Below are 60,948 nucleotides of genomic sequence, written 5' to 3' on the forward strand. Positions count from 1 at the left end.
ATTTCCTGCCAATGCTCCCGTGGGTCGTATTAGAGCATATCTTCGTATAGTTTAATGGACTTGAACAGATTTTTCTGGGGAGTTTCTGAAAACACTGCAGCTACTACAAATGCTTATTTTTACAGCTGTAACACCCAGTTTAAAGTATCATCCAAAGAATACCTATGATATGCCGACTTATTCTCAATGAGTGTTTTCACACTAAAAACTCTGATTTTGTGGGTGTTTTTTGTAGCAGGAACATGAAAGTTGTTCTAAATGTTTCCTTTAAGTTCACTGTCTGAAGGCAGCGCAGATCTTCCTTAAACATTAAACATATTAAACACACGGAGGAGGAAAAGGAGGAGGAGGACGGACTGTAGCATCTTATATAAACAGGTCGGGGCGTGGGACACGCTGATGAAGACCCCACTTAGATCGGTACGACTGACGTTAGGAGCCCAGACACATCTGCACCAGTCCGAATGAAACGAAGTCCGGAAGTGCTACGAGCGTGTGCGTGTGTGTTGTGCGTGCATATGTGTGTGTGTCTGTGTGTGCATATGTGTGTGTGTCTGTGTGTGTGTGTTTTAGCTTAACTTGTGACCCATTAAGCAAACAGAGGGATCAGTGTATGTGTCGCTGTGGAGGCCATATTGCAATGCCCTCATAGAGTGCTAAGTAAACCACTAAAATAAACTGGTGGGTCTTTGTTCCAACGCTGCAGAGGTAGTTTATACGAGAGGAGTATTTCAAGGAATATAAAATATAGTTGGGATTAAAGGCAATGTTTGAAGGCTGGTTTTAGTGAATTATTTTTAGCAACAACAAAAAAAACAGACACAATACGCTCCTTATTTAGTCAGGAGCTACATTCAGCATTAGGATGTGAAGCAATACATGAAATGTTGATGAGAGAGATGCAACAGAAACAAAGGCATAAATTACTGCTTGTCATCACTAAATGTGGGAAAAATAAAAATGAGCTGCAGATTATTTACAGGTCATCTAGATGTTTAGGTTAAAACTGGGCTAAACTTGGCTTAAAATTGGGCTACATTTGGTTCAGAACTGGGCTAACATTGGTTTAAAACTGGGCTACATTTGGTTTAAAACTGGGCTATAGGGTTATTTAATTCCTAATCCAAGACTTTTGTCTTCCAGAGACAATATAAGCAACTTTAAACCTTGAACAACAGCTACACGTAACTTGAGTTTTGAAAGCCAGAAAGCTCAGCAGCCAGTCAGGTAATCCTTAATTTATCGGTCCTGATCAACAACCTAAATAATCCAGATATTTAATGGTTGTTTTGTGGTATTAGAAGCAGAAATGCTAGAGGATTCCTGTAGTTTCAGCTCTGGTCTGTGATCTGTGATGCTCTGAAAGAGACAGCCGCCCAGGCAACAGCGAGGTCGCTCTATTCATGTGCTACTGATCTGATCTGTGCATCCAGCCGGCCACCACACAAAACACAGCAAAAGCTTTAAATCAAGGAGCTTTAAATCACTCTGCTCCAAGAGTGGGTTTGTGTGAGAGCTGTGAGCCCCCTAAAACACTTCAGAGCTGTGATTTTCTGCAAAAATGTTCATCTTGACTAATTTTCAGTTCATAATTTGAGGAGACTCACACTCCCAAAGCCTCTGAAACAGCAATGAGACAAACAAGGAACCGTTCAATTCAATTCTTTTGAGGTTTCAGCAGCTCGTTACGGTCCTAACCAGTACAACCGCAGTCCGGACGGCCACCCTCATTGTTATAAGACAAGGAGAAATACCAGCAAAGTAACTGTAAGACAGTAAAGTACAGATGTTTCGCCCTTCCTTCTCTCTCTGCCAGCTGATGGAAATCCCCCGACGTCTGGCCCTCCAACACAAATACCAAACCACAGAAAGTAAACCTCCACATTTCCTCACATCAGCTCGTGTCACGTTAAGTCTCACTGCTCTGCGCCACACTCTTCCATGGAAAACATTAACGCCTTAAATCTTACAGTACGTCGAGAGAAGAGGCGAGAGAATCAGCTGAGGTTAACAACATTTAAAGAAGCATAATAATAATATTGAGAATAATCATTAAAAAACTAATATTAAAGGGTAGCTGGTCAGTGTAGTTCTTCACAAATGAACAGGAGGAAACTTTAAGCAGAAGATGAATCCACATTTGGTGCTCTAGTGAGTATTTGGGGCAGCAGGACGGTGTGTTTGGGATTGAATCAAAATAAATGAAGTCTAGATACTGAGTCATACAAAGAGACATGTCCTGAAACAAGTTCATTCAGTCAGAAGAAAGTCAGGATGTTCTCTCAGAAAACGAGTAGAAGTAGAAAGTAGCATGGCAACAAAACACTAGTAACACAAGTAAAGGCTCAGACACAGCAACCCAACAGCCGACCGTCAGCAGAAAAGGCAGTCGGACTGACTGCCTCCCAGAGTTAGTAAAAGTGCCTCGTGTGCGAGACGTAATACGTCTCCATAACAGCAGGCGGCGCTAATCTGTATTGTCTCCCAAAAAAATTAAAACCTGCAGCTGATTGGACAAATGCGTCACGTGGGTCTGGCTGCTCCTGGATTTTACAACCGGGCATAATGGCAGCTTCGTTCAGAATACGATCTCATGTTGTCCTAAAATAGTTCACCGAAACGTGTTTCTGAAAACATTTGAAGAGAGAAACAGGCCGTGCAGCTGCTGAATCTTCATTTCAGATCAACAAAGGTCAGTTTAGAAGATGTTCCTCAGATTTTGAGAGACTCTAGTCACGCTCATCCCGCTCCCCGTTTCCGTTAGCTCTCCACCAATCAGATTGGTCATTGAGTCCGACTGCCCGCCTTCCGATTCAACACGTCAAATCAGCCCAAATGAAGGCCGACGGCCCCTCGGACGGACAACGGCACGGGACACACCGACCAGACTCGAGTCACCGACCTCGCCAGACTGTCCGACGGCCGATTATCGGGTTGGTGCGTCAACGCCTTAAATCAAAATTGTACTTTAAGTCATTTAAATGTTATTCCTGACAGTTCGGGGAGAGATTGAAGCTGAAATTCTCCATATAAGGAAATGAAATACTCCAATAATCCAAATATTTAGACTTTCTTTTTCCTTTTGAGGCCATGTTCAGGAATATGGACTCATGACCTCAGTGTCTTTAAAAATCCCCGTGTTGCTACCAACTAAAACTTAAATGATTTAATGTTATTGCACGCTCAGACTCAACATGTTTTCGTGAAGTTGACACAGTGTGAGGTAGTGACAGGCCTGAAGCCGTCTGAACCAGCTGCTCTTTACAAAGTTACAGTGAAACGAGAAGAGACACACTAATTGCCTTGTAAGTATTGCAGAAAGCAGCTGGAGATTAGCAATAACAGCTAATTAGCCCGGCTACAGTGGAAATCAAAGCTCGCACATGAGGATAAACACACAGTCTGGTGTTTGTCTGGCGATTATAAATCTTTATGAAGCACTGGCTTGTCACGTTCGTGGATTTTAAAAGCTCCGGTCTGACAGAGAGCGAGAAGTGTTGTGTTTCAAAAAGCTACAAACTTTCCCCCTAAACGCCGAACCCACGTCTGCATCACTAGCGGCCCTTAGCAACTGTTAAAACACCGTAAATATCACTTCGCTCTCTGCTTAATGCAACATTGAGGAATATTTTCCCTCATAAACACTCTGAAGTAAGTGGTTCCCCATTAGCCGGCCTCGTGCTCGACACTCAAGAGAGCCAATGAAACCGATTAGAGACGCAATAAAAAGAGCTTTTGTTGGAGCTGGAAATCAGTTGGAACAACTCTTTAATGCATGATGTTCAAAGGGATTCGGGCAGAAAGGACGCTCCTAATGAAGATGTACTAATTAAGAAACATTTGGCACAAATGTAGGGATGTGAAGAGGTGTTATACAGTTTGATTCTTAACTATTTTGAGCTCATCTTTGACTGTTTGTGGACAAAATAAATTCATAAATGAGTTAAAATGAAGTAACATAAATAGATGTAATATATTCCTACTTTAAAACAGCATGTTGCATGAGAGATGAAACATTATTGAGCTGTTGATACAATAGAGTTGATAAAGAGATATATCTTGGAGTTTGTTTTGTTGCCAGTCAAACATTTCATCGGGACTTGAGGTTGCTCTGAAAGTTTAAGTCATATAAAAAACATTTTACGAAGCAGAGTTGCTGAAGCTCAAACTAATCAGGTAAGCTCGCTCCCTTGCTGTCTGTATCTAAAGATGGACGACATGTCTCCACTTCCTCCCGCTGTGTGAAGCGAAGCCAATATGTCCCATATGTGGGCGCTACCATCTTGTAATTCTGGAGTCAGAGTCTGCGCAGTAGTGATCGGACAGTGGAGCCGCAGTATCTAAGTCCCGCCCATACACCCGCCCAACCAATCACGAGTCAATCTCGGCTGTCAATCATGACATTTTAGCCCGTTTTTATAGCATCAAATATTTAATAAAGACCAAACTGATCCTAAAAATGAACCCTTAAACAAACATCAGTGTGATCAGAACTACCTAAAATGACAGAAACCACCTTTGGGAAAAATTGGGGAACATAACAAAGTCCTTTTATTTGCCTAACTTTAACCATAATATCAGTGTCACCTGCAGGTTTGTTTGATTAGAAAAGTAATGTTCAAAAAAGGATGGATGCAGAAACATCCAAAAATGCAAAAACTGCACCTCAGCAGTGAATTCATTAAACCTTGGCTCCACTGACTGCAGTTCTCCAGATCTGCCTCTCAGAAATAATCTGAACCCTTCAGTCTCCTGGTTTATTTTTCTGGCTGCCCTTTGTTGGTGTGGCGACTCCCCCAGTCAGCCTTCAGTGGGTCTGACAACACTGAACCCACACAGGGTCACAACCATGCATCCACTCCTCCCTCTCTGCCTGACTGACAAACCCACGCTTTGTACTTTTATAAAGACGAAGGGGGGGTGGGGTGTCTCGCTCCACCTTCCTCACAATATTTCCATCGTCTCACTTACCCCAAAACCAGCTCTTTATTGCACAGAGAGGCTTCTGGGAAAATGGCATCATTTGATCATCATTATGTCCCAAAAATCTAACCTGCAGCTTTAATCGAAGGCCACAAGGTATTGTTCTGAATCTTCTATATGGGAGCTTAAGATCAAATGTAATTAATGATGCCTTCACCATGAGTTTTAAACGACCACATACAGCTGAGTTTGGGAACAAAGGTTGTTCTTCAGTTTGTGATAATAGACTTTTTAAAAAAACTTTTCCTTCTTCAAGATAAGTTCACTATCTATCAACACGTGTCAACATCATGAAATCACTCAGGAGAAACCTCTTTTGTTTGTTTTTCTATGAAAAGAAGGAGCATATTGTGCAATATGACAATATAACATTTAGAAACCTTTTGAATCTTTGTTACTAAGTTATTCTTGTATCTATATTTTACAAAGCAGGAACTTTAGATTTTCGTTCATGTTTACGTGGACATCCGATACAAGTTTATACACCGACAGAGGATCCTGGATTCTACTGGGTCCCAAAACGTCACCCAACACGTCAAACAACTTGATAGTTTTTGGGTTTAATCCACCACTGCAGTGAAAATAAGGGCTACAAGTGAAGCAACAAGCACCTCCACTAACGAACACGGCCGTTTGAGGGCGTGTACTGAGAGAACAGAGAGCAAACAGACAGTGATTGATCTAATCGGCCGTTCAGATGACACCATCAACGACCGGGAAACAGTTGACAGAACAGGAGAGTCCTGTCCTCCATTGCTGGTGCTTCGGAAGAACGATGCAGAATATTTAATAAGAAAGTCGCCTATTTTTGCCACTGAGGGCGTCTGGAGTTATGTTAAATCCAGTCACAACTGCAGTAACACTTGGAGTCTCTCATTCAGAAAGCAATCTGTTTCCACCTCCAGCTCCTGGAGCATGAGGAAGCAGCAGGAAGGAGTGGCAGGCTGCACGATAATGCATGTAAACCGTCACGGACGTGGGTGTAATGACACATTTCTTACTGACGGGGAAACTCGATCACAGCTGACAGCCTCGTCTACTGGGCCTCATACAGAAACCACATCAAGCGCCGATGGAAACACGAGCCCGAGTGACGACAAGGGCCGACATGAAGCCTCAGCAGGCGGCCTCCTGCCCCCGCTCACAGGAGACCTACTCTCTCTCAACAATCCCCATAGCCCAGCTCTCGTTTCCTAATTAAGGGCTCCCCCTCCCTCTCTCAGAGTCCCTGAGCTTTCTACTGTCAGTGAGTGATGACAGATTAGCACGATCCAGAGACCTAACATTGTTTGTCTTTCACAAATTCAGCAGTTGTTTTTTTATGTTCTTGGCATTTATGATTAGATTATCCTGTTTCCAACTGAAGTACATCTACTCTGTAAACACTTTATTGCATTTTAGAGGGAAATATTAAACTTTACTCCTTTACCGATTCAAATTTTACATTCATAGTGCATTCACGAAAGAAGAATTCACGTTTTTCACGTCAGCATCTCAGTATTTGTGATGTAGCATCTTAGCACGTTTTTATAATTACAAAATCTCATACTAAGGAGAAATCTCTTTATCGTCTCTGTTACTGTTCCTTTGATGGATGCAAAACCAGGAAAATAAACTCTGCTTTCAGTCTTGATTTAAATAATACACAATCATTAGAACATCTTAATCTGAAAGGTGACTGCTTGTTACCTGTGCGGTATCTGTGTGTTTTCTGCAGGAAGCTTATAGCTCTTTCAGACTAATTGTTGTCCTGATGTGCTTTGTCTTGCAGCCATTGGTGGTGTTTGCACAAGCTAATTAAACCACCAAACCAGGCCAGAAATAGGGTCAGGAAATATATGCATATCAGTGTTGCTCTCATTTATACCATCTCTTTCTTAATAAGTCTATACACGAGTCACAGGGAACTCATTAGACAGGATGAATCACTGTAATGATGCTTCATGGACATAGATTCTTTTTTTTGGTCAGCGTTATTCAGCAAAGTTGAAAGGCGCTTCATATTTAATGTTTTGTTCTATTTTGAGGGGAACTTTTGTTATGTTCTGATTCGCTGAGACGAGGCGAGATGAGGTGCGAGTCAGCGTTTAATTGTTCGCCTGCTCTCATTGTGTGAGGCGGCCTCCTCTCCCCCAGCTAACTTAGCACTTTATCATTACACACTGCGCTGTTTGCTGGGCTTTGTGGCCCTCACCGTCCCCTATTCAGCGGCTGAATCGTGCAGGTCAGAGGTGGCCCACTTGGGATAAGATGCAGGAGGAGGAAGGAGGAGGAGGGAGAGCCACTCCTCCAGGCCAAAACACATTTCCTTGTTTCCTCTCTCCTCGCCTGATTTCCTTGAATCTCTCCCATGCTTCCTTGGCGGGACGGACTAAGATGCGGGGAAGGGAAGCAAGTGAAGTAAACGTGGATGAAATTTAACGACCTGAGACACAGCCATAGAGATCCTGGTGACTTTGCAGGAAATGTATAGATGGTGCGGAGAAGAGGCAGCATAAAGCAGTGTGGAGCTTTCACAGCTGGAGAATCCAGCTTGACTTTCTGCTCAGGCATCCTAACATTTGTCCCAAACAAATGTCTTTCTTAAACTGCTTTCATTCCTCATAAAAAGATCTCCTGTGCTCCGGTTCTTCCAAGTTGAAGCAGCTGTCTTAACTCGCACACAAAAAGCTTCACGACAGCCAGATTTACACGGTGTGTAACAACCAAAAAGCTGCTTCTGAACAACATGTTCACCGGTTGATTAGGTCAGTGCAGCCCACAAAACCACACATGTTTCATATCAACCAGTAATAAACAGACTGTCTCCTGTTTGATTCCCACGACTCACCCAGTAAAGTTCCTGCTCATCATCAAAACATTTGGTTTCAAATTAAAAGTCTGGATTGAAAATGAGCCATCAGAGCCTGTAATCTTGTTTACTATTTTCTTTTCATTCCCTTCTAAAACGTCTCTGGCTTGGTTGAATTGTGACCAGCTGTCCACGAGGAAGATACTGAACCTTTATCTGCTTCATCATTTATCATTTTAGTGTTATGATTGATGGCACTTCATCAAATACGAGCCCGTGAGGATCAGAAAACTAGATTCCCAGGACAAACATTCCCATATTCAGCTTTTTCCAAACCAGGCTCTGTGCTTAGTCACGTTTCTGTAAGGTCTACTTGCACAAACATCAAAAACAGGATTGTTTACAGGCACTTGTGCGAAAGTTGTTGAGCTATTTGAGACATTTTGGTTATCTTCAGAGAACATTTTGGAAACAAATGTCAGAACATGTTTCTCTGGGGTCATTTGGCAACATCTGCATGGCTGTTCGTCTGTTGTGGACGTGGTCTGAGGTCACTGGAGACGCTTCTCCAGAGCTGCTAGTGTCCCATAGTGTGTAATCACACCTACAGTCTTCTTTTAGAACCAAAGGTTTGTGTTTATGAAACGCATTGGTTCACTCTGCTCGATTACAAGCCGACCAGGCCTCGTAAACTAAACTCAAATGAATTCCTGAGTAGCTTGTTTATGGGAGAGTTTTTGTAACGTGTCATCGCACCGGGGGTAGAGATTCTGGTGGTGAGGGACGTCAAAACAAATCCAGATCTTGTAATTTTCAGCTCAAAGTGATGGGAGCACCGTGGTGTAATTCCCCCTCTCTGGTGTTCAAGAACACAAAGATAGAATCTGAAAAGGATCCTTACATTTTTGTCATCCTCTCCTTCACAGAATTCCCCGGAAGAGCTGTATGTGAGAATGCAAATCAGTGTGAACCGGTCGGATTGAACATTAAGCGGTCTTTACCCTGCCAGCTCCCGATTACAAAGTCTGTGTAATACAGCAGGTCATTGTCCGGACATTTCACAGTGAGCGTGTGGGCGTGTTGATGGCGTTTCTATCATACAGCTGACGCCAAACCGGAAGAAAACAAACATCCGAGGGACGCCAGGGAAAATGAAGAAAACTGAGTCGACGCCGAAATCCTCGGACAGATTCAAGGAACGGCAAGAGACTCTTGTTATTCATGACCAAATTACAAACCGGCTCTGAACCGCAGTGTAATGTTAGTCATGTCCTGCCTCCTGCACGCTCTACAACATGCTACATTTGAGAAGCGAGAAGAGTTCATACGTTCATACTTCAAACGTCTATAAACTCTTTTTGTTTCAGGAGGTTTAATATCTGACTCCTAATAAAGAAGAGAGCCCTAAAAATATTACACATATTAATATTTCTAGACAATCAGTATTCAAAAAGTGTCTTTGAGCATTAGTGCTGTGTATTGGCAAGAATCTGGTGATACGATATGTATCACGATTCAATATATTGCAATATATTTCGATACTATGCGTAAGGCGATATATTGGGATTTTTTTAAAGTATAATTTTAGAAAAACTAATATTTAAAAAAAGACATGATGTTCATAAAAGTCTAAGAAGTTTACTTTAGGTGAACAATTCAGTACACAGAAAATCAAACTGCCAGTTTGGGATTGTGGTTCCCAGGTTCTTAGTGAGCTAATGTTTATATGCTGAAGTAGGCCAAAGTTCAGCCATAGCTACGTTGTTAGCTTCTAGCAAAATGTCAGGCACTGCTAGGCCCTGCTAGGCACTGCTAGGCACTGTTAGGCACTGTTAGACACTGCTAGGCCCTGCTAGGCCCTGCTAGACACTGCTAGACACGGTTAGGCACGGTTAGGCAGTGCTAGGCCCTGCTAGGCCCTGCTAGGCACTGCTAGGCCCTGTTAGGCCCTGCTAGGCACTGCTAGGCACTGTTAGGCACTGCTAGACACTGCTAGACACGGTTAGGCACGGTTAGGCACTGCTAGGCAGTGTTAGGCAGTGTTAGGCACTGTTAGGCACTGCTGGGCACTGCTGGGCACTGCTGGGCACTGCTAGGCACTGTTAGGCACTGCTAGGCACTGTTAGGCACTGCTGGGCACTGTTAGGCACTGCTAGGCACTGTTAGGCACTGCTAGGCACTGTTAGGCACTGTTAGGCACTGCTAGGCACTGTTAGGCACTGCTGGGCACTGTTAGGCACTGTTGGGCACTGCTGGGCACTGCTGGGCACTGCTAGGCACTGTTAGGCACTGCTAGGCACTGTTAGGCACTGCTGGGCACTGTTAGGCGAGGACACTAGTGGTGTCTCAGCATAGCCATCTAGCGGTAGGGGGTTTAAACACAACATGAACGTGAACCACTGTCTTACATGAATATTTTATTACATAAAAAAATAAAAATAAATAATCGATATTGCCTTTTTGAAAATAGATACAGTATTGCAAAATAAAATATCGCAATACTCAAGTGTAGCGATTTTTCCTTACACCCCTATTAAGCATGCTAACCTGCACCCCATCACTAAGGGAACAAAGAAAGGCCCTGAGCAGTGGGAAAGAGCTCATCAGGATTAGAAAGTCAATGGTCTTTGGGTTTTGTCTTCTTTTCTCTATTGTTTTCTGCCAAACCGTCTCCAAGATGCTTCTCTTTAACAGAGAAGTATTGTGGAGGACACTTTGAAGTGTGTGTGAAGAGGTTTTTGTGTAGAGGCAGGAGCCAGGACAAAGGTCACGACAGTGTTAAGAGGAACAGAGGTTCATCTTTTCTACCAGCCATCTTGTGATTTCATTTTCTGCTGAGCACACATTGCACTAATGCAAAACCAGACCGACACCTTCTTTGGTATTGTTTCTGGGAACTTCTTTGGAGTCATTATTCTTAGATTTAACTACATATCCAAAGCAACTTAGAATTAAAAAAAGACTTATTTTACTGACAAGTTAAAAGTGCCTCCGTATTTTCTAAAACTCGCCCCTGACTGCTGCTGTATGAATGTGTAAAACTGAGATACTGGGAGGAAAACAAACAAATATCTTGACAAAGAAAAGGCTTTTTAGAATCAGTTTAACCACACTGCCCGGTTACAGCTGGTAAAAGACGTTTCAGTCTGCACAACCAGCAGTAAAATAGAAAGAGTTTGGAGATATTTTACTTTTATGCAAGTTGTGCTCTCCTCCAACACATCTGGCACATATTCAGGTGTGCAGAAGTTTTCTTTATACAGCCCAGAAGCACAAACTGGTCTTAAAGAATTTAACATTCGGCACCTTCTATCCACTGATCGATTCCTCTTTGACAAAGGAGGTTTTTAGTCAGCTTAAAATGGAGATGGCACTTTTAATTTAAAGGATTCAGACCAACAGTACATGTAGTCTTATTTAAAGGTCCCAACATGTTTAGTTGTTCATTATCAAAATCTGTGTTGCCCGTTCACAAACTTGTCCTTTTTCATGAATATTTACCTCCACCATCAATTCCAAGTATTCCATATTCATGCTCCATCTTGAAATACGTTAGCCGGTAAGGGACATACAGGACATACTGCTCCGCCTTTGTGTGTGTGTGTGTGTGTGTGTGTGTGTGTGTGTGTAATGGACATACAGGACATACTGCTCCACCTTTCATGTTTTCTCTGTCACATGATAAGCTCACAGCTGCTGCTAATGCTGCTAACGGGTATCGTAGCTTCCTGAAGAAGGAAACATGGAGGACCACACGTATTCAAAATCCTAATTTCAGGAACAGGAGTCTACACTTCTTCACCCAGAAAAAGAAAAAGGAGATTGAAAAGAGCAAGAGAGCGTCTTCTTGAAGCGTGAAGGCTACCGTAGCTGTAATACGTACGTTGAACTGCGTGGTGCGAGAGAGCTGATTGATATATGATCTCAACGCTAGACGGGAGACATTCCCACACATTGGACCTTTAAAAGCAGCCTCATCCAAATCATGATTCTGATTTAGATTTGTGTTTAAAAAGTATGTCATCACGTCTCCACAGTTGTTTTTGGAGGGAATACATTCCTCTCTCTCTGGTTTTCCACCTGGGTCAGAGATTTGAAACAAGGCTTCTTCAGATTTTCTGCCGCACCCTCTCCTCTGTTTGAAAACATTTATTCAAGCTCACGAGGTGCGAGCCATCTTTAGAGGACTGAGGCCATCAGCTGGAGGCCTGCTCTCCATCATAAACCGCAGCAAAATGTCAAACAAACAAACAAACAAACAAACAAATGGTACAGCAGTAAAATAAAGCTGGTTAGGACAGCAGAGCCAGGGGAGCAGCTGGGTGAAAAAATAGAGACAGTCCTGCTTCAGCAGATTGTGTGCGGCGTGCAGCGGAGCGTTTAGCGACACTGGAGGGAGGCTGCCAAGTGCTGACGCGACAGCAACGACCTCCATCTATTTTGGGAGATCGAACTGGAGGTCCGGGCCTCCTCGGTGACGATCAGGGGATCGGGGAGGTGAGAGGCGTGAAGCAGGGAAAGACGGCTTCCACCTGCGACGCATTCATCACCGCAAAAAAGAAAAAAATAGGTGCATCACTCAGAAGAATCCCCTGTGTTCCTTCTCTCTCTCCTCCAACAAACATCTCTATCCGCAGAGGCCTCCACCTCATTAAGACATCACAACAAGAGCCGTGCAGAGCTAATGTGTAAAACTGTGCTCGGGTGTGATTCTTCAGGTTCCCCTCTCCTCACCCTCCTTGCTCATTTTGGAGAAGAACTAGGTCTTTGTGTAATTTACATACGGAGTAATTTCCCGCTCAGCTGCTCCACGAGTCCGGGTCGAAGCATAATCCCCGACGCCCCCCTAGCAAGGGTGCCAGTGGGGTAATATGGATGTTAGCTGGGGAGCACGGTGACAGCCCCAGAAGCGACGATTTAATTCATTGTATTTTAATTATCGCTCTCCTTCACCAGCTACAAACCCTCTCTGTGGCTCGTCTCGACAGCGAGCCTTTATCACAGCCCGACGAGGAAGATAATAAACTTTTGCTTTAAGGTAATTACTTAATCTGGACAAACCTGTGTGTTAAGCAGTGCTATTAAGCAAGGGGGTGATAAATCAGGCGAGCATTGGAGGTGGGTGATTACTCGACGGTGCAATCAGTCTTTGGACCCTCGCAGTCTTATTAAGCGCCTAAATTGCACAAACAGCATGCTAACAACACGCAGCTCGTGGCACGGGAAGCGGAGGAGGCCCATCAGCGGCGCTACCTCACTCGCCTGCTTGTTTTGTTAATGCGAGACACCGCCGCGCTCACCTTCAGCCCGGTGATGCATGGAGGTTATTAGCATGTGGCCTGAGCCCGGCTGTCGAAGCTGATAAGTGACTCTCCATCGTGGTGGTTTGGCACCGGGGCCACACAGCGGTTTGGCCTGAGAGAATGGAAGTAGAGCTGCAAAGAGGCATTGATTAATCGGTTCGAGTCATTTTTTATTTAAAAAAGTAAAAATTCTCTGATTCCAGCTTGTTAAATGTGAATATTTTCTAGTTTCTTCTCTCCTCAAGAAGTGAGAGTTGTGGACAAAACAAGACATTTAAAGACGTCATCTTGGGCTTTGGGAAACACTGATTGGCAGTTTTCACCATTTTCTGACATTTTAGAGACCAAACAACTAACACATTAATCCAGAAAATATTCAACAGATAAATCAACAATAAAAATAATCGTTAGTTGCAGCTGTAGATGGATGGATGGTTCGGGCTGACGGGTTAAAGTCCAAAACACATCTCTTTATTCACTTTATCACTGAGGCCAAAAATACGTGGACAAATGCACACACTAAAGCTGTTTAAAGTTTAGACTGAGTCAGATATTGTTATTAGGAATTTTGGATGCAGCCAGTTAAAAAATATTCAGTTTGACATTTGTGTTGGTCGTATTTTGGGGCGTTACCGTGTTGATCTGATTGTTTTCTACTACTACTATTAAAAAACACCAGCTTATAAACCCGTCTCCTGGGAAAAGTCATCATGAAGTGATGACTGTATTTGTTTCTTGCTTTCATTGAGTGGAACAGACCAAGAAGACCTGTTACCATGTGAAGACATCGTGATCAGACAGCTTAGTTTGTGTATTCTGGACTTGAGCAAACTTATTTGTGCTGTAATTTCCTGCCAGGATCTTTCCTCATAGATTGAGTAAGACAAAAGATGCACTGCCATCTTTTATCGTGTCATCTCAGTCATTTTAGTGGCTTTAGTCTGGCCTTTACAGTGTAATAAGAATAATGCTCTGTTGGAGTATCTCCAAGAAAGGCAGGCTGAGAACTACGGACCAGATGTGGAATTTAGCCCTGAGAGTGTCAATACCTGACTTAGTACTCCAAAAAGATTGTGCAGAATCTGCAGATTTTTTTAGTTCAGTTTTTAGCGCTGATCCATAATGAAAATCTGCAAAATTTAAAAGGAGATGTGTTAACATTATGAGATATATTTGGAAATTTGCGGAAAATCTGCCGAAACTTCTTTGGAATTCTTCAACCGTGTGGCCCTGCTAATTATGAGCCTCCCCCAATGCAACGCATTCACATGAACAGGGTTGTATGATATCATACAAAATGACATAGTGCTTTACTTTTCGTAGCTATATGTACGAATGGTTCATGAGAACAGCCTGCCCAACGAGGCTAAAGAAATAGCTACCAAAGAGATTATTTTGTCCACTAAACTGAACTCTCATGCAGAAGCTTTAGAAGAAGCACAAGGTCATGCACACACATCTGGGTACCGTGCACCTTTTTCAGATCACACTAAACTTTTAGACAACAAGAAAACAGTGTTTCTGCTGCGTGCCTACAGAAGAGGGGGGGGGGGGGGGGCTGACTATGAAAAAGTGCAGCCGGCCCGCTGCAGACGCTAAAACAAATGTTATCAAGAAAAGACTAATAGATGGCTGGAGCCTAAGCGAGGGCCCGGCGGTGCTGCCTGGCGCTGCGTACGCCCAGGGGGGATTGGGGCCCAGTGAATCAGGTAAATGTGCCTCTTGAACTCTCATGAGCGCTCGCCTTTTGTTCTTCCTGTAGCGGTAGAACAATGGAGCTGTCTGGGTGATGGAATAAGCCTGCCTGGTCAATCCCCTGGCCAGGACGCCAGGGCCGCAGAGGAACACTGGCTGGATACCTGACAGGCCTCCTCCAGGTCCAACGTGTCCGAACTGGAAGAGCAATCTGAGCCCTGAAACCTCAGAACTCGTAATGCCATACCATACGTTAATCCTTGTTGTTGTAGGGATTTAAAAAATCCACACCTCTGCTGTGAGTCAGCGTTTGAAACTTCTGTATCACGTTTACCGGATCTTAGCCAAACTTTTCCTGACACACACTGAACAAAAGATTCTACTAGAACGTACTTAAAGAACTATGAAAACATCACTGGGGAGTTTAGTTTGCTGTGTTAGGTTACACACTTCAAACTCTTCAACACATTTTAGTTTGTCTCTTCTTTTCAGGTATCAAAATATCCTCCATTTTGTTCTCCTTCTTTCCTTTGTTAATTTCAGTCTTTGTTTCTTTCCTTTCCCGTGTCATTCCTTTATTTATTACATTGCAGCGTACAATGAGTAATTGTTGCTTGTATCCTATTTTAATCTCTTTCATTTTTAATTGTATGCAATATTTCAGAATGACAGTAACATCTGTCCGGAGACTAGAGTAGTAGTAGTAGTACAACAATACTTTGACTTCTACTTGTGCTGCAGTAAATTTTACGGATTTAAAGACTTCTTCCATATGTCACGTTCTGGAGGCTCAGATTTAGCAGCTCACCGATGACCCCCTCTTATAATCAGCCCAACTGTTATGAAAGGGGAATTAACTGGAGCTGCTCTTTGGCTCTCTATACGTTGAACAAAGATGCTGCTCTGGCTGTATTTTCTTGTTGTTCTCCTCACAGCTGCTCAGCATTACAGCTGCTGCCGTCTGACTTTTGGATGTCAGGTATGGCATCTTTATGACAGTGTATCAATTAAATACACGAGCCCGAGGCTTTTTCCATGACAAACACAGAGAGAGAGATGACTTTAACACGAGTCAGTCACAACTTCAACACGCAGGAACTTTGAGTACTTCATTTACATCTTAGATGTAAAGTACGGACCTGCTAAAGGTAACCATTTACACAAAGTGCAACAAAGAGTGCTAAAAACTTTAATATCTTACGTCCTGTTTGAAGTACAAATCTCAGTCAAATGGTTCAGTGTGAAACACCCAATAATAATAATAAATAATGTCCGTGCATCGTTTCTTACTGATTTAAGGACTGAATTTACTACAAAGTGACAATATTGAATCTTGTGAACTGAAATACTACATCAAAACGTTTTTACAATAAAAAAACTGCAGAGGGATCAGTGGAAAAGGGTCACTGTTGGTATTTGGTGAGAGGAGACCGACCACTACTTCAGTTTTCTTCCAAATTAAACACAGCGCAGACAAATCAGGCGGCAGCGAGACACAGCTAAAGGAATCCAACAGCCTCGTCCCATCAGGCCTCGGTGGCATTGTGCAGACCGAAAGTGAAGTAAAGAGGGCTATTTCTGCAGAGTTTGGGGACCAGAGCTGTCTGTCAGACTGTCAGGGTGCAGAGTGAGAGGAATGGACCTGGAATGCTGACTCACTCAGGTCCCGGGCCCCTGGGAGCCACGGGAGGCCCCGTTATCCCCTCCCAGCGCTCAGCCGAGAGCAGATAATGATCCATGGCCCTGACCCCCCTGCTCCGAAATCCCAGGTCACCCTGCGACATTCCCGATAGACAGTGTGTGTGTGTGTGTGTGTGACACAGGAAGAATTTTAATGCAATCCAGAGATCAGCTGGCTCACCTTTCCCTCCTCTCTGCGTCTTTTTGTTCTTCTTGTCTTCTGCGATCCGGCAGCTCGCAGACGAGACACACCAGGTTGCAATTAACAAGATGGGAAAACTGCACAGAGGGCGAGCAAGGGAGGAGATGATGAAGGAAACGTAGAGAGAGAGAGAGAGAGAGAGGGAGAGAGAGAGAGAGAGAGAGAGAGGGAGAGAGAGAGAGAGAGAGAGAGAGAGAGAGAGAACGAGAGTTAGGCAATGCCCTCATGGAGCTTTTACAAAATAAAAACCTGAGAAAAATGTTAATAAGAAACATAACTCCATAAAGTGGGTTAAAGAGCCCAAAAGGCTTCATTTATGTGGCGGTAAAATAAAGGCACGACATGTTATCACAACAGCTAATTAGTTCTAATGTTTTGGGTAAACTTCCCAGATCTGAGAAGAAACCACAAAAGGAAAACAGGCTTTTAATGAAAAATCCAAAGGGCCATTAAAAGGATGCAGGGCGACTATTAAACGTAGATGGCTTAAATTGGAAACAGAAATGCACTTTTAATGCAGAACCTGCAGGCTTGTCTAGCGTATTTGGGACAAAATAATTTCATGTTGCAGCCAAATAAAACATGCAAACATGTCTTGGATTATGTCCATATTTTAGATGTTATAGAGTCAGCCTGATCTCACAGAAAAGTCAAACTTATTTGTGAGGAGAAAAAGAGCTATTAATGTCATATGTAAGAGGTACTTTTTGTCTTTGAAACTTGCTGATGATGCTGTACCATCATGTAGGGGAGAGCCAAACTAAGAGATGGAGCAGCGGTAGAGCAGCAACTCCTGTGTGTGAGGTAAAATGACTGTTGTTGTCAAAGGAGTCTGGTGGCTTTGAAGAGAGCAGAGAGAACGGCTTCAGTTCCCCATCGCAATGGGCTGTTTGACAGCAAGGTAAAGCGCTGAAAATACTCTAAATATTCTAAATATAGCGTCCACTTAAACTGATATAGATGTTTTTAGATGTCTAATGACTATTAGACACCTATGACTATGACTGACTATGGAGAAGTACCTCATACAACCACACTTCAAAGACATCAGACTATTCCTTTAAGTCATTTCTGTCATCATATGTTCTTTTATTCCAGCTTCTCCAATGTGTGGAGTTGCTGCTTTCCTTTGTTTTATATCACAGTTAACTGGATATCTTTGACAAAACAAGACATTTGAAGTTGTGACGTCATTCACTTGGACATTTCATAAACTAAAGTACCAATAAAATAATCGTGTGACAAAATAACCCTGATGACATTAAACCGGAGGTGTGGAGTTTGAAAGATGTGGCCGTTGACAAGGCAGGAAGCATCTAATAAAGAGATCTAATCAAGTTGTATTATGGGGAATGTAGGATCCAGTGTTTTTGGAGCTTGAGCAAAACTAAGCACTAAAACTCAGCCGCTGCTTCTTTTTTGAACATTTATTAATCTACCTTTCTGCCTCTCCTTAAATACTTTAACTTTTCCTGCTCTTGTGAGGAGCCATGATTTCCTCACCTGGAAGCGCAGAAGGTCCAGAATGATGCAGCTATTCTCTCCAACCCTGGAAACACAAAGAAAAACCAAGACGGTCAATTTATAATTAATAATTAAATCCAGGAAACAACTAAAAGAATTAAAAAAACAGACACGAAAATAGTTTACAGTGGCCGTCATGTTGACAGTTGACCCAGGAGTGTGTGTGTGTGTGTATCCAGTGTTGGTCTGTTTGCAGCCCCGGAGAAGACTCACACAGTTTGTAAAGGCAGAGTACAAGCAGTAGAAAGCTTTTCCCAAAGCTGTCAGTCCCTGTTTGAGTCGGGGCTGCAGCTTCCCTCCACACAGTCCATCATCCCGTCTAGTTCAAAGACCCTCTAGCTGCAGGTCTTTGTCAAAGCCCAGTTGGATATCTTTTATGTTCAAGATGTAGGATTTCTTAGGACGACTTTGATTATTTATTTATTCCACTTCTCTTGTATGATGGTGCCAATATTTTACACGAAAGTGCTCAGCCTGCTCTGAAATTCATGTTGCTTTATTGTAGCCCTTTTGCCTTTGAATTTTTTTTGAAGTCTCCTCTCTCTCTCTCTTCCTCATCTCTCTCTCTCTCTCTCTCTTCCTCATCGCTCTCTCTCTCCCTCTCTCTCTCTCTCTCTTCCTCATCTCTCTCTCCCTCATCTCTCTCTCTATCTCTCTCTCTCTCCCTCTCTCTCTCTCTCTCTTCCTCCTCTCTCTCTCCCTCATCTCTCTCTCTATCTCTCTCTCTCATCTCTCTCTCTCTCTCTCTCTTCCTCATCTCGCTCTCTCTCTCCCTCTCCCTCATCGCTCTCTCTCTCTCCTCTCTCTCTCTCTCTTCCTCATCTCTCTCTCCCTCATCTCTCTCTCTATCTCTCATCCCTCATCTCTCTCTCTATCTCTCTCTTCCTCATCTCTCTCTCTCTCTCTCTCTTCCTCATCTCTCTCTCGCTCTCTCTCTCCCTCTCCCTCTCTCTCCCTCATCTCTCTCTCTCATAGCTAACTCTCTTCTTTGCGTTTCTGTTTTTCCAGCCCCCCACCACATCTTCCCCACCTTCCACACACCGATCCCGATTGACATGCGCCATCACGAGGGACGATACCACTACGAGCCTCATGCGCTGCATGCCATGCACGGGTAAGTGGCCTTTTTGCTTCTTCTGGGTATATATTTTCTAAAGGGACTTCAACACGTCACAAGTCAGATTCTGAAGACACAAGTTCAAGTTAAATCCGTCAGATCTTTTTGATGCAAATCTGTATTTCCTTTTCAGTTACTACTGAACAGCACAGAGCTTGTTTTGCTTTTTTTTTTTAACTCAGGAGGATTCAAGTGTATGTTTGCAGGCGCTGATGAGAGCTGAGCGTTCGCCAACTTCAATATCAAAAGCAGATGACAACATGTTGACTTCCAAAGTGAATGATCAATGCTGGTTCTGAATTTCCCCTCTGCAGCCTCTTGTTTCCGTACAGTTTGATTATGTGGGCAAGCTTTACTGTTTGGGCTCCAAACGTCTGGGGATGAAAACAGTCTGATGCTTTAAGAAGTCTTAAGTTTGCTTACTAAGATCCAGACTCAGTTAGAAAAGTAAAAAGATCTTCTCTCTCTGAATAGCTGAGGTGCCACTGAGCCACTAAGCAAGGCAGTTAACCAGCTGGAAACTAAGAATGTGAAGTAAAAGTTGACGTATTGCAACAGTATTCAGAGAACATTTCAGCAGTTCCTTGAAACCTTTGCTTCTACCTATTTAGATATTTTTAAAAGGTGCATTGGATGGATTTGGTATCTCTGGAATGAAAGTGGTTTGTTGAAGGTAAAGGTGCATCTAGTGTTTACCTCCCTGGTGCATATATTTTAGGACTGTCCGAGATTATAACATTTTTGGAGCTTTATTTTCAAATTCTGGATTTTTTTTTTTTTTAAGATTTTTTTTTGGGCTTTTCCGCCTTTAATGGCTAGGACAGCTAGGGGAGAAAGGGGGAAGACCTGCAGGAAATCATCACAGGTCAGATTCAAACCCTGGACCTCTGCGTCGAGGCATAAACCTCTCAGTACATGTGCGCCTGCTCTACCAACTGAGCCACCTGGCCACAAATTCTGGATTTTTGGACACATTTTTGGTTGAAAATTGTGAGGTGAACCACACTGCATTTTTTGTTGAAGACGCCCCCATCAGACAGAGCAATGCAAGTAGCGTTTTTTTTTTAAATTCTTGCCAGGCTACCAAAGGATCACCCGTCCTCAGTGTCTATTAATCACATTATCAAAAAACAACTGAACTTATGGCTCATCTGCTGCCATGGGGGAGTTTCATTTAGAAATCCAGCTTGGTGTGGAACGAGGAGTTGTAAGAAGACAATACTTTATATTAAGGGGTCTCAAGCCAAAAAGGTTGGAAGCCACTGGTTTAATCTATAACAATGCATCATATTTCATAAATGGATCATATGTTTTGTTTGTAAAATCGTATTGTACAAAGTTGTAATTCCAGCTGTCAAATAACCAGAGAGGAGTAAACTTGTTACATTTCCTCCTAAAAGGAAAGAGAATATAAAGCAAACACTAAAGTACAGTATAGTTAGTTAGTTAGTTAGTTATGTTCCACTTCTGTTGCTGGATAATAAAAAAGTAAAAGAGACATAAATCTCTGCCAGTTGGCTCGTATCAATCTGCTCGCTCCATTAGCGGCGATCGGCAGGGCCGGATCCATCACTGATGATATAATACAGCCAACCTGAGTCCAGCACCTCTTTATATTCATTAATGGCTTGTTGTGGGGCTAATCTGTGTGGTGCAGGCCGCGTTGCCCCCGAGCTAGCGCCATAATTAAACTCCCAGAGTATAGAGGTCACAGCAGCAGCGCTGGTGGTGAGTCTGGCTTCAATAAGAGATCCCATTTATTTTCCTGAGGGATATTCAGCTTGTTATACACAGCACTGAACACAATTCAACTTCACACATCTGTTATTTGTATCAGGAAACATTAGATCACATTTGTTGTTGCTTTTAATGAAAAGAATGAACTGTTGAAGAGACTGTGAAAACATGTTGGAAACGGTCAAAAGGTTTAATTCTGTATCTGTGCTCAGACAATATCTGTCGTATTTTGGTTATAGTTGCCTTTTTGTTGCAGGATAATGCAGCTCGAAGTAAAGACTCATTTGAAAAGTGCATTAGGGTGCATTCAGCTTCAAAATCAGAGATATGAAACGGTGTCAGGTTGATTTAAATGGTTCAGAATAGAGCTGCAAGTTATTTAAATTGCAACGTTATTTGAATTGTTGTTAGACATGCTTGTTTTAATTGAACAGGGATGTTAAGAGCGTAAACGAATGCAAAGATTTTTTATTAACAAACTTAAACTGAGCAGCTTGTTAAAGAACACGTGAGTGGATCTGAGTCTGTGGCACACTTTGACACATCGAGGCTCATGCACGAGTTCAAAGTTACTTTATCACAAAAGAAAAACTGGCGGCGGGACAAAAAAAGTCAATAGAATTCTCCAAATAGTGCTCTTACATTTAGATTCCCAGATTTGATGGTGATGCATACTTCGCGCCTTGCGGAAGCAGGGCTATTCATCACGCCTGGCTGGGAGAGGGGAGGACGGGGGAGAGGAGGGGAGGCTGTCCGCGGACTCGGCCACCTTGATTAATGTGATTTGATCTTGACAGTGGACCCCTAATTCATCAAGACCTTGATCTAGCTGTCGCTCCCCCCTGCCTGTGCCAAATTCACCTAATTACAGGAACATTGCGCAGCAAATTAAGTGCGGTGTCATTTGTCGCCTGGTGCGGCACTTTATTATCCACTCGTGGCAGCGTGTCAGAGGTCCCCTCCTTGATTGTCTAACATGACATCTCTGTGCCGGCCCCTTTATCATTGTTTGCATATACCGTAATGAGAGGGCTGGTTATTTTGTCAAGCCTGTCATAAAAAGCTGCCATAGGGAAGCCTCTTTTTTTTCTTCTTTCACCGGATACTGAGGAGGGGGTTCTTCCCTCGCCTCACTGTCATTCGCTGGCGACAGAAGAGCACAGGGGGAACACTTCCTCCTCTGTGACGGCGTCTCTGTGGACGGAGCAAGGCTGGAAACTCCCAAGATGTAAGAAGCTGAGATCTTAAGGGCCTGAAACTTTACAAACACAGCTAAGAGTGGACCAAACCTGCAGCTCCCCACAGTTACACACAGACAGTTTACATGCTGGTTATATCCTAATTATATTTGGGTTAAAGCAATACACCGGTTTCTCAAACGCCAAGTAAACCACGGATACAATCAAGAGTTCTCATACTGGGTCAACAGACCTAGATAACTCCTTTAGTTCCTGCATGAACCATGGGTGTATTATATTGACTGGTTACAAGATCAAAAAATGGCGCCCATTCAGTTCATGTCCTCGCCTGGAGCATACGCCAAAAAGTTTCTAAGCTTTCGGGTTTACTTCCGTGATCTGCGGCTCGCTGAATCTATGCTTTTGTGCTGCGTATCCCCAAATACATGTTCAATTAAACTACCACAGTTGATGCACTTTAAACCTGGAGCTATGCAGCTCATGGAGTGCTCTTGATTTCAGACACTAGAAGTAGGGGTGGAACGGTACACTGAAGTCACGGTTCGGTTCATACCTCGGTTCAGACATCACGGTTCGGTACAATGGAGGGAAAAGCATAACAAAAATGCAGAAGGCAAATTTTTTTATTGTGCATGTCTCAGGCTGTACCACTTAGTGTCATCCAGTCTCTCCCCTGAGCTAGCTGCAGCAGCCTGAAGCGTATAAAGTAAGCTGTAAACAGTAAACAGTAAGTAGGCTACCCCACTGGGACAAAACTTCAGCCCTGGCACTGTAGTCACACCAGCCCACATTACCATGCAGCCTCACCCACGGACACGTGCATTCACTAATTACATTTGTGTACAGATGGTGAAATAATATAAGCAGTACCTTATGTAATAGATTTTTAAACATTTAATGTAAGTAACTGGCAAACAATGCTTACTACTTTTTAAAGAGCACACGTTTATAACAAATGTACACATACTGTCTGTCTGTTTATGCCGTTTGTAGGCTATGTTGTTCTTTGTTGTCACTGTCTGTGTTCGATTGTCCGTGTTTCTCTCTGTTCATACTGTACATATTGTCCGTCTGGTTCTCCATCTTTTCATCTGTTTTAACTCTCTAACTCTGCAATTTAAATATGTTGTTATGGCTGTCTGTGATTATACTTCAGGGTTTTTCCTTGCTCAGATTTGGCCTTTGGGGGAACACATAAAGCAGGCGGGTCTGGTCTCTCCCCCAGGAAATTTTGAGGGTAAATGACTTCAATTCCTGCATTCTGATACATTTTTGGGCACCAATTTATGGTCTTTACGTCTGTATTTATGGCAAGGAAATCACAAAATTCTTGTGGCAGGTAACAATTTAAAATACTAAATATAATGGAATATTATTATATACAGTAGTCCAGTAAGGGGGCTTTCACATCTGGGACATGGGCCAGATACAACAACACTTGACCCCAAAGCATGAACAGGGCTTTATGGTCACTTTTTTTTAAACGTTATGAAGTGTAATGTTTTCTATATTCTATTGATCAAAAATGATCAGGGATGTTGAGACTACAGTGTAACGGACCACCAGAATTCATGCATACATGTGAACCGCGGATTAATTGCAGAGTTTAACCTACATATTGTAAAACTACTACGTGAATGGGGGCACAGCAGAAAGACGGAGCAGAATGACGCTGCTTGCTCAGGGTTGTCATGTGTACTCCTATAGGCCTACACTACGCATCAGGAGTTAAAACCAACTGTACCAAAACACTGAACTGGACTGCTATTTAACGCGACAACGAGACATTTTTAACTGGTAATGAAATTGTCTCAATTGAATACTGATGCCGTCAGACAACCTCGCGGATGGAGATGGAATGGAGATCCCGTTTGAAGGTGACGTGCTTGATTTTGACTGAATGTCCCAATTTGAGTAACTTCTGATTGGGTCGGTCGGCCCATCTCTGGACAGGGCCGGCCGTTGCAGACTGGCCATATCCTTAATATTTATTATTATTAATATTATTATTATTATTATTATTATTATTATGATAACCATAGTGAAATCGTGCAAGTAATAAAAACCCGTCCTCTGCGCTGTCGGCCTGTAAAGACAATTTATTTGTATATTAAAAAAATATATAATAATCTGGCAGAGATGACCACATCATCTCTAGACTCCATCTGGAACTTGTAAACAAAATAAGACAATCAGCTAGTAGTGTGATATGGGAGACAAGCGCTGCTCTCATATGTGAATGCACAGAGCAGGGGTGTTAAAAGACCACTTTCAGTTACACAGAGCAGTTGGCAAATTGTGGCGTTAGCTTCACACGCTAGCAGCGGAGCTAGCAGCAACCAGCGAAGCTAGCGGCGGAGCTAACAGCTAACGCCGGAGCTAAAAGTGGAGCTAACAGCGGAGCAAACAGCGAAGCAAATGGGCCTGAAAGCCATTTGTGGTCGAGGCGAGAAGGGATACAGCTACAGTACGTCAGTGTTTGGTCGTATACGGAAGGGACTAGTTTGCTTCGTGTGGACTCACTGGACCGACTCGACATGTAGGCGGAGCTTGGGAGCTTCAGAGCTAAGGCGGGGCTACAGATTAGGTGTCCCTAAGAAACGCATATGTAACAGTAGTTCCACATTACATTAATTCATTTAAACGCTACTTTTATTTATTTTTATACCGCGTATTCTCCGTGTAAATTCATGTACCGAACCGAGACGCCCGTACCATTACGGTTCAATATGAATACATGTACCGTTCCACCCCTAACTAGAAGTCATCCTGAAGTTGCAGTATCAACTCTCTCAGCTCTTCATACTTTATTTTCAACACAATCATCCTTGCGTCTGGACTTCATGCTACCATATTTTGGCAAAGAATCAAAGAAACAAGTTTGCAAAGTTGCCATTAAGTTTTTCAGATGAAACGTTTTGCACAAATGCATATAAAGAAATGGAAGAAAATGAAATCTCTCCATCCAGCTTTGAGGACAGAACAAAGTGCAGGATGAGATGATGAAATGAGTTTTTAAGGAGGCCATGATTTGCAGCACCCTAATCTGTTTGTTTGTATGTAGGTCATTTCTCCCTCTGCATGAGAAGGGAGGCGTTCGGTGGATCCAGGTTGAGTGTGATGGGGGGGGGGGTTGTTGCCTGTTAAGTTTGAGGCGTCCGCTTCACGTCGCAGCAGCAGCAGACTCATAAACCTACAGTGGATTCAGCCGCATGCTGGACGGCGTGATTTATCTAAATCAGAGCGCTCCCTGAGCCCGACACCGGAGACGAGACTCAGTGTCACTGTAATTTATCTCTGGTGTCGCAGAGAAACACACACACACACACACACACACACACACACACACACACACACACACACACGCGCGCGCTACAGTGGAGGGGAGACAGGGAGAGAGGTTTGAGTTGAGTGGTGGTGTCATGTCACGATGCTGAATTGTGTTTCTGGACCTGAGCGATATTTCAGAGGGGGAAAGGGGGTCATCTGGTCAGCCTCCCCCTTTGACCCCCTCCCTCCATGGCGACGTCTCAACTTTCCCCCAAAAATCAGCATGGACCCGAGTATGTCAGGGGCTCTAGTAATAACATATATAGATGGGGCCACAAAACACCATTTATGAGAGGAGGAAGAGAGATGTGCTGCAGCAGGACAAAGCTGACCTGCCACACAGACAAGACTAAAAACTTCTGACCATATCATTGTGGATGTGTACATTCCTGAAGGAAAACTAATTAGTGTATGTCATATAAGCAATACTAATTTCTGTCTAGATGGATCCCTAAAAACCTTATTGTCTTCATGCCAACAGAATATTTCAACCTGCTTCCAATTTAAATCATATTTTTAAAGATTTTCCAGACTACAGTAATGCTAGCATCTCTGTTACTTACACAGTGGTGCATGGTAACCTGCTCACAATGACAATGCTACAGCATAATGTTTACCATGTTTACCAAGTTAGCATATTTGCTCAGTGTCACTGTAATTTATCTCTGGTGTCACTGTGACACACACAGACACACACATACACACACACACACACACACACACACACATATATACACACACACTCACACACACACACACACAATAAAAAAAATGCTCGTACAGCAGCTTAAACCAGACAGAAACACACTTTAGATGCATGTAGAGGAATGCTATGCGGACCTAGTAACACACTTCCATGTTCCTCACAGCTAACTTTAACTGAACGTTTAATAATTTAAAGTCATTTATCACTTAAAATGCAAAATGTTAAAGCTGCTCCACTGTGAGGATTTGCAGCTTTTCTTTGTTTTAAATCATTAGAAAACTGTTTCACTTTGTTCAGATAAAATAAGCAGAAGCAGAAGATGCCATCTCGGCCTACGAAAGTCGCAAAATCAATTAATAGTTGCAGACCTAAATATAGCAGAGCAATATCACACAAATGCCAAACCTTTTTTCATCTGCTGAAAGCAAAGACTTGGTGTTTGCCAAGCTTTTCACTTCATAAACAGTGCTTAATATTTACAGCATCACAATAAAGTTACTTAAAATCTAACACTGAACTCTCGACAACCAACAGTAGAGATCTACAATTTCTATATTCTTGTGACTGAGCGTTTTAACAAGTCCCACACCTCATTAATGTTATTATATAATATCAAGTCTGTGCCATTAAAAACAAACGTCAACAGCAGAGAATAAGGTAATGTCTGCTGTCGACTTCCTTTAAAGCTTTAAACCAGTGAATACGTGTTTGAGATGTTTCACATGAGGCAGTTAACCAAAACTAGGAGCTAAAAGAGGCTGAAAGAGGCTGAAAGCTCCACTCAGCTGCAGAATCACGGGTCTGATCTGATACTTATATCTGCATTGCAGCAAAAGATATGCAACATTAATTACATTTGCATCTGGCACATCTTATCTTTCACAAGCTACTTGATCCAAATACAGAATGTTCTTGTTCAAAACCCTCGGTCAGCTCAAGAGAGAGAAGTTTAAACTAGACCTGCCAACTGTTTTGATAATCGATAAATCAGTTTGAGAAATTTATTCATGAAAAAACAGAAAGACATTTTCTGATTCCAGCTTGTTAGATGTGTTTATGTTCTAGTTCATTCTCTCCTCTGTGACAGGAAACTGAATATCTTTGAGTTGTGGACAAAACAAGACATTTGAGGATGTCATCTTGGGCTTTTTGGGAAACACTGATCCACATTTGTCACCATTTTCTGACATTTTAGAGACCAAACAACTCCAAAGATTAATCAACTATGAAAATAATAGTTTGTTGCAGCCCTAAATGCAGCATTAAGCTCACAATGGACATTTAACAAGTAATATTCTAATATGGGAAAAAGTTACTTAACTATAACAACATGCCAATTCTCCTCCACAGTAAAACTGTTAACACAATGCTAACTAGCGTCCAGGACAGACAGAAATCAACCCCCACCCTCTCTCTCGCCACAGCCTGCTGCCCGGCGCCGGACCAGGATACGCTCCACAGGCCAAGCATTGTGTTCGCACAGAAAACTCGCCCGCAGCCAGACACTTTCTGAATATCTGATCAGAGCAGCACGTGAAGACGGAAATATTTATACGCTTCAGAATGTGATTGTTGGAGGAGCTCGTTATCCCAGTAAACAAAGATTCAAAGGCAGACAGAGCTCACCTGCAGGCAGATACATGAGGAGAGCATTAATATTTCACACACACTGTGGGGATGATTATGTTTTTGGGTGCAAAATCAGAACTTTATCATCTTCTTCTGAGAAAGAAAAACATTACCTCACTCGTGATGCAATCCAACAATCTGCCTGCGAGGTGATGAAGCCTTTGTTGGATGATGGAGAATATATATTTTTCATGAAGTAGCCAGGTAGTAGACACAGATCTGGAGATGTAAGAGCTGAAACTTCACTTTAACTCGCTGTGGTTCAGACTCTACATGCAGATGTATGAATACTGTCAATAAACCAAACCTAAATATCTTAAACCCATCTGCAAACTGGGCCATTTTTTAAAAACTAAATAAACCTGATTAAATATCCCTCTTTTAAAGACAGACGGAAAGAAAGTGACGCGTCTTTTTAAAAGGTGTCAGCTTTACGTTCTTTCATCAGGCTCGTCTTACAGATATCACGCTGGAGGATTGTTTTCTCCCAACGAGCTAACACGATAAACGACACCGACACGCCCCGTGGGTACAAGCATCACCTCGACACCTTTGCTTCCTCCTCGTCTCCGTGACCCCGATCTCACCCCTTCCTCTGATTCTCTCAGATCAAAAGCTCGACAGAGGAAGCGCGTTAGACGTGATCTCACTCTCAGCGCCGTCTGTGTACACACTGAGCTGGTGGCTCAGCTGTGCAGGATTACTGGAGAGTGCGGGGAGCACTTCAGGTAGTTGTGTTAAAGCGTGCTTCATGCTGAAGACACAGCAGTTAAAGCGGAGATCTTGGAGCAGTTTAAAAAAAAAAAAGTTTTTTTAAAGATTATTTTTGGGGCCTTTCTGCCTTTATTTTTGATAGGACAGCTAGGTGAGAAGGGGGAGAGAGAGGGGTAAGACATGCAGGAAACCTCTCAGTATGTGTGTGCCTGCTCTACCCACTGAGCCAACCCGGCCACGAGATCTTCAGTTTTAAAGTCTGTTATCACAGCCTGATATATGTTTTTCCTCTGTGCCATTAAAACTCATCAATGAGCAACACTGTTGCACTGGGTGACACGTACACCGTGCCACTGCCACAAATACTCAGTAGAGCACCAGATGTGGATTAATCTGCTGCTGAAAATAGTCCCCAACAAATGCACTATTGAAACTATATTTATGTGTTTTTAAAGATTATGTTTTGTGTCCCGGCTGCTAAACATGATCAAACTCAAACTCAGTCACGTTTCTTTTCTCTCCTCTCGTACAGCTCTGCAGGTTTTGCGGGCAGCCCCGTCCTCTCCGATATCTCACTGATCCGCCTTTCACCCGCCGCCGTGGCTACTGGCGACTCCCCCTTCAGCCCACCTCATCCGTACGTCAACCCCCACATGGAGCACTACTTGCGCTCTGTGCACGGCAGCCCCACCCTCTCCATGATCTCGGCAGCCAGAGGACTCAGCCCTGCCGACTGTAAGTTCACACTTTTATTGTATTTTTAATTCACAGACCAAAATATAGATCAGTCACTGGAGTTGATTTTGAAATCACCATTCAGCTGGAAAACCATCTGATCTTCACATCTGATCATTTCTAAGTTAATGTTTTCAGTTTAATCAAAGCAGGACCTCATACTTTTCACTGTATCTATCTATAATGGGATAATCATTTTAGAATAAACCTAAAGCAGTGTGAATGCATTATTGGAAAAGGTATATTTTTAGCAGGAAACCTGGTACTGAGCAGTGGGGGAAACCTTGACCTGCGCTCCCAGGTGCTTTAATACCATGAGGGGACCCTTTGAAAAAGAAAGTCAGTGCTGGCGAATACTTAGCCACCGCCCCCCCCCCTGCACAAACTCACCAAGCTGCGATGACAACTCTGTCCTCAGCGCTGAATTACAATAACAGATTGGAGTGCGGTGGCGGGACGGGATATAAATCTTCTTTTACAGTCTGTCAGTGATAATGTGGCAATGCTTTTAAACTTAAATAAGCGGCCATGCCTGAGATCTGGCCGCGATATAGCCGTGCGAGAGAGAAAAAAGGGGAGCATGTGTAGAGCGGGAGCCTATTTGCGGTGGAGGGAATGCAAATAGCTTGTTGAAAGACGAGGCCTTGGGTTTGGAGATAGAGTCTTTTATGTGTTCCAGCCAGGTGACCTTTCTCTTTTTCCCCACAAACCATCCACAACATCTGACATGGAAGTTAGTTTAACATCCTGTCATCACCTGGACCTTTTTTTTTCATCTGAGCTTGGTGCTTTTTCTGCTCTCCGTCACATTCGTCCCCACAGAGTTGAATTTGATTATGAAAAACGCTCTGGCCTTTTTCTACCTCTGTCCTCATCATCCATAAGTTTCTAAAAGGTGGAAATGTGATCCTGCAAGGGCAGCTACTTCAGCTATGAAGTCAGCACGAGCCCAGCGTCTGCTCTCTGTTAGGTCCAGAAACTTAATGTCGTCTGAAAGAACACTTAGGGGACGAGGGCAGGAGGTAACGTTTGGTTTGCAGACCGGCGTCTTCAGGAAGAGAAGGGGAAGTGATTCTGGAGGCGTAAAACTAATTCACATCTAACTCTTATTGGCTCTGACACTTTTAAAAGCGCTTTACTGGGTGCAGATGTGAACAGCCAGGTGAACACGTGAAAGGAATTTACTTTAAATTGAACCCATTTTATGGAAACACAGAGCTCACATTGGTCCTGCAGCGTCTTTAGTAAAGAGATATTTTGCTCATGAGTCTGAGGAGACACTGAGGCCTGGAGGTGGGGGTGGGGTGGGAGCACCTACACGGGCCGTTGCACATCAGTGACCACGCCCCGCCGGCCCCTCGGCCCATTCATGGATCTCCTCAGAATGAGGCGCGACAGACCAGGAATTCACCCCTCTTACTCCCCCCCCTTTAGTTATTAACTCTTTCCCTGCATCCTTCTTAAAACATCCTTCGTCGAAGAACATTTCCTGATATTATTTCAGCTTAAAACCTCCTTTGAACTGTCTTTTATTTCTTTTTAAAAAGTGCTTTTTCTGTTCTTACTTACGTCAGAGAGGTTTTTATACACCAAATCATTTTTATTTGTTTTTTCTTTTAAAAAAACTAATATTTTTATGGCTGGTCTGTTTTATTTCGCTGTTTTGTGATGCACTTTGTAACATGGATTTTGAAAAGAAAAGATCCTTCTTCACTCACAAACCGTCTCCCCCTCTCCCCCCATCCACAGTGGCCCATGAGCATTTAAAAGAACGTGGGCTGTTCGGGCTCCCTCCTCCTCCCGGGGCGAGCCCAGCAGAGTATTACCACCTCATGGCCAGCCACCGGAGCCCCTACGGAGAGCTGCTCATGCAGGGGCCTGGGGCTGCCGCCGGGGCCCATCTGTCCGACTACATCACCCCCCTCGACGGTGAGTAACTCTGAGAACAAACTCAGAAAGTTGCAAGTTGGAAATTCACAGCTGTTAGAGCTTTTCAGCCTCTTTTAGCTCCTAGTTTAGTACATTTACTGATTGCATTTTCTTTACTTTATCTCTGGCTTCCAAAACAACTCTAGACTGCAACTAACAAGCATTTTCATTATTGTTTAATTAACTGATTATTTCCTTGATTGATCAGTAAATCGTCTTAAGTCTATAAAATATCAGAACATTTAATACAAATGTCCATTATGTTTTCTCAAATGACAATTTGATATCTTCTTATTGCTTATTTTGTCCGATAAATCTGAAGATTTGAGAAGCAAGAAATAGAAGAAAAAGAAATTGTTGCAGATACATTTTCTGCCAGTTGACTAATCAATCACTCAACTAATGGTTACAACTTTACATTCAGAGAAAAGAGAAAAGTTAAAGTGACTGAAAGCGAGCATCAGCTTTGGGTTTTTTTAAACATTATTTGCTTTGCTCTCTTTCAGTGACATTTTGCAGGTGTCCCAGTCCAGAAAAACTTCAAAAACTGCTTTTTAAGTGCTGTAATTTATCAAAAGAGAAGTTCCAAATTCTGTCAAAATTTTCCTGCCACAAACACGGACACTTTTCTCAACTCTTTCTGCACGAGAGCCGAGATACTGAAGACAACATCACTGCATAAATAGACAAAACAAAACGCAGAAATAAGTAGTAAGTTTGTCCTGCATATGCATCAGTACAGGACGCTAACATACAGCAGCTGCGTGTGCCACGGTCAATGGGCTGCTAGCACATTGATTACGGAGAATGAAATTCCTCCATCAGGTGTCGAGTCCAGGTGGATGATGAAACAAAGATCACAGGAGAGGTGTATGAATAAAAAAGGCTTGTATATATTTTTCATGTCAGACAACTTCAAACGGCCTTCAGGTATCAGCAGCACAATATTTCTCCCTGCCGACCCTGAGCCAGCACTTTTCCATAAACACCCAGGACTCATTGTGCCGCTGTGATATTTCCAGTGTACGCCATCGCTGGGCACATTCGGTCGCAGCAGCTATACTTAAATAATAACGTAATAAATGCCTACTTTGATCCGGCGCTTCGCTACTGCACCTTAAAAGGGTAGCCATGTCTGAGAGGGAGACTGATGGTGGAGGGGAACTCCTGATGATGAACACCAGAGAGTCTGAGTGATGCTACGTGCCAGCTGCACTAATGTCTGCTCTCTGTGCTCTGCCAGTGACACTTCCTGTTCAGGGTTATTTAACATCTATAGGTGCCCTTTGCTTTAAGTGCACACAAAGTACATAAAATGATTGCAATGATCCAATATCTCCACAAACTGCACTCTTCTTAACTGAAACTTAGTCATTAGATGAGGCCGGTTGTTTGGTCTCTAAATAGTCAGAAAAGGGTGAAAATGTGAATCAGTGTTTCCCAAAAAGCCCAATATGACGTCCTCAATTGTCTTGTTTTGTCCAAAACTCAAAGATATTCAGTTTTCTGTCACAAAGGAGAGAAGAAACTAGAACATATTCACATTTAACAAGCTGGAATCAGAGAAGTTTAACTTTTTTTTCCTAGAAAATGACTCAAACCGATTAATTGATAATCAAAATAGTTGCTGATTAATTGAATAGTTTACATACAACTAATTGATTAAACTGGACAGCTCTATCCTCAGACTAACTAAAGTCCTTAGTAACTTTTTTTAAAGTCAGAAGCAAAAAAGTCAGAATCTTTCAGCTCTCTTAGAAAGGTAAAAAACTACTTTATGTTCCAAAAATCAAACTGAATTGAGAAAACGCACCAATCATTAAGAGTCAGAGAAAACGTTGACTGCAGAGCTCAGCGGTTGAACAAGCGGTCGGCCTGGGTTAAAGCTATCCCTGCAGTTGAGCAGACAGAGCGCGGGGTTGTGAATGAGCCCGCTGTGTTGTGGTGTCTGGGGCCAAACTTTTTCTGCAGGCTGCCAGCAGCATGAGGCCGTCCAGCCCGGGCTCACTGAAGCTGTCATAACTGAGTTTCCAGCCGTCCCAAACACTGTGCAGGCGCTGAGGCCAAGACAAATGCAAAGCACGCTTGGCTCTGTCTCGCCAAAATGTCATTGCTAAGTTATTCACTGAAGCTGCTGGATGTGGCTGTGAGAACAAACTTTACTTTACCTGCCAAGTGCACAAGCTGAGAACATTTAACTCCTCTACACATCCAGAGAAGAGGAAGGAAGTAAAGCTTTACATTACTGCTACGGACCAGTTACTAAGTGTGATGCAGAACGTTAAAACTAAGGCTCTGGTTTCGTTCCCTTTCACTTTTTTGTCAGTTTATCATTGTGTATCAAGTACAGTCCAAAGGCTAGAACAGTAACGTACACAGGAAGGGTTACCTCTAACCTGAGCATGTTTTAACTCTGGGAAAGTTGGATGTATGCAACAGCTGTATTTTGTCCACAGCAGTCCTACCCATTGGTCCCAAAAGGTTCCAGTTAGAGACTAAAAGCCGTAAACATATTCTTTGTTTACGGCAATTCACAATCATTCACCAAAAGAATCAAGCAGGGCTGCCTTTTTGCATGATCCAAATGTTCTCAAAACTTGCTAGCTTGAAGTTTGTTGTTGTTTGCTGAAGCGAAGTGATTTTGAGAACGGCAACACACAGAGTGAGAGCGGTGCCGGGTGTCAGGTTTTGTCCTGAAAATGTTGAGCCCGACTAGTTTTACTGTAATTGTCCTTAAAGTTCTTTTTTATTTACACACCGAAACACAGCTACAAGTAACTATTTGAATTTATCATTCTTTTAGTCGCAGGAAAAGTTTTCCTTAGAAATAAATGTAAAACAATGTTTTCATGCCATTTCTAAAGCGCTCCTGCTTTCTTTGGAACTTCTTATTCTTGTGTGTTGCTTGGGGAAAAGGTTGTCAGTCATGCAAAGTAATTATGACTGCATGCACAACCCCAAAAAACTCTGGTGTGGCCCTTTAAACGTGCCTTGCTCAAGAGCTCCTCGTTGAACGAGGACAGAGCATTTCCCCAAATGTTTCCCAGCAGCTGTGGCATCGTTTGAACCGGCAACCTTCTGGTTTCAAACAGTTCAGTTACATATGGACCACAGTGGCACCGAGAGCCTCGGGGGCTGCTGCTGCTGCGCACACGCACGCATACGCACACGCACACACACACACACACACACACACACACACACACGCACACACACTCTCCCAGTGGCGGCTGCTGATATAAATCACAATGGAGGAGGCGGCTGGGGGGGAGGAGAGGTGGTGAGCGAGTCGAGCCGGGCTTTTCCATTGGTCCATTTATCAGGGGAAGTGGCACATTAATAAACACATCTCCCCAGAGGTGAGAGGAAGTAACAGAGATGAATACGGCTGCTTCATCTGAGCAGCCGCTAACACCGCTAACCAAAAAACACACCTGATCCTCTACACATGCCCCCCTCTTCCACCCTCTAACACCACCATCACCGTCAACCTGAGCTACATCTCAACTTTAGCTGCTTAAATGTCCAAATTAGCGTCCCATGACACCAGCCCCCCAAACAGTAATGTCTTTGGTAATAAACCTTCCTAGCTGAGACATCCCCGGAGAAACGAACACTGATGTTTTTCTCTTCTGTGGATTTGTTAGATCATCATTCAGATTCCATATGTCCCAGGATAAAAGTTGTCTGCCCTCCTCCAGAAGTCTCAGCGCGCCAATTTCTAAACAGATAACATATGTTGGAGATTTGTACCCGAGGATATAGTTAGAAACAGCCTTTTAGCCCCCGTCATTAAGGACGGCAGTGAAAGCAAACAAAGCAGAATTAATCGGTCGGGAAGATGAGACGTGGAAGCTATACGACGTACAGTCTGTGACAGGAAGTTTGATGCACGCCAGATGTGGTTTGGCTCCCAAAACTGTTTGTATTAAAAGTGACCGGTAGGTTGTCATAATGTCGAGGGTGGCAGAGTTTACAGAGACTGACTGGGTGCTTAAAGCATTTTATGTCTTAGTACTTCTCTTAAAGGTTCTCTGACAAATTTTCTTATAAACAAAAATGCTGAATGTCCACATTTCCTCATAAAACCCTTAAAAAGAATATTTTGAAACCTGCACCCCGTCTTTTGTTTTCTAGCTAGCAGTCTTTTTCCTCTGTCCTACATTTCTTGGCACATTTACAGTTTGAAAATAGGGCTAACCCCCCAGTTTTTATTTGATCTACATGTTCAATATTTGAGGTAAACTAGCCAGCAACTCACAAAATGTTTCTAACAGAGATAACATGTCCTGGCTTTGATGCAACAACCACAGGTGCTTAAGTTGATGCATCAATGTATATATAAATAGCCTATAAACTACAAGAAGACTATGACATTAATATATTAAGTAAATCCATTCAATCAGTGCTTCGGTCCAAACAACCAGCATATCATCAGATATGTACAGATTTGAGACAAAGTAGTGCAATTGACGGTAAAGCACATTGACAGACATTCCTATTAGGGCTGTAGCTGAATCAAGAATTACCAATTGACTCGAAGTATTTTTTCCCCTCCTTCGTTCTCAAAAATAAAAATACTGTCCACACATACACTAGTTAAAAAATCTCAGTTTAAACGAAAATGCAAAAACACAAGTCAAGAGTCAAGGTGGCTCGCCTGGCTTTGCTGCATGTCATCCACCTCTCTCTCCCACTTTCCTGTCTTCAGCTCTCTAATAGAGGCCAAAAAAGCCCCAAAAATAAATAAAAGAGTCAAGAACGAGCCAAACCAACAGGCGGAAATATAACCCTAACATCCAGACGCCTCATCGGTAAGCAACCACCTAACATCTCTGATATGCTCAATTGGAAAACTGCTTCTCCTTAAGGTTCCTCGAGCACGCTCAAACCTAGGAACGACTTTTCTTTTAGTGCTACAAAGTCATGCCCTGCAAAACTATTTAAAAATGACTGCTCTTCCTACTCTTGGTATGTTTAAAACTATGATTTCTGAATTTTACACATCTCATTATATATATATATATATATATATATATATATATATATATATATAACTGATTTAGCTGAATGTCTTGCTTTTTTAGTATTTTACTTCATTTTATGTGTTTATTTTGTTTCTCTTGCTCGTCGTCACTGTAAACGAGGACAACCTCAGTGTCTCATGAGTTGAAATAAAGGTCACTGAATTGAAATTTCTAAAAGATCCATTTTCAGTGACCTAAAAGATAGTTTGACCTAAAATGAGCCTCATTAGCATAACTGATCAAGTCACTCAGAGTGGCTCTGTAGGTCAGAAGCTGTCCCTGAATGCTTTGTGGAGCTAATTCATTGATTTGTTAATTGGGAAAACACGTTTTGATGTAGAAACTTGTAATTCCACAACGCAGAAATACCAAATTCAGATTCTCAGATTTGCTGATTGTGTCTGTTTGATTGTGTCTTTGAGTTTTGATCAACAATCATCACAGTTTTTGGACATTTTTTAGATTAATTTATTAGAAATAAGTCCAGTGCAACAACACTAACAGAAAGTTCAGATCCGTAAAGCTGTGCAGTCTTCTCTGTTTAGATTTCAAGTCCTTGTCTGAATTTACATTTCAGAGCGGAGATCGATCGGATCGCTCTGCATACATTTCCTCACAGTTGAAATCAATTCTCTGTAAATTGCCCTCATTTAACATCGTGAAGTGCAAACCCAGACTGTGTGATGTTTATCTGAAGTAATTACGGGGAATTATTGTGGGGAAGATTGATTAGTTATGTCTGAATCTTAATGGGGTCGCCATATGTGGGCAGATGTCAGAGATGCTGCACTGGCTTTAATGCAGACGAGTTTTTGGAACAAAGACTGAAGTGTGTTGCTCAAAAGTACATCAGCAGCAAAGTTGCTGATGTACTTTTGAGTTTTAGTTAAAGGACAGTTTTTGATGTGGAAGTCTTAGTTTTCCTCAGAATTAATCTGGAGTATTTTCTGTCTCTCTGTCCTTAAACGTTTTATTGTCTTAAAACAAGTGGAAGTCTGTGCTAAAGTAAAACAAACTGCAGTGCACAATGTTTTTGGGATATTAATGAATCACTTACTTTATATTCTGCATTAATTATGGTGCAGATATCTGCACAAAGTGTCTTTTTCTTCTTTCACTTGTTCATTTATTTAAAGAAAGTGAAGTTTTAGGACTCAAATGGAGACAGAAATGTTTTGATTCTTCTCTGTAAATGGACCAAAAACTAAAGCTCTCTTGACTCTTCTGTTTAAATTTCTGTCAGTTCTTTTCTTTTCTTTTCCTGGGTTTCCTGCTGCTGTCTGTTCCCCATCGTGCCTCCATGAGACTCGATAATATCCTCTGCCAGGCTCAGTTTCCATCACCGTGAACGGATTGTTTACTGTATTAGCTGTGAATCAATCTCCGGCACTTATTGATAGGGTTGTTCTGTGTCCATTGGGTGCGAGTGTCGCGGAGAGGCTGTGGCGGCATCCATCACATCGCCTCGATCCTGAAATAACGCGAGTAAAGTGACACGATGAGGCGATGAGTGACTCTTTGGATTTCAGGAATGATTCCTTCAGACTGAGAGTATTTAGAGTCTCACCGGGGAGGAGGGGGACCGTATGGAGGATGTGCAGCATTTATCACCTCTGTCATATTAAGACCTTTGTGCAGTAGGTTTTCAAAATAACTAACATTTCAGTGGTGTTTTGTTTTTATGAGCTTGGTTTAAAAAAAAAAAACGCTCACAAATATGTAGTTTAATTTCATACAAAGGTTCGAGGATTTCCTGTAATCCAAGGAAGGTTAAAAACATCAAGGGCAACTGGACTTCTGACTTCTTCAGTTCTGACTAATGTTAGGGAAACCCGGCTATGTAACCTCTGTGGGGACGTTGTTATCGATACTGCTTCGTTGGTTAGTGCTTCTAGCTGTTGTAATGTCAGTTGTCGTTATGGTCGTTATGGTCATCATGGACGTTGGAGACAACCGAGGCCAAGTCTAAACAACCATCGTTGGCATTCTTACATTATGCCAAATGTGGGTTTTTGTTGAGTTTTCTGGGGAGAGATGAAACGACAACGATGGTCGTTCACACTAACGAACGGAGCCGTTTCGATGATTTTGACAACGACCACACAATTTTTAGGTTAAATATTTGGGTTTCCCTTGTTCAACCAGACATGAAGAAGTCTTTCGGATGAGAGACGAAACGTCTTTGAGCAGCTTTAACCGAGTTCAGCTGCATTTGATTTTTTAACCTTTTAACCTGAGAACCTTCACAGACAGTCATTTCCTGTTTTTATCAAAGTTTTTGGAGACTATTTTCAGCAGTGGATGAATCCACATTTGGTGCTGTAGCAGCAGAGGAAAAGCCAAATAAATTGTTTCTCCTACATTAAAGCGGACTCACCCGTGTGTCCACAGTGTCGCGGTTCTCCAGCCCCAGACTGACGCCCAGGCTGAGCAGGAAGAGGGCTCTGTCCATCTCGCCACTGTCGGACGCCAGCATCGACCTCCAGACCATGATCCGCACCTCGCCCAACTCGCTGGTCGCCTATATCAACAACTCGCGCTCCAGCTCTGCCGCCAGCAGCTCCTACGGACACCTGTCAGTCGGAGGACTCAGGTAACTCACCTGAAGAGACAACGTGACCCAAACACAGGAGTCATTTTGTCTCATATTCATCTTTAAAAGACTGATTTGAGATTAAAAGGATCAAACTTTATTCTTAGTCGTCACATACACACAGTACAATGTAGTGAAATTATATATATATATATATATATATATGCTATACATACAGCATCCGAGGGAGCAACTTGGGGTTCAGTGTCTTGCTCAGGGACACTTTGACATGTGGCCCGGAGGAGCCTGGGATTGATCCTCCAACCCTCCATCCTTGTGGTTGAGGAGCAACCACTCTACCTCTGAGCCACAGCCACCCCCAATATTTACATCCCCATTTGCTTCCTGCCGCTTCTGTTTCTACTTTTCTTTTACCTTCCATTCCTCCCTCTTTCCTTTTTTACCTCCTTGTGTTGCTTCCTACCCTAACCCCAGTGGAATATGCAGGATCAGTGTCAATCTGATGGTCATGCTTTTGCACCTTGCAGCCCATCCTTCCCGTTCCCTCATCCCATCAACCCCATGGCCTACCAGCAGCTCCTCTCGCAGCAGCGGGGGCTCAGCGCCTTCGGACACACTCCACCTCTCATCCAGCCTCCGCCCTCCTACTCCAGCCGCCAGCCGGGCCTCGGCCTCTCCTCCCTGCCCGCCTCCGCCCACAACAGCGACCTGCCGTCCAAGGTACAAAGACACTTTGTTTTTTAAGATTATCTTGGACTTAAATCCTGTCTTGTCTCGTGTCAAGATACAGATATATATTGTGGATTTATATTAGAAACGGGTTAAAATATCCTGAACTTTCTCAAGACGTTTCAACCTAAATAAAGACAGAAATGGAAGATATCTTTGTGTTTCTGAAGCATTTACAGGTTCATGTTCACGTGATTCATTTAAAATAAGTGAGGTTTGTGTGGATGCATCAGCGCTCTCATTTTATTTCTCTGCGGAGGAAATTCCTCCCTTTTGGTCTGCAGGTATTTCTCATTGAAACAACTATTTAGCCAAAGCTGGAATTTATCTGCAGCTGTTTGTTCTTACAGTGGATTTTTGTTTCTCCATCACATTTTTTGACCTCAGCCGAATCGTCACAGTAAACTGCTATTTTGATGTGCGGTGTCATCACGTGTAATCAGTGTGTGCAGCGCCCCCTCAGAGGTAAACGTTTAAGAGGGGGACCCATCATTTCCCTCCACCCACACAGTCCCATCTTGGTTTTTACCTCTCACTCTGTCAGCTAGTGGAGTCATCTGTGCCTGAACTCAGAAATGTTTGTGAAAGGTCAACGAGTGCATGGGAAGGGGAGATCATCGGATCTGTTTCTGCTTGTTGATTTTCATGGAATAGTTAAATCAATTAACAACAAAAGAAGGACAAACAATGGCTTATTGGTTATTTGGAAGACTAAGATTATCACTGGACCTTTTCTGTTTGATTTTGAGCAATTTTATTGACGATACTGATTATTTTATACTCATGCATCTTTACTTTCTTAAGGATTTGGATACTGAATCTTGTTTCCTCTCCTCAGAACCACGGCGGTGACTCGGCTGTCAGCAGCACAGTCGACCCCATGATCACCAAAAGGTCAAAGGTCAAGACTGAAGCAGAGGGATTAAGGCCGATGTCTCCTTGCTCACCGGTATGAAAATAAATAACCCAACCTACATTAGCGTCATTAGTGCAGCAGGACAGTTTGGACCTTTAACTACGGTACACCTTCACCTTAACTGTAACATATTTATTATATCATTTTATCCTTTAAAAAAAACCTGAACGATGTTGTAAGACATCTACCAAATATCTGTCACTTTTTAAAGGAAGTCTAGTACGTAATTTCAGACGTTAAACGATTATTTTTCTTTACAGAATGAAATGATTGTCATGTTTGAAATAAGAGTAGTAGCAATTGGCTGATAAACACTGAAACATTCAGAGTGAGGACATTTTGCAAAGTGGGGACTTTGGTGGAAATTGAGGACTTTATTTGGAAAGAGGATGTTTTAAAACGTGAAAGTTCAGTGAGAACTTTCTGGACATGTTTCTCAAGTCAGGGGCGTTTTAAGAGAGTCAACACAGTGAGGACAGTCTACACTATTGGCGGGTTTAACACATTGACGATAAAGAAGCGACCAAGCAGCTTCTTGTTTACATTCAACATAGCGGCCACTGAAGCGCTGTCGCTGCTATGTCACCGTTGGATCGTTGCTCTGATTGGTTGAAGGACTATCCAATTGCACCCAGAGTCATTTCAACTATGCCCGTTGATCACGCCTCTTGTGCAGTAGGAAATACAGAGCAGACTCCCCAGACTAATGTTCAATCTGAAAAGATTGAGCTTGGTCTGGTGATAGCCAAGACATTTTTGGAAAGTCGGGCTATTTGAAAGCAGTTGGAAAGTCAAAACATTGTCCAAAGAAAGTACTGTTTTGATAAAATATATATTTTGATAATTAATAATAATGTTTTTGTAAAACATTTTTTGGGAAAGTCAGGATTTTCTTTGGAAAGAGTATGTTTTGAAAAGTGAGGACAGTTTTAGAAAGTCAGGTTGTTCATGAAAGTTGGGTGATATTTGGACATTTCTTGAAATTTTTTGTTAAGTCAAAAACATCGTCTAGAGAAAGGACAGTTTTGATATTTTCTAGTTCTCCCGTTTGTCTCTTCTCACTACTCGTTCCCCGCACCCTGATCCATGGCGTGACTTGTGGCCCCTGGGGGCCGCAGCCTCCCGTGACCCTCTTGTAAAAGACGTCTGGGATAAAGAAAAACTCCACATGATAAGAGCTTTGCATCCATTCGTTGCTCCGCTCCTCTCTCCCGCTCCCTGGCCACTGTAAACTGTGCCAGAGCACTTCATTTTCATGAAATATTGGCCGGGCTTTATTGTCATCTGAGGAGCCTTTTTCTCTTTCTTTTGACAAATTTGCGGCTCCTCTCCGATAGCGAGGCAGGTTTGGGCTTGATGCATGGGGACGGTGGTGCACGCAGTCGTCTTGGGGCCACCAGAATTGATGAAGACAGTGTGCGTGGGGCAGAGACAAACATGCTGCAGTCAGCACGTTGTGTGTGTGTGTGTGTGTGTGTGTGTGTGTGTGTGTGTGTGTGTGTGTCTTTGTGTTGGTGGAGGCGTACAGAAGGCCAGGTGGGACTAGCTGTGTGTCAGTTTCTGTATGTGTGCTCTCGTTCATATCTTTCTTTGTGAGGACAATTTGAGTTTGAGACACTGAGCGTGAGGATTTTTCTGTCAGTAAAATGGACTTTATGGAAAAGTAAAGAAATTATTATGAAGTTAGAACTTTTTTAGGAAGTGAGTACGTTTTTAAAAACGTGAGGGTATTGAGAATATTTCTAGAGATTGAGGACATTTTGGACTGTTGGGATGACGTTTGGAAAGTCAGGATAACATAAATGTAGACTTTTTGGAAAACTTTTTTCTAGAAAGTCAGAATATTTTTTCCCCAAAATTTGGGAAGATAAGCACATTTTTAAATGTGAAGACATTTTTGTGAACGCAAAAACTTTTTTTTTTGAAGTTGTGAGGGACATTTTGGAAACTTGGGAAATATTTCTTGGAAAATATTTTGCAAAGTGAGGCCATTTCTTCTGCTCTTCATTTTCTAAAGGGCTTTTTGAGGGTTAAGACTTGGATTAGGTTAAACGATTAGTGGCAGGTTTGAGTGTCCTCAGTTAAATTCACCTCTGAGGTTTTGCAGTATTGGAGCAAATACCTTTTTAGGCAGATATGTAGTTTAAGCAAAACGGTTGCCACCTGTTAAAGAAGTGTCCTGACCTGCAGTGTGACTTTGAGACCTGTGATGGTCTTCTTCGCTCTGAAACAGACACACGCAATGGTTCACGCTGCCTAATTACAAGGGAACCAGGAGCTGTAAACACACGTCATGTGTGTGTGTTTGTGGTGGACGTTGTCAAAATAAACCTTATCCAACCTCTTTAACTTCAGTTGAGCATGATGGACTTCAATCTGTAATTTTCTGTGTCTGGTTATATCAGGTAAAACATATGAACAAACAGTTGAATATGACTTCTAACATCCGCTGTAAACTGTTCCACATGTGCCTGGTGCAAACACGCCCTTAGAAGTAGAAAAGTGTATGCAATTCCTTTTTGAAATATTTAGAAAATGTTTGGGTTCTCCACAGAACCATCACGGCAGCTTTTTGGACTTGAAGGACGACATGGATCGGGACGATTGTAAGCAGGAGCCCGAGGCCGTCTACGAAACCAACTGCCACTGGGAGGGCTGCAGCAAGGAGTACGACACCCAGGACCAGCTGGTCCATGTAAGTGTCTGTTTGTCTACGACTGCTTAAAACACACAAATACAAACTCACACTACCAGATAAAACCTTCCACAAACAAACTAAATTCTGCTGCTCGCGACGGTCTCCCGCTCAAATTTCATGACTGCACAGACACTAGAAGAGACGCAAACCGGACGCTTGTCAAGGTGCTAATGCTAGTCAGTTTTGGAGTTTATCAGCATGTAATAGCGAGACGGTTTTGGTGAACAGGTTTGCAACATTATTCAGGTGTCTGATAACCTGTCTAAGCTCGTCTTTGACTCCTCAACAACAAAGACTCTCCAAAATTTCTGTTGCACAGTTATTACGGTGTATACGGTATTTAGTTTTTCCAACATGATACCTCTCACAGTGCACATATCATATAGAAAGTGTATATTAAAATGAGCAAAGTATTTGGATACGTTAAGAGATGTTGCTTCATAAGTCTGCACTGGGAAAATATTACCTGCATCACAGCTTTCCGATCCTATTTGGTATATTCTTTGTTAGACAGCCTCTCTTAATTCTCACCAGGAACTTCAAGAGCAAAAATCAAGCACCAATGAATTGCAAATCTTTCCGATGCAAGGATAACCTTAAGTTGAGCTTTTTCTAGTAAGTGGACCGTGAGTAAAGATTACGTCCTCAAACTACTGTTCCAAAAGTCAAGACTGAACTTGGAGCAGACACTTGCTACCTGGAAACTAATGCTCCGTTTACATTTAATTCTTGCAGATGCACGTTTAGAGCCATCTGTTTGAGGCCGAGTCTGATTTTTCTCTCCATCACAACAAGCAGGGTCTTGGTTAAAAGGGTCTTAAGCATTCCACACTTCCAGTGAAGCAAAGAGAGAAAAGACGGAGCGGGGTGAGGGGATTAGTGAGGGTGAGGGAACTCGCCGACACCTCTGTGAGAACTTACACTGGCTCTTAAAGCTGCTATGTGTGGCATCTTTAAACATCAGTGTTTCATTGTCGAAATCATTCTGATGCTTTGAAGTGTGTCCTGTAAACAAATGAGACTGTGGTCGAGATAATTGCCAGCAGTATTGTTACAGTGCTATTGTTTTCTCCAAATCAAGACCACATTTCACATAAACTCCATTACTTCCTTTCCTCTCCTTGGCAGAGCTCCGCTAGGCTTTTCTTTAGATTTAGGATAAACATGTATGGAATCATTTTTCCATAGACATCTCACAGATCACCAGAAGCCCTGAAAGATTTATCTGGAAGAACAGCGCATTGCAACGTGATGCAAAATGAAGAGCAGAAGTTTGAGTCATTTTTTATAAAAAAAAACTAAGTGAAACTTCTTTGATTCCAGCTTGTTAAATGTGAATATGTTCTAGTTTCTTCTCTCCTCTGTGACAGTAAATTGAAGATCTTTGAGTTTTGGACAAAACAAGACATTTGAGGACGTCATCTTGGGCTTTTTGGGAAACACTGAGCCACATATTTCACAATTTTCTGACATTTTAGACCAAACAACTAATCCATTAATCCAGAAAATAATCCACACATTAATCAACAATTAAAATGATCGTTAGTTGCAGCCCTAAAAAGTGTCAGAGGTGGTCTGGAAGCCTTGTCCCTGTGCTCACAGATCCTATCTGCAACCGGCTATAAATGGAGTTGGCTGTTTTTCGCCAAGAAAAGAAGAGATGTTGGTTGGTGTGATTTTGAACTTTGGACCGTTTCCCCCGTTTCCAGTTTATGCTAAACTAAGATAAACACGTCCACACACAAACATGAGACATTAAACATCTCACTCTCAAAAAGAAAGCGCGTATTTATAAATGTCTGACATGATAAGATGATTGTTCAAAAGAAACCTGAATATACTTCAAGAAAAATCTTAACATCTTTGTCTATAATTGAGTCCTAAAAACTTGAAGTGACAAAGGATATGATATAAGTTCAGGAAACAAGAAAGAGAGAGTTATTATAACTATAATCAGAAAAAGACGCTTCTATAGCATCAGAAATGCTTATACTGCACTGGCAGATATTGTGACTTTTATTGAAGAAAATATAACCGACCTTACGGACAAATCTGAGATTTTTACATTATGGGAGAATGTTTGTATTTCACTCTGGAACCTGCTTTCATCGGGTCTGATATAAAGAATACACGCGGCCCTAATTAGTGAGACTGTAACAGTTTCCTCTGCTGCAGCCTCCCTTTGAGATTTATGCTGATGAGATGGATTTCTACAGAAAAACCTCGCCGAGAACATGAGAGCCTCTTAGTGGACAACTCTCTCCAGAAAACCTCTCACTTCTCTCTGTGTGTGTGTGTGTGTGTGTGTGTGTGTGTGTGTTTGTGTCCCACAGCACATCAATAATGACCACATCCACGGAGAGAAGAAGGAGTTTGTGTGCCGCTGGGAGGACTGTTCGCGGGAGCAAAAGCCCTTCAAAGCTCAGTACATGCTGGTGGTTCACATGCGCCGACACACGGGGGAGAAACCACACAAGTGCACGGTAGGTAACGGATGGCCTCGGCGCCCCCACGGGCCCCCGGAGGGCGGCATCTCGCACTCTCTAAACACTGCACGTTTCTGCACACACACACACACACACATCTAGTTTTTTTTATATGTAGGTAAAACACATACACACACCCCTGGGATGGCAGGATAGAAGATTTATTTCTTCTTTCTACTCATTGCACATAAAATAAATACATTAATCTCACAGCAATTCTTTCATCAACTGGTTTGGTTTGTAAAAATGTCAATTTGAAGAATTAAAATACTCGTACGACTGCAGACTTTGACATTTCAATTGAAGAACCGAAATGATTCAATTGATCAGCATTGTCAATAGATTAATCAGCAAAAGCTAGTTTAGAAACGTCAATTAAAGAATCAAACTGGGGCAAATATGACCTGAATAATCTTAACTCCATAGATTAAAAAAACTAAATAAAAAGTAATGCAGATTATTTTCTGGATTAATTGATTATTTTGTCCACAAATCATCAGAAAATTGTATTGTAACTATTCTTTTTTTGCTTATTAATTACCCTTTTACTGGTAATCAGTAAGAAAATGTGCTATTTTGTTTCTCAAAAGTTATATAATCTCCCTTTAGGTTCCCCTTTCTACATGATTTTAAACATGTCACTTTTTAACGGTTGAGACGCTGATAGTTATGAATAAAAAGGTCTGCCTGGTTTCTTTTCAGTTCGAGGGCTGCTCTAAGGCCTACTCCCGTCTCGAAAACCTCAAAACCCATCTGCGCTCGCACACGGGAGAGAAACCGTATGTCTGCGAGCACGAAGGATGCAACAAAGCCTTCTCCAACGCCTCGGACCGAGCCAAACACCAGAACCGGACGCACTCCAACGAGGTACTTTTCACCACCAAGTTCACAACTCACCACGGACTCTCTTTTAGAGCTCCATAAGACATTCTCCATAAATCTGTACGAGCTGACTGATGTGAAACACTGCATAGAGCGACAGGACTTTACATTCATCTGTGGCCCAAATTTCCTTTGTGTCCAGATTGTTTCAGACAGCACATAATTCCCATCCTGTTTTGTTTTCAGTCCGTGCAGGTGTGGATGCCTAGGTTTGTGGGTTGTTTTAGTGTGTCTGCAGACGTTTGTGAGTAAATAACGAGGTGTAGACATAATGAGCACGACAGCCCACAATGCATTAGGGTGAATCATGCTCCTCACCACCCCCTCCTCCTCCTCTCCGCGGAGCGGGACCACCTGCAGACACCGAACAGAAAATGAAGCCTGGAAGCGTTTCAGTAGCGTCGCTGCTTATCCATCAGTGGCACTGCAGAATGGGAGTGAACACACTCACTGAGGACTCTCATACCACACACAGATTTATTTTTACAGACATCTCCTGTACGCAGAGCAAATCTAACAAATCTAACTAAGTTAAATGTAAACAATGCTTTCACAATAAACGGACACATTTGAGCTGAAAATAGGGACAAAAAAAATTTATTGATGCACAAAAATTACCAACCATGAACACAAGGAGGTGACGTTTTAAAGCCATTACAGTAGGATATATATGTGAGTTTTTGTTTGTAGGAAAGTTAGATAATTAAGATGAACATTGATGTGCTTCAGTTGCTTAAAGTAGCGATCATTATGTCTACTACAGTATTCTTTTCAATACTACCACCAAGTCAGAAATGTTAAAATCCTTTAAAACGTAAAGGTTGTCCTTTGTAATTTAAGCTGGTAATGTTTCAACTTGTAGCTCACAAAGCTACAAATATACATTTACATGGACACAGGAAACTCTCTGTATGGTATTTATGAACATAACTTCAGTATCTGTATGTGTGTTTTTATCTGTAGAAACCCTATGTATGTAAGATCCCTGGCTGTACCAAGCGCTACACAGACCCCAGCTCTCTCAGGAAGCACGTGAAGACGGTCCACGGCCCAGAGGCCCACGTCACCAAAAAGCAGCGCAGCGACCTGCCGCCGAGGCCGCCGGCGCCCAGGGAGAATGGTGAGAACGAAGCGGGCACCATAGACAGAATCCAGAGGGAGGACAAGATGTCAGACAACAGCTCCCCCAGAGGCGTGGATGACTACCTGCACGTCAAATCCATCAAGACAGAAAACTCTGTGGTAAGAACGCTCCAATCGTTATACATTTCTTTGTACTAACTACTTCCTTTTATTCTAAAAGTCTTAAAAGAGAAATTGAGTTGTAGTCCATCAGTCCTGCAAATAACAGCACGCCTCGTTATTCTAACCTTTGCTCTGCTTGCGGCTTGTCTTCATTTCTCTCCCTTTTCTGACTTTCCTTATGGACAGACCTTGCTAAGGTGAGCTCACCTTTGGCTTATTTTCATATATTTCACCATCTAACGCCATCTTTTGCAATTTTACTCCATCCAAAATAAACTATTTCATTCCAAAATGAGATAATGACAAATCAAAGCCAGGGAGAAACTGCTTTCTTGGGTTCAACATAAGATATTGACCCTTTAGAAAAAAGCTGACACCTTTAACACTGAAGTTCTTTGAGGGAAACTGCAGGAGCTACATTACATTTTTACCCATTAAAGGATAAAATCATGTTTACTTTGCTTGCAGACACACTATAATATTTTGCAATCAAACTGTCCTCCTATGAACTCACGTCTTCATTTCATCATCAGCTGCATCAGGATTTTTTAAATACAGATTAATTTATAACGAATACATAATCATGTTTTATCATTTGTATTGATTTGTTTCTTAAATATCTTCAACACAAAGTTGTTAAACCTATAATACACTCAGTTGCATGCCATCTATGACACAGTGTACGTCACTTTTCCTTTTACATGGGCAGTTTAAACCTACAGTGGAGTCCTATCAAACACCTGTCAGCGAGCCTAAACCTGATGAAAGCAACTCCAGGATTAATGTTCAAACATTGGGAATTGGTTTTGGCACTCTGTGCGAACAGAGCCAACTATCACGCTATGATCAAGACAGCTTTTTAGCTGTGAATGCATTACAGTGTGCGATGAAACCAAGGCTGGTCAGGGCCAATTCAAGGAGATAAATACTGTATAATCGTTATAGTCCTAAGAAAATACATCATAATTTAGAACCATATATTACAAATTAACTCCCATTTGCACAAGCAAAGTGAGTGAGATAATATTCAGAAAACTACTGCAGAAAATGTTAAATCATGAGCCTGACATCTTTGAGTTCTGAGGTCAAATATCAGTAAAATAAGTGCAAGATAAGTGGTACTTGTTAGCATGATAGAACTACAAAAAAAAAAGATAAATAAATAAAAGATTGTGTACTGTAGATGAAAGAAAGGAAATCCCAAAAGGTTTTTACTGTAAATCTAAGTGAAACAAGTCAGTGTGACAAGCAACGCTTCATGCTCACCTAAATGTTCAAAAAGAGTTTAGTTTTTGGAGAAGCGTAATCACATTTTGTGATGATTACTCTGGCTTGGGCTCAAGCAGCCTTTCATCCTGCCCATTTCCAATTCACAGACAGACTGAGACAGTCTGTAATCTGTGGTGCGCCCCCACCTCTTCACCCCATCCCCCCCAAAAACAGTCATTATTTACAATTAAGCTGGGGGAGGATAAAAGATTCAATGATTCACTGTTGTTCGTGCCATGTTAACCACAGCTCCACTTCTGTTCTTGTGAGGAAAAACTGTTTTTTTAGGACAAACGTTCTGCTTCTCTTATGCTCTTTTTTTATCTTGTCTACTCTCTCCTATCTTTTGCTCTTTCCATACGTCCCTCCTTCTAGATGTATCAGTCCAGCCCTGGCGGTCAATCATCATGTAGCAGCGAACCATCACCACTTGGCAGTGCCACCAACAATGACAGTGGAGTAGAAATGGCGGCGCACAGCGGGGAAAGCCTGGGGGACCTCAGCACGTTGGATGACCTGCCCTTTGTGGAGTCCTTGGGCTGTGAAGATTCAACCGGTGGGGTCGCGGTGGTGGGTCTCCACTTCCGAAAGCAGTTTGGCACCAGCCGGCGCATGGAGCATTTGAAGAAGGAGAAGCTGAAGACAGTGAGGGACTCGTGTCAATGGGCCAGCAACCCAACTCCCATGGTCCTCGGCACCAAGCTCCCACCCATACCAGCAGGCGGTGAGTAGAAAAGCAGGATACAGTACTGAGGATATTTCTGGTCAGATTAAAGCTGAAGAACTCCACAACAAGCTCACAATATTCACTCTCCTTTTAGCTGTAGTTTGGTCTGCAGCAACACCTGAGAAAAATATCTAAATCTTAAAGGAGACCTATTATGCTTTTCTGTATTTCCTGTCATATCTATAATGTTACAATGTTGGATGTTCATGTTAAACATGGCCAAAGCTTCAAATATTGAGGTAAAGGTATTTAAAAGAAATCCATGTTTTTTCTATTTTTATGAGTTTCTATTTTTGGTCATCTGCTCTTCAGGAGGGGGTCTTCAATAGACAGGTGCCCCAACAGAGCGTTTCAGACTGAGGGTGAATATAGGTGCAGCAGCCATGGGCAGTATGAGAATATTAACAATATATTTAAAAATAAAGTGTTTTTTGAAACCTTAAAGCATGTCAACATGATCTTGCAGAAATACAAGTATGAACCTGAAAACGGTATATAATAGGTCTCCTTTAAGCTGTTAGATATTCCACTTGGTCCACCAGCTACTGTAGTTGCTAATATGAATTAGTCTGTCTGCCGGTTGTAGATTCGGTTTATAAGATTGCAGATTTATTGGGTGTTCAGACTGAAGGTCAAAGATCAAAACTCCAAAGAGCTGCCAAGTTGGTGAGAATTCAAGTGTCTAACATTTTTATCTGTTCATTTACAGGGTCCCTCCTGGAGAGTCCAAGTATGGGTGGTGGTCTGGTGTCCTTCCCTGGTTCTGGCTTTGGTGATCTGAGCTCTGGTAAAATGACTCTGCTGGAAAAGCTTTCAGAGCGCCGTGACAGCACCTCCAGCACCCTGAGCTCAGTTTACACCCTCAGCCGCCGCTCCTCCGGCATCTCCCCTTGCTACTCTAGCCGGCGCTCAAGCCAGGCCTCGCAGTTTGGTGCCAACCGCCCCAGCAACCTTAGCTCGGCCGACTCCTACGACCCCATCTCTGCTGACATGTCCCGGCGCTCCAGTCAGGCCAGCCAGTGTGGGGGAGGCAGCGGAGGAGCAGGAGGGTATGGAGGGGGCCTATCCAGCCCTCTCAGCCTGACCCCAGCGCAGCACTACCACCTCAAGGCGAAATACGCTGCAGCCACTGGAGGAGCACCACCTACGCCTCTTCCATACATGGACCGAATGTGTCTGAGGGAACACACAGCACTGTATGGGGACTCCTCCACCACCACCAAAGGCCTGTCTTCCAGGCAGTACAGCAGCTACACCACACGGAGCCTGATGCCCCATGAGGTCCCATCTAACATCCCCCGCCGAGCAAGTGACCCCGTGAGACGTGTAGCTATAGATTATTCCAGCCAGCCACAAATGCAGCGCTACAACAGCATGGGCACATTGAGTGGAGGGCAGCCCCATCCGCTTCCTGCAGCACATGGCCGACTTTTATCACAGCAAGGGTGCCTACGACCAGATGGTAGTCCCCACCTCTACCCTTACAGCCTGCGACCACCCAGCATTTCGGAGAACGTCACGATGGGGATAATACCAAGTGACATCCCTGAAGAAGACCTGATGCTGCCTGACCTCAGAGACCCAACCAACAGAGTGTCACAAAATCAACAAGATTTCCAAGGAGACCCCAATCTCCAGCAGCAGTCGTACTATCAGAGAAGGACGGCCGTCATTAATGCCAACATGAATCAGGTTTTGTCCACTTCCAGCATGAGTCCAGGGCAGCAACGTCAGATGTGTCCATCTTCACCAAGGGACAGTAAGGCCAACTCACTTGCTCAGTGGAACAAAGTCTCTTTGGGACACATGGATGCCAGCCAGCAGTGCTCCAAACTCCAGGTCGGAGGGAACCTGGCTGTCATCCAACAAAACCAGAACTTTGGATCTTTACACAACAATCTCAGCTCCAACCAGCAGATGGTTCAAAACATTGTTAACACAATGCAGCAAAGATGCAAACAGCTGAATACTGAACCAGGAGCAAACTGCTTCCAGCAGCAAAGATTCCAGCAGTCGTCAAATCTCAATGAAGCACTTAGCTCTCAGTGCAGGTTCAACAAAGGCTTTAGTCCTTGTGATAAGAACGGTAACACCACTTATCCACCGTGTAACAACACAACAGCAGTCAATGGGAGCATGCTAATCCCCACATGCAAACAGGAGCCAGTTGATATGGACACTGTTGACATGCACTTTGCTGATGCTGGATTTCAGCCTGTGCAAGTTAAAATTGAGGACTGTGACAAATCAATCATGATGTCAGATCAGCAGAACTGTCACATGACCCCCCAAAATCCCTTGCAAACTGTGAATCAGAGCCATTTCCAGCCAATGCCACCAACAGAGCCTAAATCTCGAAACAAGCATCTTTCAGGGCCAAAAGTGACAAACCAAACAAGGCACCCAAGTATTGCTAACGTGGATGTTGCTTCCACGTTACCCAGTGGTGGAGTTTTAGGACTTCATTGCAGCAACAACTCTGATGACAATGCCTTGTACTACACAGGGCAGATTCAAGTATACTGTGTTTCTCCTGCGGTGAATGTACCTCCTTCTGAAAACGCAGTGTCTCCCAGTCCAGGATCCAGGACTGTAAACTGTAATGCAGCACTGGAGCAGGCGCAGATAGACTTTGATAGCATGCTGGACGATGGGGATCACTCCAGCCTCATGTCGGGAACCCTGAGTCCAGGTCTGCTCCAGAGCTTGTCCCAGAGCTCCTCTCGCCTGACAACGCCAAGGAACTCGGTGACGTTGCCCTCAGTGCCGGCGGGGACGGGGAACATGGCCATCGGGGACATGAGCTCGTTGCTGACTGCTCTGGCAGAAGAAAGCAAGTTCCTCAACTCAATGTCGTAACAAACTATTTCCCCCCCGGCTGAACTCCTGATGCACAATAGACATTCAAAACTTAGAATTGATGTAATTGTGTGCCAAAAAGCCTCTGCAGTGTGTGACGCTTGTTTTCTTGTACAGTCTCAATTGTTATTTAAAAATGGTAATTTTCTATCTTTTGGAAAAGCCATATTTCTGTTTTTTTTTTGCTGCCATAGGAAGTAAATATGATGTAAACAACAGAAATCTTTCAGTTGTTGTACAGGTCTGCAGTAAGATCAGTTTACTAAGTGCCTGGCTCAGCCAAATCATATGCATCTTGTGCATATGATTACATTTAAAATGTGTAAAATGCAACCAGGAAATTATCCGATACCTGCATATTTGGAAGGTACCATCACCAACAACTTGTTTTACACTGTAAATTACTCGAGCTGGACTTTATTCTACATCAAGTTTCAGCTCGACGAGCTCAAGTTTCTTTTCTCCATTACAGCATTTCAGGTTTACAGTCATTGTCCTCAGTTAGCCATTATTTGATTGCTGCATTGCTGCTGAGATTAACTGTGACCTCTCTCAGTGTCGGGCATCAGAGACTTGATTTGTGACTTAATTATTATGAACCCACGCATAAATCGTTTGTGCTCTTGCAGCGAGAATCAAGCTTTTTTCCTTTTGTACATTGTCGTACCAGTTTGTTGAGCTGGTTAAATGTAAATCTCATTTGTACATTTTTATGAAATACAATATTGACATTGATTTTTTTAAACAAATACTGTTTGTGTTGTTCTTCATGCAGATGTTTTGGGAGTTTTGTCAGTACAGATTGTCCAGAATAAGATCAGCAAGTGAATGATAAAATATGTTGAGTTTCCTGTTTCAATAATCATTCATATGACCCTTTGGTTAAGGTTTGGTTAGCTGTAGACAACTAAACTACTTGGTTAGGGTTAGGGAAAGATCATGGTTTGGGTTACAAAACAACTACGCTGTCATCATGGTTTAAAGAAGAACTACTTGCTGAAGCTTTGGGAACGATCTTGGTCATGGTAAAATAAAGTCAGCATTGACTATTGGTAGGAAATGATAATCAGTCAATGATTTGTTAAGCAGAAATGCTACACATTTGACAGTTCCAGCTTCTAAATTGTGAGGATTTGCTGCTTTTTCTTCTTATACATGATAATAAACTGAATATCTTTAGGCTTTAGACGGTTGGTCGGACAAAACGAGAGATCTAATGATTTCACTTGAGCTCCAGAAAGACTGCCAATGACCCAGGGTCATAACAATTGTAACAGCATTGGAATCACCAGATGAATCAATTATGAAAAATATCGTTAGTTGCAGCCCCATAAATGTCTTATTTAGAAATTTAAACAAACGGATGTCATTTGTCTTGGAGAGAAAGTTTTCAAAGTGAAATTAAATTAATTCTATATTCAACAGCTTTATGTAAACAAACTCAGGCTGTGGAAGCGCTGCCTAGAGCATGAAGACAAGTAATTCAGTTGTAAACTAAGCCGTGCTCCGTTTCCCCACATGTGCCGTCCTCTCTTGCTTCTTGTTGTAAAGATTATTATTCATCAGTCTGTCCCTTGATTGCCTCCTGTAGAAGGAGGAGTGTTGATCGCTTCAATAATTCAACAACAAAACTTTAGTCTTTGAAGCCATGTTGCTGCAGCCTTTGTCGACAACGCACTTTCCTCAATCCTTTCTTGTTGAATGTCAGACTGAGGCGTCACACTTTCTTAAGACGTTGCACGACCTCTTTGAAATAACTTCCCCTGACCTCGTCTTACCTCGCGGGCAAGAGCAGGCTTGACATAATGTAAATCCTTACTCGGAAGCTGATGAAAAAGGACGCTAACAGGAGGGGAAAAGGCTAGACTCCGCTGCTGCTGCTGCTGCAGTTAGCCCGTGTGTACTTCAATATTAGCTCTGACAGAGCGGCCCAGAGGACGCAGCTGCTGAAACCACATAAAACAAAGCAGCTGAGAGGAGCGAGAGGTTCCTGGGACGCAGCGCTGAGCATTAGCAAGAGGAACAAATGATTTTAGTCTGTCAGGGAATTCAGCTGAGGATACGTTTGATCTGGAGTTTGTGATTGCTTTTGCCACTGGAATTCCTTATTCTCTCAGAGATGTGAAGTGGGAGAGAAAATAGCCCCAGGCTGTGATATTCAACCAGGCCTCGAACAAGAGGTGGAGATAAGACTTGCAAAGATAGTGCATTACCAGCACCTTCATTTATTGATGGAGATAACGCAGTGAGAAAGACGGGTTTCAGCACTCTGCCAATAAACTCATGGATTATAAATTGTACTGTAGTACGTTATATAAAAGACCTGATTTTAATCATAGAAACGTGATATAAGTAAACCCAAAAGAGGGTGATTTGGAGGGATTTTTTGCAGCAGTGGTATTTACTGTAACTCAAGCTTGTTTCAGGTATTTAGTAAAATAAGAATAAGAAGAGCTCAGAGGCTCTTTTCCTCCATGAAAGCTTATTGGAGTCAAGTCAATTTTATCTATATACAAATCACAAATTTGCCTCAACGGCTTTACAATCTGTACAACATACAACAGCCTCTGTTCCTGTGCAGCTGTTTAATTCCTATAGTTTGATTGTTTAAGTTTTTTTTTTTTTTTTTTAATCTACTGTCCAGGCCAATAAACTTCAATCAGTCCTGCAGAAATTCTCTGATTTTAGGTTTAGTTTCTGAGTTCCCCGTCATGAAATGAGATCTTAGACATCCGTTTGTGTGCTGGTATTAATCAAGTGTATGCCATTTATCAAAACCCACTGGTTTCTGTTGGGAAATGCAACATTTAGTCCACATACCTCATCCTGCAGAAGTCTGTGAAGCCATCTCCTGGTGGCCTGTAAGTAAACAGAGACAAAGCGATCCATTGGAAATGGCAGCAGCTAATGTATCACACCAAAAAAGCATGCCACAATTGATTTTTATAATTTATCTTTTGTAGAAAATATGTTGCAAATGTATCACAGAAAAACATTATTTTGGTTGAAGTCATTAAATGCTGAAGCAGATGAAAAGCGAAGAGTGGGGGCGTCCTGGTGGCTGACGGTTGGGGAGAAGACCATGTTCAAGACCAATCAAGTAGGGCTGCAACTAACAATTATTTTCATTGTTGAATAATCTGTTGATTATTCTCTTGATTTAATGCATTATTGTTTGGTCTATAAATGTCAGAAAATGTGGATTAGTGTTCCCCAAAAAGCCCAAGATGACGTCCTCAAATGTCTTGTTTTGTCCACAACTCAAAGCTATTCAGTTCACTGTCACAGAGGAGAGAAGACACTAGAACATATTCACATCTAACAAGCTGACATCACAGAAGTTTTACTTAAACAAAAAATGTACTCAGATTAATAGATTACCAAAATAGTTGGTGATTAATTTAATAGTTGACAACTAATTGATTAATCTTTGCAGCTCTACAATCAAAGACCTTTGTTGCACGACTTTCCCATAATCTATCAATTAAATGCTCTAATAAAGGCCTCAAAGTGCTAAATAAATAACCAAAACAAAGCTCTGACATCCAAGATTTGAGACTGGGATATTAAACAATGCTGCATTCAGTTTTTGTTTACCTCATCTATAGTAGATCTATAAAAATGACGAGACATTAATCAAGAGTAATGCCAAAGAAAACTGAATTCACAGATCACCACTTCGATCAACCGTTGCTTCAACGAGGATTGTCCAACTTTCTCTAAATTTTAATATGAAAACAAGACTAAATTATATAATAAAGTCGTGAAACTCAGCTAAGAGTCATCTCCATTTAGGTTGGCGGCGGTTTTTACGACCTGAACTCACTGCAGGGCTGTAAACAGGCCGGTCTGCTGAGAGTTTAAAAGGCTTTGGAGGAATGTGTTTTACAGAGAGCGCTGCATTCTCCTGCATCTCTCGGGGCTCCTGAGTTAGAGAGACTCTTTATGAGCGACAAGCTTTTCAAAACGCTCGGACCAAAGTCAACGCAAACACACCCTTAAAGTACAGAATCACATTAATCACATCAATCTCGAGATGAGTTGTTGTAAAAAATACCAGTCAAATTAAATCAAGGCCGACTTGTTGAGGTGAACACTTTTTAAGCTTGTGGCCAAAGAGTGACCAGGGCCCCACTTACATTTTCCAGTCCAGCTTAAGATGCCTGTGGCTGATTGGTCGACCAGCAGCAGGAAGGCAGGAAGCAGTTGAAGCTGAAAAATCCATCAACGAGAGAAAAAACATTAGGTTCTCCACCTATACCGACCCTCAAGGCCTGTTACATACTCTGTTTTGGCACACACACAACCTCACTAACTCTTGATGTCCATTCCAATTCCCAGCCAATCGGTGCTGGAGAGACAATGTTCACGTCATGAACTTCACTATTTAAATGAGCCAAGACTAAAAACGTTATGTTTGATTTCATCGGAGCGTCAAGACGAGAAAAATACTGAATTTTATGAACACCTTGCACCAAACGATGAAGATCAACTCGAGCAACTCTCATGATTTTATTCCAACATTGGAAAACTGTCCTGAAATCTCTTTTAGGCCAGCAAAGGTGTTACTTACAGTACGTTAGGATATTTCCCTCAGGTAAAGAATGAACTTGGTCAGGTCTTTAAAAAGGTTTCTTAGCACAACCATTATTATAAATAATAAGTCTCTCCCCGTTTACTACCGTACGTATTTTTATAATAAGAGTCCCATGAGGTCCACGGGAAGGGAGGAGGCTTCACCTTTCTATAATGAAAGGGAAAACCCTGACATGAAATTAATTCTTTATCTTCTGTGGTTGACACCACCTACCACCACACGAGTCACTGAGCCTTGCGTTATGTGCGGTCAAACGCCAAAGTCGCTGACACGATCACCTTGACGATATGGAAAGTGACGACTGGGCTCAATTACAGTTGTGACAATGGAAGGCACTCTGACGTGAAGGAGACTCTCAGCTCTGATGACACCACATCACCACAGCTCTGTATTATTTGTGTTATTATCACTCAGTCTAACAATCCTCCATCCAGCTCCCAGTGTCAGCGCAGATGATGGATAGCGCTCTGCACTCATTCATTTCTATTAGACTAATATGTAAATCCCCTCCAGAATTCAGCCTCTGCCTCCTGAAGCTGGATATTCATTTATGAATCAATTTCAGAAGCTTCTGGTCAAACTGGCAGTTAGGGAGTCTGCCTGTCTCCATTTGTATCTGCCAGCAGATGATCAGCCCTAGATATGAGTCAGCTAAGCAAGAAAGCATCTATACATACACAAATAATCAACTAAACTTCCTATAACAATGTCCGACAGGCTGCGATGTTCATTACACACAAACAACTAAAATATTAGATGGAATAAATAGCAACCAGGGTTATTATCGTAAACTAAAATGAAAATAAGCAGTGAAAAATATTTACTGTAACTAAATAAAAACTAAAGTAAACTATGTTGCCAGGTCAAAAAAATAAAAAATAAATATGAACGTGAATAATTTTGGCTTTAGGCATTTTAGGCCTTTATTTGTATCGGACAGAGAGAGAGGGGGAATGACATGCAGCAAAGGGCTGCAGGGCGGAGTCGAACCTGTGACCGCTGCGTCGAGGAGTACATTTTTACAGAAATTGAACAGACTTGACTACATTGAAGCTTCACAGAGCTTCGTGCACAGAACCCATCACTTAGAGATTTATAAAACCAGCTTTATAAAGAAATAGTTTCCCCAGTTTGGTGTGGAAGACTCGACCGGTCTGCACCTCAACAACCATCCAACAAGAGTCAGACCTGATTACAACAACATCATCAGTGTGACCTCACTTATGCTCCTGCAGCAGGTTCAGCATCTGGAGGAAAAACTTAAAGCAGCAGAGAGAAGGCTGTTACAGCAGTGGTAATGATCATGGTGATCACAGTCACGTTTAAGTATCCATGCACTTTTGAGCCATGAAAGTAGGAGAAATCAACTGTAACTCTTTAAGAATCGAGTAATAAAAGATTTGTATGATCCAAAGCACCTCGCAGCTCCACAAAAGCAGAGGTTTTTTTTTGCATGGGTGGCCCCTGTGGGACAAATGTATTATTAAGGCGCGGCTCCTCTCATTTCAATAAGGCCGCCTCCCTTTCGAGAGCGAGTGAGCGCCAGGGCCTCTGTGTCAACGGCTGCTTAATATTAACCAAGGCCCTCTGAATAATCGCCATCCTCAGAACCGGGAGGTCAACACTGCAATAAAGTCTTAAAGGACAAAAACAGCGGTATGGTCCTTTAACAAGACATTCAGAACTGAGCTTTAAATCTTTAATAGATAGAGAGAAAGTGAGGAACTGGTTTCCAGGCAGGTTTTTTCTGAATGAAACAAGTAAATGATTGTCTGGGAATGTTGGCAGAGCTGTTTGTAAGAGACGAGAAGTTGTTTTAAGGAGATTGATGTCCAGCAGACAGAAACATTAGAGGGAAAAATGTAGTCGTAATACTGTTCATTTATGTGTAATATGTCTTTGGTTTTGTTTGTACTCGTAGTTTCATCTTGTCTAAAATGACGGAGTTTCGGAGGACATGAGATGATTCAGAAGATGGGAAACAAGCATCAAGAAATCATATTTCTTCTACACAAATTATGTTGATTTCTTCTAACATTTCTCTAATCTTAATGAGGTGGAAAGTAATTAATAAGGCTGGGAATGTTTTAAAGAATTTGAGGGCCAACAGACAAACATCAAAGCTCTTAAGGCTCATTTATGCTCAACGTTAGGTAAGTATGCGGACGCAGCCTTCTGTCCGTACTCTGCATTCATTTTGTCCGTATTTGTGCACACTTTCTTAAAGCTTACAGATTCAGAAGAGACAGAGCTGTACCACCTGAAATCCTGGGGCAGTGTAGCCAATAGTTTAAGGCGGAGCTAGGCAGTTAGACATTTTAAACATCTATACTTAATTTACTCGGCACTGACACAAACTGTTGCTACAGAACAACTGGAATGAGATAAGACGGAAATAATATTGTTTCTTTTCCATTTTTCAAGCAAAAATGGCAAAAAATTAACATTTTAAATATAAAGCCTCTTAAATGATATCAGTTTAATAAAATTAAACGTATATTAGTTTAATATAATTGTAAAACATGTATATAATTTATCTTGAGGGGGTTGTGAATGCTGGTCAAACTAAACAGACATTTAAAGACATAGAGAAACTTAAATGGAACATTTTATAAACTAAACGATTAATAGAGAAAATAATCTGCAGATTAGTTGATGATGAAAAACAACCGTGCTTAAGAGGATACCTTCTGCTCTAGTATTAATACTTTCATATTGTACTGCATGTACCTAGTAGCGATCACGACAACATTAGACTTTAAAGAAATCGTGCTACAGTTTAAGGGTTTTTGTTCAACAGTCCAATCATCAGCGAAGCCTTCAGTGTCATGAACTAATACAGCATGCATATTCATGATATGTTCCTATGCAAAATAACATCTGTTTTCCAACAACATGCCATCTGTTTGAGGGACTTTGTGATATTACCGGCTCATCACGGTAAAAAACAACAACGCTGAGAGCTTTTAAAAAACAATTGTGGTCAGTACGTGTGATATCTCATGCAAGCAGAGCCTTGACTGTCATCTACTTGTAATCACCTCAGTGAAGAGATATCCAGTCACATTCACACGGATCTGAAGCTCCTGTACAGGGGGAGGTTCAGTCTCTTACTCAAGGACATTTTGGAAGAGGAAGGTTTAAAATCGGTGGCCATTTATGAACAGGATAAACACGCTTTTAACCTTTAACCTCCTAAAACTCTTTTATACACATTCTATAGTCTATAGCGTCTTTCCAGAGACTCCCCAAACTAAAAGCTGCTTAGCTCCCATAAGGTTAGTCCTTGAGGTCTGTAATTTGACACAGGTGTTGGTGAAAATATGTAAAAGGTGTGTGGTGATTTGCACATGCCTGGCATGAAGCATGTCCTAGTTATTGTTATTCAAATATGAATTATCAGGGCCATGGAATCTCTGGATGTAAAATGTTTTTCAGGATTTTAAACTTATTAAAACAGATTAAAATAAAAGTCTTAAAACATCTCTACCCCAAGCTTGTGTTTTAGCCACATGCTAATCAAGCACAGGTCAGAAGCTAGAAGATATTAGCTTTCAAATGAACCCTTTTACATGCATTTTGGCCTTACAGTTCTTCTGTTATAAGCTTTTGCACACATGCCAAATAGGCGAGAATTAAAAAGGTTTTCCCCACTGAAAGCTACCACAATGTACAAGTTTTGCAC

General features: G+C 42.3%; 1 protein-coding gene across 1 annotated transcript; it reads left to right on the plus strand.

Annotated features, from left to right (window-relative positions):
• Positions 1–19,185: 19,185 nt before the first annotated feature.
• Positions 19,186–53,354, plus strand: LOC144512707 (zinc finger protein GLI2-like). Its single transcript, XM_078243582.1, has 12 exons — positions 19,186–19,292; positions 29,143–29,345; positions 31,095–31,274; positions 38,693–38,894; positions 39,383–39,575; positions 40,423–40,533; positions 43,055–43,195; positions 45,532–45,681; positions 46,387–46,551; positions 47,530–47,808; positions 49,456–49,804; positions 50,517–53,354. Exons 1-12 carry the CDS (start codon positions 19,234–19,236, stop codon positions 52,664–52,666), a joined length of 4,182 nt encoding a protein of 1,393 aa, XP_078099708.1. The 5' UTR covers positions 19,186–19,233; the 3' UTR covers positions 52,667–53,354.
• Positions 53,355–60,948: the final 7,594 nt, after the last annotated feature.

The sequence above is a fragment of the Sander vitreus genome, chromosome 24, assembly GCF_031162955.1.
Source record: "Sander vitreus isolate 19-12246 chromosome 24, sanVit1, whole genome shotgun sequence".
Taxonomy (NCBI): domain Eukaryota; kingdom Metazoa; phylum Chordata; class Actinopteri; order Perciformes; family Percidae; genus Sander; species Sander vitreus.

Coding starts and splice junctions, on each gene's coding strand:
- LOC144512707 (XM_078243582.1), top strand. CDS start 19,234: ATGCGCCATCACGAGGGACGATACCACTACGAGCCTCATGCGCTGCAT. Junction 39,576..40,422: donor ACAGCGACCTGCCGTCCAAG/GTACAAAGACAC, acceptor TCCTCTCCTCAG/AACCACGGCGGTGACTCGGC. Junction 46,552..47,529: donor ACCGGACGCACTCCAACGAG/GTACTTTTCACC, acceptor TTTTATCTGTAG/AAACCCTATGTATGTAAGAT.